Source organism: Canis lupus, chromosome 29 (assembly GCF_003254725.2).
Source record: "Canis lupus dingo isolate Sandy chromosome 29, ASM325472v2, whole genome shotgun sequence".
NCBI classification, from domain to species: Eukaryota; Metazoa; Chordata; class Mammalia; order Carnivora; family Canidae; genus Canis; species Canis lupus.
In genome coordinates this window covers 35,511,523-35,583,611 of record NC_064271.1, presented here as the reverse complement: position 1 = coordinate 35,583,611, position 72,089 = coordinate 35,511,523, and the positions used below count along the sequence as shown (strand labels likewise).

General features: G+C 38.1%; 1 protein-coding gene across 2 annotated transcripts; it reads right to left on the bottom strand.

The window, feature by feature from the left end:
- Positions 1-33,162: 33,162 nt before the first annotated feature.
- On the bottom strand, positions 33,163-62,047 carry RIPK2 (receptor interacting serine/threonine kinase 2). Of its 2 annotated transcripts, XM_025433703.3 has the most exons (12): positions 61,234-61,373; positions 58,524-58,640; positions 56,699-56,852; positions 54,224-54,379; positions 46,938-47,095; positions 46,207-46,256; positions 45,228-45,389; positions 40,414-40,499; positions 37,082-37,171; positions 36,349-36,442; positions 34,578-34,733; positions 33,639-33,980 (listed from the first exon to the last, which is right to left on the bottom strand). In XM_025433703.3, the coding sequence occupies exons 2-12, from the start codon at positions 58,565-58,567 to the stop codon at positions 33,643-33,645; spliced, it is 1,488 nt and encodes a 495-aa protein (XP_025289488.1). In that variant the 5' UTR covers positions 58,568-58,640; positions 61,234-61,373; the 3' UTR covers positions 33,639-33,642. The 2 variants fall into 2 exon arrangements, with proteins under 2 accessions (XP_025289487.1, XP_025289488.1); XM_025433702.3 differs by lacking the exon at positions 58,524-58,640 and having other exon boundaries at positions 33,163-33,980; positions 61,234-62,047.
- Between the last annotated feature and the right edge of the window lie 10,042 nt (positions 62,048-72,089).

Here is a 72,089-nt window from a genome sequence, read left to right as displayed (position 1 = left end):
ACTAGATGTGTAGGTATTAGCACTTCAGGGGGCCTGTGGGATATCCAGTTGAAGAGAGCAGTTAAGGATTCAAGTATATAAATCTGGAGCTCAAGATAGAGATCAGGGCTGAAGATAGAATTCTGGACATTGGGGCCCCTGGGTGGCTCAGTGGTTGAGCATCTGCCTTCGGCTTAGGTCGTGATCCCAGGGTTCTGGGATTGAGTTCCGCATCCAGCTCCCCACAGGGAAGCTGCTCCTCCCTCTGCCTATGTCTCTGCCTCTCTCTTGGCATCTCTCATGAATAAATAGATAAAATCTTTTTTAAAAAAAGAATTCTGGACATGATCAGAGGTTAAAACCAGGAGAATTAAGAACTGAACAATGGGGACCCCCAAATACACGGGCTAAGCCGAGGACTTTGAGTAGAGACTTTGTTTTGTCTAGTGTTGTATGCTCAGAACAGTCCTCAGGACACAGAAAGCTCAAAAATGTTTCTTGAGTGAATAAATGAATAGCGACGTACATTCCACTTGTGTTTCAATGGGAAAGCCTCCGGCTGTGGCAGCAGAGTGGCCCATCGAGTAAATCGATCACAACGCGCCCATCCGTTTTCTTATCTTTTCAGTTACTGATGGCTGCGTAACAAACCAGCCCACAGTGTACTTAGTGGTACAGAAAACTGCTTTGTTATGCCCACAGGTTCTGTGGGTCAAAGATCCGAAAAGGGTACTGGAAGACCATGTGGGATAAGAGAAAAATATATATATATGTCTCTGCCCCCAGTTCCTGGCAGAGAGCTCCTAAAACTCTTGTAATTCCTTCAGTGATAACAACACTCCAGCATCTCTTATTTTCATAGTTGTCTTTCACCCTGTTCCTGATAAGGTTTCTGAAATCCTGTAAATTCCTAAGTGATTAGAACATGGAAAAAAAAAAAAAAAAGAACATGGAAAGCATCTTTCTGTTCTGGGTGGACTCCCGAAGGGGGGTTGGTCACCAGAAATATCAAGCCATTATTAAAAGCTTGGAATTTTCAGCCCTATCTCCTCTTGTTGTGGCCATTTTTGCAAAACACAAGCTACCACAACCCTCTGTTCCTATTTGTCCATTACTGTAGCCTTTTATTTATGGTTCTATCGTCAGCCATGCCCCAACGTTGACGACAGTAAGTCAGCAAATCAGCGAAAAGCCCCACACTGTTTCCGGATGAACGGAGAAGCTAGCCATTTCCCTTTCATCTCACACATACTTTGAAACAGAGGCCTTGTGAGAGTGAATATTAAATTTTAATAATCATTCAATAAATATTTATTGAGAATCTGTTATTCACTAAATAAATATCCCTTCGACAACAGGGAGAGGCCGAATGCGATAAAGAAGAATGTTTTTTTTTTAATTTTTTAAAAGATTTATTTATTTATTTATTTATGATATACAGAGAGAGAGAGAGAGAGAGAGAGAGAGAGGCAGAGACACAGGAGGAGGGAGAAGCAGGCTCCATGCCAGGAGCCCGACGTGGGACTCGATCCCAGATCTCCAGGATCGCGCCCTGGGCCAAAGGCAGGCGCTAAACTGCTGAGCCACCCAGGGATCCCCAGAAAAATGGTTTCTTAAGCTGTTTTACAATCTGGAGGGAAATACAAATAAACTGGGAATTTTAAAATAGGTGACACAAACTTCTATTAGCTTATCGAATTGTCAATCACTGGCAGGATGATTTGTTTTGTTTTCAGGGCATTGTGTCATGAAACAATGAAATGTCCTGCTAGATTCCAGACAGACTCACCATGCCACTGGCATTCCCCGGTCTACCAGTCTGATGACCTCCTTGCTGAAGGAAATGAAGCAATTGAGACAACTTGTGCTTCTTGAGTTCATGCTGACTTGGGGTGATCGCTGCTTCCCCTTTTCTCCTCATTTTCTTATTTTTAATACTTGGATAATCTTAAACATCTTCCTAAGTGTTTAGTAGCTCTCTCTCTCTCTCTCTCTCTTTCTCTTTTAATAGATTCAGAACTCTCTAGAATCCCAGAAGATATCAAACATGTTTATTTTAGCATTTTATTCTGTGTCCTATATTGTGTTTTCCTGGGGGTTATTTCCAATTGTTGGGTTCAGTGCTTTAATTTTCATCTTTCTTGGCTGTTTGATATTCTTGGTGGTTTGATAAGCCTGGTTGTTTGGCCATATTGGTAAGTGAGATCTCGATTTGAACATTATGGGTGGCTGGAGAGAGTCAGAATTCTTGTTTACAGCCTGGCCGGAAACTCAAGTTTAGAGTAAATCAGCTCTGACTTCAGTGGTTGTGGGCTTTCCTTTAAGATGTGAGTGTGGTCTGTTTTAAGGATGTGCAGCTCGGGGTGCCTGGGTGGCTCACTCTGTTAAGTTATTGGCTCACGTCATGAGCTCAGGTCATAGGACTGGGCCCCGTGTCCAACTCTGCACTCAGTGAGGAGATTGCTTGAGATTTTCTTTCCCTCCGATCTTCCCCCACCTCTCTCTCTCTCAAATAAAAAATAAATCTTAAAAAAAAAAAAAAAGAGGATATACAGCTCTCCTTTGCCTATGACAAGGTCCTAATTCTTTGGACTTGATGTTCATTCTGTGAGAATTTCACATGAAATTCTATATACAGCCCGGGGCATGTATCAGAGTCTGCATTAGGTGTCACAAGGACCAGCTGGGCCTTTTCTAGTTAGCTCCCCCAAGCCCAGGGTGCACTTCTTTCAGCTAGCTTCTTGTTTATTTTTGTTATAAGGCTTTTGCAGAATTCTGCTGGGAAAACTTTTATTTATTTTTTTATTAAGATTTTAATTTTAATTCCAGTATAGTTGATATATAGTGTTATATTAGTTTCAGGTATACAAAACAGTGATTCGACAATTCTATAGAGTACTCAGGGCTCCTCATAGGTGTACTCTTCAATGCCCATCACCTGTTTCACTCATCCCCCACTCACCTCCCTTCTGGTGACCATCAGTTTGTTCTCTAGAGTTAAGAGTCTGTTTCTTGGTTTGTCTCTCTTCCTTTTGTCCCCTTTGCTCATTTGTTTTGTTTATTAAATTCCACATACGAGGGGATCCCTGGGTGGCTCAGTGGTTAAGTGACTGCCTTCCGCCCAGGGCGTGATTCTGGAGTCCCGGGATCAGGTCCCACGTCATGCTCCCTGCATGGAGCCTGCTTCTCCCTCTGCCTATGTCTCCGCCTCTCTCTCTATGTCTCTCTGTGTCTCTCATGAATAAATAAATAAAATATTTTTAAAAATTCCACATACGAGTGAAATCATATTGCACTTGTCTTTGACTTTCTTAGTTTGCTTAGCAATATGCTCTAGCTTAATCCATATTGTTGCAAATGGCAAGATTTCACCCTTTTTTATTGCTAAATAGTGTTCCATTGCATATATATATCACTTCTTCTTTATCCTTTCATCGATTGATGGACCCTTGGGCTGCTTCCATAACTTGGCTATTATAAATAATGCTGCTATAAACATAGGGGTGCATGCATCCCTTTGAATTAGTTTTTGTATTTTTTGGGTTAATACATAGTAGTATGATTACTGGATCATAGGGTAGTTCTGTTTCTAACTTTCTGAGGAACCTCCATACCATTTTCCACAGTGGCTACACCAATTTGCATTCCCACCTGAGGGTTCCTTTTTCTCCACATCCTCACCAACACTTGTTGATTCTTGGGTTTTTGATTTTAGCCATTCCGACAGGTGTGAGGCGGTATCTGTTGTAGTTTTGATTGGCATTTTCCTGTTGCTCATTGACGTTGCGCATCTTTTCATGTGTCTGTTGGCCATCTGTATGTCTCTTTCGAGAAATGTCTGTTCCTGTCTTCTGCCCATTTTTTAATTGGATTATTTGGCTTTTGGGTGTTGAATTGTATATCTATTTGGGTGTTGAGCTTTTTACAGGTTTTGATACAAACCCTTTATCAGATGTCATTTGTAAATATCTTCACTCATTCATTAGGTTGTCTTTTAGTTTTGTTCATTGTTCCTTTGCTGTGCAGAAGTCTTTTATCTTGATGTAGCCCAATAATTTATTTTTGCTTTTATTTCCCTTGCCACAGGAGATATACCTAGAAAAATATTGCTATGGTCAATGCCAGAGAAATTACTGCCTGTGCTATCTTCTAGGATTTTTATGGTTTCAGGTTTCACATTTAGACCTTTAAGGGAAAACTTGTATTTTTAAAGTTCTCTTTTATGGTCTGGATTTATGGGTTAGTAGCTCTGCTTCATTTCAGCATCTATATATTCCAGAAATTTCTCACTGTTCTGGTTGACTATCAGTAACCTCCTTCTGAATTTTCTAAAACTTACTTTGATTAGTTTTAATGTTACTCTTCCGACATTTCTTTGGGATTTGGAAAGAGAGATAAATGTATGTATTTAGTCAGTCAGCTTTGGGAGGAAGCCACCAACCCCCCTCTATGGTAACCAATGGTTAGTTCTACAGGGAATCACAGCAACCTGGCCCTTCATGTGGTGTCTAAGAAGAGAGATTTTTTTTTTTCTCTGTTCTTAAATTAGGGCATATCTATATCTAGTCCTCTTGCATCTTGACCATTCTTTGCAATTTTTCAGAGAGCACTGAGCAGTCCTTTGCTAACACTGACAACTCATTTTAGTGCTTTGGAAAGAATTTTACTTGAACATTGAAAATAGCTATATGGTCTTATCATTCCTCACCTATCAGATGCTCTTCAGTTCCCTGTTAAATGTGTTTGGTTTATCTTTTCACACGTTTGGAACTTCTCATTGAATATCCTTTTTTTTTCGATAGGAAAGAAGACAGTCAGATGGAAGTTATGTGTTCTACTTTTTTTTTTTTTAACCTGTGAAACATGACGTCACCATCATTAAGGATAAGGAAGCCCTTTTCTCTTTATCATCTCTGACCTTTAATTTTTTCCCCCTCTTCTCAAGTCTAACCTCATTTAAAGCTCTAGCATTCTTGACATTATTCACAGAGGTCCAACCACAACTCTAAATTTGCTTTTGACTTCATACCTCGGCTACTGTTTTGTGTAACTGTCCTTTTAAAGTCTGAATGTTTGAAAGGACTCCATGCACAAGGTTAGTAGCTCGGGGGCACTGAGGTTGAGGGAGAAACTAAAGGTGAGAGAATGGGGAGTGAATCATTGGTGATGAAACACAGGCAGCATGAATATTGACTTCTGAAGAACTTGCTGGTGAAATATCTACGACAGCTCCCCTGCCACGGAAGTGGATCCCATCTGCCACCTCTGACCTGTGTTGTAATAACTCTTTTCCATGAAAAGACATGTCTGAATCATCTAGACCAGCAGACTTTTCACCTAATTAGATACACAGTGTTTCACAGATTGCAAAGCTCTCTCATGTGTGCTATTGTACCTCAATTTCCTTGCCCTTCTCAAAACAATTCTTTGAAAGGAAGGAGGAAGCTAGCAGCCAGGGAAGAACTGGCTATTTCCCAGCACAGAGGAAAGCTCTGGGAACGTGCAGTAAGCACCATTTTTCCCTGGCTCCTTTTCTACAGCCCCTCCTTCCTCTCTTTGTAATTCATGCTCTCTTGATTTTCCTCTTGGCTTTCTAATCCTTCTCACTCTCCACTGCTGATTCTACTGACTTTCATGCATTAAAACTCGTGAAAAGGCAAAAGCTTGCCACCTCCAAAATGATATATTTTTTTTATGTAGCTTATTTAACTCAGAATGGTATTTTTGCCATGTGAGAAACATTTTACTTTTAGGCTAATCAAAATAAAAGTTGGAATTGGAAAGAAAAGAAAAGCAACCGAAAGCCTGGTAGGTTAAAATTGTGCTGAGATACTTAGTCCCTCTACCATTTGAACATAAACGTGGTTTCTTAGCAAAATAAAATGGCAGAAATACTCTGGTGCTTTAACTGGTCCATTTAAAGTCCAAGTAAGCCTATTTCTAATCGTATTTAAAAACATTTTTGCTATATTAATTTAGTGGATGTAATTCAGAATAAAAATAACCATTTGTAAATTAAAGTGGGAAATCTAATTGGAAATGCTAAGAGCTGCCTGGATATGTGCAAAGAGTAGACCATCACCTCCCTGCCAAGTCTGTATGTCCATGTTATTGACATAAAGGCGTCAGATCTACTATCTGTATATATATAGATGAACTTGTTTTAAATTTCATTTGAAGTGAATTGTATTATTTACCTTCTATGGGCCACTTAGCTTGTGTGGTCAACTTTTTAGAGTGTGTAGGGGGCTGGGAGATGGGAATAGAGATGTGTGTGGATGTGGGGCGGGGTTGCGTAGGCAGTAGTGGTAGCTATGACCAGTTCTGTAAAAAAGTATGTTATTTTTCATCAGGAAGAGGGAACATGCCATAAATAATTTGGAGAACCTTACATCAACACTTAAAAAAAATTATAACACATCCTTCTCATTGTGATTAGGTCAGTTTTTATAATTATACATTACAACTTTTTTTCTCATGATGAAAGCAATCCATATTCACTTAGAAAATATAGACCTTCAAATGGGAAATCCTCCATTCATTTTGTACCAAATGGTACCATAGTATACATCCCATTTGTAACTTGTTTCTTTCACAGAGCAGTATTGTTACTGTCCCTTGATAAAAATATCTAAATCTGAACCTAAATCTGTCAATATCTAAAACATAAAATTGGTAATCCTCAAAACTCTGGTTTCATTATCTTAGAACTAGTGAAACATAACTTCCGAGGCCATTCACATACGCTGGCACAGGCTATAAGAGTGTTCACATAGTCATAACATGTGTTTTGTGAAATTTGCAGAAGTAGGATATTAACATTTTTTTTCTTAAAGACAGCCTTCCCAAATTTTAGAAGCATCAGGTCTAACAAAACCTGTATCTCTCCCTGGTAATGAGTCCTTTCCCTTCCCACTTCTATTCATTCAGTAAATATTTTTGAATATTTATTATGGGCCACACGGTGTCCTAGGTAGTGGAGACACATCAATGAGCAAAATGGAAACGACCCTTGCTTTCCTGTAGCTTACTCTTGCAATGAGAAGAGGAAGACAGTAAACAGAAGTAAGTAAATTATGCTGTATGCTCTAAAGTGATAAATGCTGTGGAAAAACAGTAGGGAAGAGGATTAAGGAGATTATGAATTTGGTAAGGAGAGGAGGTCTGGTGAAAGAGCATGGGTTAGGGCTCATAGAGAAGACATTTGTGCCAAGACACGGAGTCCATTTTTTTCAAGAACATTTATGCATCCTTCTAATTATATTAGCTTTACAAGACACTTGTGAGTTCTTCCTAATGAAACACTACTTCCAAACTCTATAACTTTATAGGTTCTCTGCATATAAATCCTGCAATTCTTTGCCTGGTATAGATAAAAGTTTGTGCTTTATAGCTAGTTAATGTGATGAATAAAACAGTATGATGGGTCAAGAGATACAAACTTCCAGTCATAAAATAAAGAAATCATGGGGATGGAATATACATCATGATGACTGTAGTCAATAATATTGGATTGCATGTTGTATGCCTTTATATGCTGACAGGGGAGATTAGAAATATTGTAATTATTGCATTGCATACAAATTTTGAATCATTATGTTGTACACATGAAACTAATATAATGTTGTATGTCAACTGTACCTCAATAATAATAAAAAACACCCAGAATTTTAAAGCTTCATCTCCACCAGGATTAAATACATAAATACATATAAACTTTTATCTTTAACCAGGATTAAATACATCACATACATATGTGCATATGAACATCTACACCTATGTAATTTAAAATTTCCTGGTGGAAGGGGAGGAGGGCGGGGGGTAGGGGTGACTGGGTGACAGGCACTGACGGGGGCACTTGACGGGATGAGCACTGGGTGTTATTCTGTATGTTGGCAAATTGAACACCAATAAAAAATAAATTTATTATTAAAAAATATAAATAGGGATTCCTGGGTGGCGAAGCGGTTTAGCGCCTGCCTTTGGCCCAGGGCGCGATCCTGGAGACCCGGGATTGAATCCCACGTCGGGCTCCCGGTGCATGGAGCCTGCTTCTCCCTCTGCCTGTGTCTCTGCCTCTCTCTCTCTCTCTGTGTAACTATCATAAATTAAAAAAAAATTTAAAAAAATATAAATAAATAAATAAAATTTCGTTTTAAATATAGTTTTGCTTGATAATAATGGTCCTGCCGACATGAAAATAATAGATTTTAAATGGAAATGAGAGAAACAGCCATCCTGACTTCATGACCCTTTCACCATGACTTACAAAAAATTAGATAACCTTGATTTTAAGAATCACAACTTAAGACTTGTCTAGCACACGCAACCCACAGAGAGTAGAACCTGATACTTTTTGCGACTGCGAAGGTACACATCTGAGTGATTCAGAAGCTCCCAAGCTGAAAGGCCATGGTTGCACACTGTGAAAACAAACCTCTATCAATATAATCCAACCTCTAGTAAACTAATCTTTTTTTTTTAAACTTAAAATTTAGTGGCACTTTTGAATAAACCTATTTTTACAAGGTATATGTTTATGCGTGGATTATACATGAAAAGCCTGGAATGATACGCAGCAAAAGGTCAACAAGTACCTCTTTCTGTGCTTCATTGGTAGCGAGCTTATTTTTTTTTTTTTTTGCGAGCTTATTTTGTGATCATCTACACCTCTGAACTTTTCCACAATGTACATGTATCACTTGAATAAAAATACAAGTTTTATTATGTTTTGCACGTTTCCATTTTTAACCTTCTCTTTTTTGGACGCAATCTCAGCTGGCATCCTCACTCCTGAATGTCCTCCACAGGTCTCAGGTAAGTCTCTCCCTCCTAGCTTCCGGGCGACACTTTTGGGCACCTGTTTTGCCATTGTTTAACAACCTCTCTCAGACCACATCACTTTCAGTTCTCAGCCACCTGGGGCCTTGAGTGAACAAGGCAAGTGGAAGGACACACGATAACCATTTCTATTTCTCCTCGCTCTCAGCCTCAATCAACTGGATCTGCTCTTTGTTTCCGCACCTCCCAAGTGGAGCTTTCTGTGTCTTCCCAGTACACTAAGACAACCCAAACTGATGTCTTCATATGAGATCCCAAAGGGGGCATTTTTTTTTTTCTTTCTAGAGGATGAGTTTGGACTCATGATTCTTTTTCTTTTTTTTTTAAGATTTAAAATATTTATTTATTTGAGAGAGACAGAAGCAGGGAGGGGCAGAGAGAGGGTGAAGCAGGCTTCCCCGCCTTTGAGCAGGGAGCCTGATGTGGGCTGGACCTCAGGGCTCTGGGATCATGACCTGAGCCACCCAGGTGCCCCTGGGTTTATGGATTTTTGTATGATGCGGTATTTCCTAAACTGTACTGGTAGAAATTTTAGGCAACTTTGAAGAGTAAGTAAAGCCTGTGAATTAAGGTTAAGTGCCATAGTTACATCACTGGACAAAGATAGGCCTTGAGTTCAGACTCCAACTCTAGTGCTCATTTCTCTAAACCAGAATGCCACGGATGTGAAACCTAATCGAAGACCCATCTCCATCATGTATTCTCGGTTTACTTAGAGAAGTAAGGAAGTGTGACAAAGCATGTGCCATTTATTTCTGTTTAAATGTTCAAGTTCCTCATCTTAAAGAATTTGCTGTATAACAGCTAACACTCAGGTTGGATGATTCATGAAGATTGTTCAGCATGTTTTTTTTTTTTTTTTAAATGCACTGGGGACTGTCACAGAAATCTCTAGTTTTCCTCATTAGCCTTTCTATTTCTTCATCTTTCCCTTTCTGCTCATATATACATGCAAGTTTTTCTCTTCCTATTGTCTACACAGAAACAGGATGTGTTGAGGGCAAGTTCAAAGAAACACCTAAGTGGAAAGGTTCACAGGTGATATAAATCAAGAAGAGATCAGTGAAGTGGAAACCAGTGGGACAATGTTATTATTGTTTATATTCAGGAAACATTGGCAAAAAATACCTGACTCCATGAGATGAAAGTGAGAGCCACGAAATAAGTAATACTTTAGTGGGAGCTGGACTTCCGTTCACTTGTTTACTTCCTGATTGTAAAACTATTTAATTTTCTGCTAATAAACTTCCTAAGATCATTAGTGTGTATCCTCCATATAGGTATGCATCCTTGTTGTAATAAGAACTTATAACGCATGGGAGCAAGTTGTTACATTTTCACTTTGAATAAAAGAAGTAGCCCCCACTTCCCTACTGAATCAATACTGACACCTGTCAACAAGACTGATAGTAGATATCAAAATAATAGACGATTGGCCCAGTGAATAGGAACGTTGAAATTATTTACTGTTTGCCTCCATCCTGGTTGTTAACCAGAGTTTGCTTACCTGTAAAAATCACAACTAAAACGTATATTCTGTTTCATGGATAAAAAGAATGCTTCAGGCACAATATCTTGGGTTAACTCTCACAATGCTTCTGTTAGAAAAGTGTTTTTAACTGATGAATAAAGCCATTCCCTGGGAGGATGAGCAAGTAGCATGGAAAGGGGATTCAAACTCATCATCCTGACTTTCTCTGCAATGCTTGCTCCCTTCCCTCCTCACAATACTTCTCATACCCAGTTCTGAGGCAAAGCAGTTGTACATTGACAGACACTTGCTTACTCACGATGGGTTATTTCTGGTGTCTTCTTTTGAGTGTCCCCAAAGTGGAGGGTAGAAGGCAGCTTCTGATCACCCTTTTGTATGTCCAAGGGACTGTCCTCTCCATCTCACCTAACGGGACCCCATAAACATATTTATAGCACAGAAGGTCATCCTTGGTTTTCTTCACCCAGGTTTCTCCTTCCTCCTTCCCATTCTCTATTCTGGTATTGGAGAAGCACTGGAGAGCACACCCTTGGAGACATACTCTTTTTGTTTGTTTGATTGTATAGACCTATTTTTAAAAAATTTAACTGTAAAAAAAAATACATGATGTAAAATTTACCTTCTTAAGCATTTTCAAGTGTACAGTACCTTTACTATATTCACGTTGTTGTGTAACAGATCTCTAGAAGTTTTATCTTGCAAAGCTGAAGCCCTCTGTCCAATGAGCAACTCCCCATTTCACTTTCCCACCCCAGTCCCTGGCAACTACCCTACTACTTTCTGTTTTCATGATTTTGACTACTCTAGACATCTCATATGTGTGGGGTCACACAGTATCAGTTCTTTTGTGACCAGCTTATTGCACTTTGCATAACATCCTCAAGGTTCATCTGTGTTGCAGGATGTGATAGAATTTTCTTCTTTCTCAAGGCTGAATAATATTCCATGGCATATATTTACTATGTTTTATTTTTCTATTCATCTGTCAATGGGTATTTGGCTCCTTCCACCTCTTGGCTATTGTGAATAATGCTGCAATGAACATGTGTGCATAAATATCATTTTGGGATCCTGCTTTAAGTTCTTTTAGATATACACCTAGAAGTAGGATTGCAATTCTACCATTTCATAGTTTGAGGACCCTCCCTACTAGGTACTACGTCTTTGCCAGTACTTGCTATTTTCTTTAAAAATTTTTTTTTATGGTGGCCATGCTAATGGGTCATTGTGATTTGTTTTCTATGTGTCTAATGCTTATTTTTTAAATTTAAAATGGTTTGTTTTTATAATTGAGTACATACTATGTGCTAGGGACAATATTAAGTGCTTTGCATGCAATAGCTCATTACTTTTAACAAACATCCTATGGCCTAGTGGTATTGTCCTTACTTTGTGTATGGGGAAACTGAGAATCAGAGTAGGAGTAATTTTACTAAGGACAGAGAATTGTTAAATGGTGAAGTTAGAATTCAAAACCAGGTCTGATACCAAAGCTCACATTTCTAACAGCTGAGTTATCTCCCTGCTTTTTGATTTAGCTATTATTCCCAAAGGCGATGTTTGGCGATAAACACAGTTCTATACAAAGGAAAAGGAAAATAACATTTGTTAAGTGCCTAATTTCTGCTAGACGTTGCTAAAATGCTTTCAGATGTGTACGTGTATGTGTATTTTGGAGGGAAGTGAAAGAGGGAAGTCCTAGCATTTTACACATACAAGCTTTTATTCCATTTGCATAGTTGCCATTGCAGTCACAGAATGCAATGGAAAGAAAGCTCAGTTTGCATTTCTTACCCAAGCCTTTGTAAATTTGAAGGTTGCTTTTTACTGATAAATATACTCTTAAGAAATACGCAGGGATTCAAGATAAACTCCAATTCCAATTAAGGAGTTGATTTTATCACCTAGGGAGGGAGTATCACCAGGAAGAGGGTACACAAGCAGTAACCTACAGGAAAGAAGAGTCTTAGCTACAGATAAAAGGAAACAAAAATAAATGAGTATTTAAATATAGAAACTACCAGTTGGCCTATTCTAACACTTGCTCTTTATTTCACCAGCTCTATTTTCCCAGTGTTGAGTGCCTACAGCTGCGGCCATATTTTCTTCCCTATTCTACTCCACTTCATTGCTGCATCTCATCTTGGAAATAAAAACAGTGGGTCAAGAATTATAGATTTAGTTTTGCTAACATAGTGACAAATTCAGCATTTTTGTGACATTTAAGATGACCCTAAACCCAAGAAATTTGAGTCACAGGAATACATGACTCTTAACTGTCTATGGTAACCCCCCAATACTGAAATCGCTAGCCCAACCTTCATTTGGTCATGGGAAGCATCGAGAGGATGGAAAACTAAAATTATTTTATCTGTTATCTGTGCCTTACATTTAAGAAACATATTAACTACCAACCCCAATTTTCTGGATCAAAATACTTTGGGTTGTATTACTGCAATATTTCACACTGGTAACACTAATTATAAACAAAGACGTCTTTAGGTAAAAGAGCACAAGTCTCCCAATACACTTTCAAAAGAGGAGATAAAAATGACTCTTGAGGGGATCCCTGGGTGGCGCAGTGGTTTAGCGCCTGCCTTTGGCCCAGGGCGCGATCCTGGAGACCTGGGATCGAGTTCCACGTCGGGCTCCTGGTGCATGGAGCCTGCTTCTCCCTCTGCCTGTGTCTCTGACTCTCTCTCTCACTGTGTGCCTATCATAAAAAAAAAAAAAAATGACTCTTGGTATTTATAATATTCATTGAGTGCTGCCAATGTTGCAGGAATCAATCAGCGAGCTAGTTTCTGTAGCCAAATGTGATATCATCACAGCCTGTATCACTGAAGTGAGGGGGCAGTAGAGTAAGCTTGGGAAATACAATTTGTATCACAGTCTTCAGTACAAATTCATGAACCAGAAACAGTGCACCATATTATCTCAGCTTTTTTGAATTTTCGAATTGCTGAATTGAAATGAAACTACTGAGGAAAAGTAAATGCTGCTCATAGATATCCTATCCCATCATCTGGAATCACAGCCATCTGTGAAAATTATACCCATATTTATGGCTCCATTTCACCAACCAATTGGATCTGTCCTTTTTACCAAAGTTCTTTCATTCTTTTTGCTTTCTTTTCCTCTTCGGATTATTATTTCCTTCTCTCATCTCAATTAATAGTTCAACATCTCACTTTTTAAAATAATTATTGATTGACTGATTGATTGATTGATTTTTTTGAGAGAGGGAGAGACGTGTGTGCGGGGAAGCGTAGAGGGAGAGAGACTTTTAAGCAGATTCCATGCTGGGCTTGGAGCGCCACACAGTGCCTGATTTCACAACCCTGCGATGAAGACCTGAGCTGAAACCGAATTGGATGCTGAACCTACAGTGCCACCCAGGCCCTCTAATAGTTCAACACCTCTTATGCGTCCCTGAATGAAATTTCATTACTTCTGTTCTGAGGAAAAAGTGGTTTATGATGATACATAAAGACGCCTAGGGATCCCTGGGTGGCGCAGCGGTTTGGCGCCTGCCTTTGGCCCAGGGCGCGATCCTGGAGACCTGGGATCAAATCCCATGTCGGGCTCCCGGTGCATGGAGCCTGCTTCTCCCTCTGCCTGTGTCTCTGCCTCTCTCTCTCTCTCTCTCTCTGTGTGACTATCATAAGTAAATTAAAAAAAAAAAATTAAAGATGCCTGGGTGGCTCAGAGGTTGAGCTTCTGCCTTCGGCTCAGGGCGTAACCCTAGGGCCCTGGGATGGAGTTCCTTCCGCATCAGGTTCCCTGCATGGAGCCTGCTTCTTCCTCTGCCTATATCTCTGCCTTTTTCTCTGTGTCTCTAATGAGTAAATAAATAAAAGCTTAAAAAAAAAAAAGAATTCAATTCAAGAAAACAAATGAAAGACATAACTTTGCTAAGTGATTAGTACTTTATTTCTGATTGCTTAGTCTTAGCTCTTAATTTTTACACATTACTCACCAGCTAGATTGTGGTTAGCCTCGCAAAGCACTTTGTAACACAGCGGTAGGTTCTGTGAATTATTCCAATGATGAGATATGAAAGTTAAATCTAAAATGTGTGTTGCAAAGAAGGTAACAATTTTTGAGAGTCAATGACTTTCACACGAATATTTTTAGTGAGGCGATTTCAATAAAATTTTTATCAATGAATTTCAGTTAACAAAAAATTGCTCCTATGACATAGAATTGATGCTGTTGGTATTTCTAGTTTATAAATGACAAAACAGAAGCTTAGTAAGGTTAATGGACATACCCAAGGTCATACGGTTCATAAGTAGCTGTGATTTGGATATATGAATATGGATGTCATATTCCAAAGTCTGTGTTTGACCAAGCATATCATACTACTAATGCTATCTTGTATTATGCTATTTTCATTTAAATATTTATAATATCATATAAATATTTCTCGGCTTTATATTGACATAATTTTTGTTATCCATATAATTCTCCACTAGGTTGATGGATATTTTCCCTCGATTGTTTTTGCTCTTGCAAATAAAGGCATATAAAGACATTATCACATGTATATTTTCATTTCTATTGAATTTTATCCTTAGAATAAATTCCTAGATATATAGGTGTTAAGTAAAGAATGATTTTTTTCCCCCCAAGGGGCACTTGCATGGCTCAGTTGGTAGAGCTGCAGTTCTTGATCTCAGGGTCATGTGTTCAAGCCCACATTGAGTAGTCTGGAGTCTACTTAAAAAATAAAGAAAAAAAAAAAAAAAGAATGGTTTTCTTCAAAAGTTGTCCCTGATTTTCATAGGTTATTTTATTTAAAAAGATTAACAAGAAATCATGTAAATAATACATTAACATATACTAGTTTAAAAATCCTCCTGTAATTTAGTAAGGCATTTCTAGATAGTACATATTTTACTCATTCTGATTGGCCTTGGTCTTTCAAGGCTGTGTTTTCTTTACCTACATTAATCCTATAATTGAAAGCCTGACATAGAGTCAGTAGTTAAAGGAATGATGATGAGTTGAAAGATGTCTTCTACCAGAAGATACATCATAGCTACCATGCCCTACCAACACAAAGAATGTATAGAGTTATAGAGATAAAATTTGAATTCATTGGTGTATATTTCCAGGATTTCACAATGAATATATTCACAATGAATATAGTCATGCTTGCTATATCAAGATCCTTTCCTAAGAGCCTTTTAAAAGGTAGTTCCTCATGGATTATAATTTATGTCTTATCAACTCAGAATTTAAGTTTTCTTTCTTTCTTTCTTTCTTTCTTTCTTTCTTTCTTTCTTTCTTTCTTTCTTTCTTTCTTTCTTTCTTTCTTTTCTTTCTTTCTTTCTTTCTTTCTTTCTTTCTTTCTTTCTTTCTTTCTTTCTTTTCTTCTTTCTTTCTTTTTTTTTTAGAAGGAAACAGTAGGGTGGGGCGGAAGGAGAGGAAGAAAAAGAATCTTAAGCAGGCTCCATACCCAGTTCAGACCCCACGTAGGGCTTAATCTCACAATTATGAGATCATGCCCTGAGCCAAAAGCAAGAGTCGGATGCTTAACAGACTTAACCATCCAGTTGCCCCCAGCCTTTAAGTTTTCTGCTCTGGAAAATTCTACCCAGGAAAACTCTTTAAAATAATCTCACTTCTCCTGATCATGGTCAGCTTACTTACCCTCATGACAGTGACTCATTCATTTCTTCAACAGATGATTGCTATGTCTTTTAGATGCTGAGGATAGAGTAGTGTCTAAGAGACAGACAAGATTTCTACTTGCACAGAGCTTATAGTATTGTTGGAGAAAGGAGATAATACAAAGCAAATAGCCATAGGTTTAGTCCATACTATGGGATTCTACGTAAAATAGGGAGATGGGACAGAGATAATCTCGGGTAGTGGGTTGGGGAAAGATAGCTTCTATCTTAGGGTGTTAACGAAAGACTTCTCAAAGCCTTTGAGGTCAGATCTGAAAGTAGAGGGATAAGCAGGTGAGGAAACAATAAATGCAAATGCCCTGTAGAAACAAAAAGAGTTGCCCTGTAAAACAGACAGGAAAAAAGCCAGAGGGACTGGAATATGGTGGATGTAGCAGGAGATGAACTTGTAGAAATTCTCAAGGCTGATCATATTGGGCATTGTGGGTCATACCAAGGAATTTAGTAAAATCTAAATTTTACTAAATTTAGATTTTAAAATTTAGATTTTACTGAAAATTTAGATTTTAAAATTTAGATTTAGATTTTAAATTTAGATTTAGTAAATCTAAATTTTACTAAATTTAGATTTTAAACAAAGTAAAAATCTTTGTTTACAAGGAGAACCTGCCTCTGGAGGTTATTAAATAGGAAAATGAAATGACGTGCTTCATTATTTTAAAAGACCATCTGGCTGCCGAAAGTCTTGCCTCAATCTCTATACCCCATCTCGTGATGACATCTAGCACGTAGCACATAGTAAACGTGGAACAACTAAGTACAAATTATCCATTTTACGTTCAGTATCTCCTCCCATATAATCTCACTTTTTTGACTATCCCTTGTTTCCTGTTTCCCTGACCACAGGGACATTTCCAATTTGTGACAACTCAGCTAAAGCATTACTTACTGTTTCTGGGAGCCTTCCTACCTTCAGACTCTGCATCCTGTTTATCTCTGCTCAGTCTCTGGCCCAGGGTATTAGGTGCCTTACAGAGCAGGAAGCTTTAAGATACTGTTCTCCCTTGGGACTCAGCAAGCCATAGGCCCCTACATCCCTTATTTTATTTTATTTTTTTTTTAAATTTTTTTTTTCAATTTTTATTTATTTATGATAGTCACAGAGAGAGAGAGAGAGAGGCAGAGACACAGGCCGAGGGAGAAGCAGGCTCCATGCACCGGGAGCCCGACGTGGGACTCGATCCCGGGTCTCCAGGATCGCGCCCTGGGCCAAAGGCAGGCGCCAAACCGCTGCGCCACCCAGGGATCCCTACATCCCTTATTTTAAAACTGGGTGGAGATTTCAATATTCTCAAGTGAACGAATACAGAAAATAAGTGGGACAAGTGGGAATTCTTGACAATAACAGTTTCTATTAGATGTACATCAGATTATGTACTTTGAAGAGAAGAGCAGGGACCCGTATGGATCATTCCACATAGATCATGCTTGAACTGCAGGGAAGCTGCCTTCTGTTGGGATCATGTATAAAAGCCTGAGAAATGGGTGTGAAGAATGAGAGGCATCAGCAGTTACCAGTTAGATGCTCTGCAAACACAGCAATTGATATTTCTATTTTATTTTTTTTTTGATTTTTATTTATTTATGATAGTCACACACACAGAGAGAGAGAGAGAGAGAGAGAGAGAGAGGCAGAGACATAGGCAGAGGGAGAAGCAGGCTCCATGCACCGGGAGCCTGACGTGGGATTCGATTCCGGGTCTCCAGGATCGTGCCCTGGGCCAAAGGCAGGCGCTAAACCTCTGCGCCACCCAGGGATCCCTGATATTTCTAATGTAACTGTGGAGGACAAGCAAAAGAGATGGTACACATAAGAGGTTTTTTTTTTTTTTTTTCTGAAAAATCAAAGACCAAATAGGAACCAGATAAAAGAACTGGAAATCCCCTTGTACTTGCTATTTTTCTTTTTTTTTAGTTGCTTATTAGAAGTAAGAAAAAGGATGGGAAAAGAGCAGATAGGACCAAGTGCTGCCCACTGAGATTTAGTGCAACTGTTAAATAAGACAATCAAGAGAAAATGAAAAAATGGGAGCAAAAAAAAAAAAAAAAAAATGGGAGCCAAATCCTATCTCTCACCGGACAGAAGCAGGTCTCAGTCATTAGTAGGAAGAGGAGGCAAGCAGATGGGAAAGCCATTAGGACTGGAGTCAGGAGTTGTGAGTCCTGAGCTCTACTGTTCACTGATATGACCTTGGATGAATCTGTTAGGTCACTTTGAATGAGCTGGTTTATTCAACTGGAAGAGAAGGATGATGATACCATCATGGGCAACAATTTCACAGGTTTCTTATAGCAAATGAGATAAAATTAGCATAACTAATTTGTTAGTATCATTTCAGTAAAAATAGGCGAGACTCCAATGATGGTGGGAACTGCTCCAGCCTTCCTACTCACCATCCCAAATTAGAAACACTTTCCCCAAATCTCCTTCCAACACACCTACACCCTCATCTCTTCTTCTCTCTTTGCAATTACTTTGCTGAGCAGCTTTCCGATGGCCCACCATTGCTCTAGCCAGCTGTAGGGCAGCTCAGGTGGCCAATCTGATTTTAAGTACACTGGGTGAGCCGGTGTGTATTGGCATTGATTTTTTTTTTTTTTTACAGCTTGTTTTGCTGCGTTCACCAGTTGGCTCTTCTCCCTGTGGATTCATTCACTCAGCACTTTTCCACATTTTACTTTGTTTTGCAATTATCCTGACTGACAACTATTTGTAGTATGTGATGTTACTAAACAAATGCAAACTCTGCTTTCCCACATCCTGGAAAGGATGGACTCTTTTTTAGAGTTCATTTAAAATGGGCTCCAATTATGCATTAACCAGTGAAAGACCCACGTGACCAAACAAAATCTCTGTTTTAGCATTTGAAATCCCTGCAATAGGCTCATGGTAAAAACAAGACCAAGAGATAATCAGAAGGCTTGGCTGTTGTTCATTAAACATAAGTAGGTATTGATTTCCCTTAGCTGAGCTTTGAAAACATAAACCACCCACAGCACATGTGATTTTCTTACCTGGATGTTATAATGGTTGAGGAGTTCAGTTCGCTGGCACAAGCCACGGCCACTGTAGTAGGAATGAGTCTCCGAACATGGCTTAGGATCTTGTTACCAAGTGTCTGGGGGCAGGGAGGGAATAAGAAAAGAAAGTTATTAATAAAAAGAGAACTTATTATTGGGAATCTAGTTTATTTTTAACACTAATCTCAGGATACAGAGATTTGGAATGAAATGGACTCAATTAACTGAAGATCTCTATGGTTCATGTAGAGAAGGATCAATGAACTGTAAATTAGCCAATTAAAACCTAAAGAAAAATAGTATCTACATGATACATGTTGGCAAACTATGTATCTAGGTTCAGTTCCTCTCAATTGTCTGATGCTGAATTTATAACGGCATACCAAACTCGACTCTCACGTAAGGCCCCATAATTTTCTTCTTTCTTTTTTTCATGATTTTATAGGAAATTAGAATATCTATAAGAATGCAGCAATTCGGGGATCAGATCTAGAGGTATCTAATCTAGATAGTTTTCCCAAAGGTGGATATAAAAGATTAAAAAAGAAAAATAATGAAATAAGACTGTATGTTAGGATATTGTGGACACAATCAGTTCCTCACACAAGTCTTATCAGCCAACCTCCTCATATGAATTTGTTACAGATGCAGTCTTTGCTCTTTGGACAGGGATTTGGGTAATCCTGGTAACTCAGGATTGGAAACCGTTCAGGTCACCAATACAGTGACATAAACGTGGCTGGAAAATTCTGGTGTCATTTCTGGTAACTACCTTGGCTACAGGCAAATTTGGTGGGGAAATCCTATGCTTGTTTTTGTGGGTCCACACTAAGTCGCCATGGAGAAACAGAAGCCCCCCTCCTCGTGCTGCCTGGTATGTATAATGTGGTCCTTAGTTGGTAGCTGTGACAGTAATGAGTGTTTCTTCTTGATCTGAAGTTAGTGCAGCAAGAAGAACAGTGAAGAGTGAACCCCAATTACTGTGCCAAGCTTTGTGGTAAGAAACGTATTAGCTCATTTAATTCTCACAATGTCCCCATGTTATTATTTTCCTTTTTTTTTTTTTCAATAATGAATCTGGTACCGAGAGGTGCAAATTGCTCATATTTCCACTTCTGAAAAACTTCTCAATAGAGGCAAAGGGCAGTGGATCATTTTAAACTTACCACAGCCACAGCATCACCACTCAGGAGAGACAGCATAAGTGGATGACGTAAGCCACATTGGTCAACGAATCAAAGACGGTCATAACGGGCATGGGTACAGAACTGTACACTGGTCGATTCCTCAGGAGAAAATGTAAAGGACATTTTAGTGTTTGAATATTTGAAAAAGAACCCCAAGAATACAAGCATTTGCATCCAAATGGAAGATATACTTACAGGCAAAGGTGATGACCCTCCTCAGAGTTTAGAGCAGTTTCTCCAGGACATCTTTTCTCTCTAATCCATTATGAAACTGTCACCCTGAGATAAACAAACTGGTATGGCCTTTGTTTTGGAAAAGTCAATTATATTCACTTTCGTACAAACCTACTTATGGCTATAGAAGGGTCATGACCTACTTATAACTATATAAGGGTCACGAAGCTTCCCATCAGAGAAAGTACCTTCCCTTATGCTTGCTGGGTGACAAAACAAGAAATTCTGAGGCATTAGCAGTGTGGCAGGCAGATTTTGCCTCCCTCAGTCTAAACCCAATATCATGCCTGTGAATATAATGCATAGATGGTTAAAGGAAATTGAGATTACAGATGGAATTAAAGGTGCAATCTGATGACCTGAAGATCAAGAGATTGCTTTGTATCATTTGGAGGAGAGGCAGGAGAGATTGAAATTTTCAGAGGGCTTCTCCTCATCCTTGCTGGCTTTGAATATGGAAGAAGTGGACCATGAGACAAGAAGTGTAGCTGGACCTTAGAAGCTGGGAACAACTCGGGGCGCCGGGGTGGCTCAGTTGGTTAGGCGTCCGACTCTTGATTTCAGCTCAGGTCATGATCTCAGGGTCCTGGGGTCAAGCCCCGTGTTAGCTCCATGCTCAGAGTGGAGTCTGCTTGTCACTCTCTACTCCTGCCCCCACCCCCTGCATGCTCTCTCTCTCTCTCTCATATACATAAATAAAATCTTTTTAAAAAAAGAAGCTGGGAACAACTCTTAGAGGAAAGCAGTGAAATGGGGATGTCAGACCTACAACTGCAAGGAACAGAAGAATCCTGACAATAACCCATATGAGCAAGGAAACAGATTTGCTTCTAGAGTCTCCAAAAAGGAACGCAGCCCTGCCTACCCTTAGATTTTGGCCCTGTGAGCTCTGTGTCTTACACAGAAACAAATAATAAAGGTGTTTGTCTTACACACAAACAAATAATAAAATACATACATACATAAAATGATAAAAATCTACTCTCTGCTATAGTGTGCTGTACCAAATGCAGTGCTACATATATCAACGTGGTCATATCTTAAAAAAGTATGTTGAGAGATAACCAGAACCTACAAATAGATATGTATAATGTAGTGCTATTTATGAAATGACACTACTGTGGATATAGTCATAAATGCATGGGATGATTCATGTTTACATCAGGATAGTTCTTTATTCTGGGAAGAAAAAGGTGGTGGTGATGAGAGGAAGATAGAGGAATGGAGCTTTAGTTCTATTTATATTGTTTTATTTCTTTAAAAAGAAGTCTGATACAGATAGCACCTAGAATGTGTGGTATATGGAATACTTGTTTTATTTTCTTAAAGATTTTATTTATTAATTTGAGAGAGTGCACGAGAGAGAGAGAGAGAGAGAGAGAGAGCTCCAGCAGAGGGAGAAGCAGGCTCCCCACTGAGCAGGGAGCCCAATGTGGGGCTGGATCCCAGGACCCTGGGATCATGACCTGAGCCGAAGGCAGACACTTAACCGACTGAGCCACTCAGATGCCCAGAATCCTGATTATATTCTGTGCGTTTGAGATATTTCATAATTTGAAAAGGAGTAAATTGTCTGGAAGGAACTAACATATTTAAAGAATGACCACTTGGCAGAGGTAGCAGAAAGAGAAGTGGTCCTTGTCATGTCCACTGAGGTGTTCCTTGGGTGGAAGAGAACCCAAGTCTAGAGCCTTGATTATGGTATCTCTGTTGGGAAAATAACCAGACACCCTGTTTTCTGTGTTCTTTTTGTTTACAATTTATGTGTCTGGCACAGATCGAACTAGTGGAAAACATATTTTTCACAAAGTCATGAAGGCCCAACAACAGTTCTATCTCCTGTCCTTAGTGAATAAAATGGCACTGCGTTCTGATTTTATTGATCAGTCTTAGAATCTGTGTGTGCCACTCTGATGGTTGGATCCATACTTGATGCCAAGACTCATGTCTAACTTTATAAAACTAAAGGCAGAGCCTGAAGTTTCATAAGAGAATGTCAGAACACCTGCCGGGTATCTTCGGAAAGAGCCAATTGGCCTTTTCCTGACTATCCTGTTACTTCAACTTGTGTCTGTTTCTTTCTAATTTCCACATTATGTTTGGCAAAGATTTTCCAGCTCCTAAGGCCTGACTGTTTTTAGTAGACATGTACATTTTGGATAGTTGTTTTGGTTGTAAAGGTTTGCTCCTTTCATCTCTAATATTATCTCCTTAAAGGCAATAATTTTTTTTAAAGATTTTTATTTATTTGAGAGAAAATCGTTTCTTAAAAACAATTGTTTCTAATAACCATTGTTGTTTATTGCTGTGTATTTTGAAAATGTTGCCTGTAAATATTTATCTTTAAATATTTCTGACTTATAGTTTGTCTTCTTAAAAATATTCTTGATTTTGTCGATCCCAAATTCAGACCCTATAGTCAAAATAAAAAAAAAATTCCTATTGAGATGTCTTTTATGAATAAACAATATTTGGATTTCCTAAAATGGCCATTAGGTTACATAGGTTGGTTTGGATGATGAAATGAGATATTTATGCTGAAAAGCTATTGAAAACAGATTATTTTTTATGATCAGAACATTTAATAGTGGCTACATTCAAAACTCAGTGACACAACTTGGAACTTACTAAATAGTCTAGCTTAGTCTCTGAGAACTAAGGTTGATATTCATGTTATAGAGTGGCTCGTATTTGCTTAACTATTTCATGGGCATATTGTTTGTTAGTTTGTGTATTTACTTACATATGCCTAGGTTTTGGTCTTACCTTTAAAAACATAGTAGGGGATCCCTGGGTGGCTCATCGGTTTAGCACCTGCCTTTGGCCCAGCAGCTGATCCTGGAGACCCGGGATCGAGTCCCACATCAGGCTCCCTGCATGGAGCCTTCTTCTCCCTCTGCCTGGGTCTCTCTACTTCTCTCTCTGTGTCTCTCATGAATAAATGAATAAATGAATAAATAAATAAATGAATAAATAAATAAATAAATAAATTCTTAAAAAAATAATAAAAAAATAATAAAAAAAACCCCAAAGTAGCCAGGGGCACCTGGGTGGCTCAGTCGGTTAAGTGCCTGCTTTCAGCTCAGGTCATGATCCCACGGTCCTGGGATGAAGCCCCAGGTCGGGCTCTGGGCTCAGCAGGGGGTCTGCTTCTCCCTCTGCCTCTGCCCCTCCTCATGTTCAGTGCTCTCTCTCTCTCTCTCTGTCTGTCTCTAAGTAAATACATAAAATTAAAAAAAAAACCCAACCCCACAAAATAGATAAAATTAAGATGAGCATTAAGATCTTTGCATACATGAAGATATCCTGAACACTGCTTTCCTAGTTCACATTCATGGTGAATAAATATTATGGTTCCTATAGAATGAAGGAACCTAGTAAGTGAAACACGGCATTATGCTGCTTTCATCCCAGGCACAGCTCCTCACAAGAATCAGCGTTCTGGAAGGACTCTCCATAGAACAAAAGTCCATTGTTTAAAAAATCCTACATTTTCCACTTGATAAAGAAACAGTTTTACATAGTAGTTTTAAGACTTTATCTACTTTTATTTTTCCTACCCTTCTACAACCCATGACTAAAGTGGCTTGGGTTCCCTGGATGGCTCAGCTGGTTACGTATCTAACTCTTGATATCAGCGCAGGTCTTGATCTCAGGGTTGTGAGTTCAAGCCCCACGTTGGGCTCCATGTTGGATGTGGAGTCTAGTTAAAAAAAAAATACAAAAAAATAAAGTGGTCTGATGAATTTGGAAAATGATCCTTAAAGTAGGATTTGGTCCCAGTGCCTTATTGCATCTTACCAGGCTTCTCTTCCCCTCATGTGGGTAAAGTCAAGTGCACCTACTGCACACTATTTCAGGGAAGACATTCACATAGAATATACTCTCAATAGAATATATGCTAATTGTGGTAGACCTTATTTCAACGTCCCCACAGTTTGTAACGTATAGAAGATTCATAACTGAATAAGATGGAACAGAATTAAACTTAGGAGTTAGATTCTTAGTCCAGCTCCATAAACTATTAGTGGGTAATGAACCTGAAGTTACCAGTTATTTTTCATAAAATTTGTAAGTAAAATCAACTTGAAATAAAGGAATATAATTTTCAGGGACATGAAGATTCTACGTTTAAACATTTAGTATTATCAGAAATACAAATGACCATTTTCCACAAATACACTGGCCCTCGGCTAAATTTGAATTAGGTTGACAGGCCTTTAAAAATAGCCTATGAAGTCTCATTGATTAGGTTAAGATTCTAAGAGCCTGAAGGGCAAAGTACTATACTCACATATGCAGGAAGTCATGGTCCATTTCCCTGCCTCATACGGGGTATCACAGTTTGTCCAAACAGGTGTGAGAGCAAATTTCATAAACGTGATTGCCTTTATGGCCTGTCCTGTTGGCTCAATGAGTAAAGATGACTAAAATCAGATGAAGACAGTAAATCTAGGAAATGCTTCCGAGACATATGCACAGCTTGTCCTTGGCTTCTGGACGGAGGTTCCTAGCTCTTCATTAACATAAAGTCCCAAGCAGTGGGAAAAAGTCTGGTAATAGCCCAACCAGTCAGGAAAAGCTGAGAGGTGGCATTATTCTAAGAACCTTCTTGGGCGATACAAGTGTGCCTGAGCTCATATGCCCCACTGTGAGACAGATGCTACGTAGTACAGTGATGTTCTGCTTCATTTGGACTTTTTCTTCTTGGTCCTTATCTTGCTTGTCTTCTGCTGGTTCTCCATTACCGAGTGTGACATGCTCACCACACCGTACAGAACAATGACCAGCTGTTTTGTACTGAAAGCATACCTGTACGTTGATGAGAAGAAAGAAAGTTGCTGTTCATGAGATGGTACAGGAAACTTCTGACAACTCTCAAACCAACAACAATAATGTGAAGAATGTTCCTGAAATGCTGTCCCTGAGTGAATACACTGTATGACTCAGTTTTCGGCATCATCCACCCATTTATGTATTCATTTCCAGAAGCAGTTAAAGAATTCAGGAGATGTAGGTTCTAGGAATACAAATAACAAAGCATAGTCCTTGCCCTCAGGGATTTCAGTCTGTTGCAAAAAGTTAGAACACAATTAAAAAATGACTTGGGCTGCAATGAGCTCATGGGGAAGCAGCAACTAACTCGTATCAGATTATGAGAGTGTTGGGGATGATGACTCAGAGTTCTTGAGGCGCATAAGAGGAGGAGTAAGTGGCATTCCAGGGTGTGTTCACAGCATGTGAAAGGCAATGACAAAAGAAAAATGGAGTAGTTTGGTGTAGCTGAAGTTCAGGGCATGGACAGGGTGATGCTAGTGGCAGAGCCTGAAAAGCTACGTAGCTGCTGACTTACAGGTTTTTTTTTTTTTTTTCTCCATAAGGAGATTAGTCTCTATCCCGTGGATATTTGGGGACCTTTGAAGATTAAACAGATGTGGCATGATACATTCTGTTTTAGAAAGATGAAAGACGTCTGGCATTGAAGGACTGGGCATTTCCTTACAGTAGTTTAAAACATGCATTAAATCCCATCAATTTAATTTTGAGATCTGGTCCTTTCTACCCTCTGCAGCCCAGACATCATCTATGGAACCATCTCTTAAGTGGCGCTTGCTGCGCTAGCTCCCTCCAGTCATTTTTAGTGACTTTCAAACATGTAAACTAAGGACACCATATCAGTTCTCTGCTCGAATTTATCCAATAGCTTCCATTACACATATCATGACATTCAAACTCTTCCCTGAAGTCTTACATGATTCAGGCCTCTTCCTACTGCTGTGGCTTCAGCTCACAGCTCCCTTGTCCTCAGTCATTACCTCCAGAAACATTGGCCTCCCTCATCCTCCTCTTCTTCACCTGGCAGGCTCTTCCTCTTCACTGGGGGAAATCTCTCTCTCAGACTTTGCTTTTTAAAAAAGGATCCTAATCATTTTTTAATCTAAGGTAGATCCTTCTCTTCTAATCCCTCTGAAACCCACTATTCTTTGTTCTTTTTCACAACACGAATGGTTAGTTGATGGGATCCTAGTCACTTAAATAAATTTGTGCAATTCTTGTTTGTGTATTGTCTTCCTCTCCCACTAGAATATAACTCTGTTGAGGAGGCTATTTACCTCTTTCATGGCATCACTACTACCTGACACGTGGGTCAATATTCACTAGTGATTTCTAGAATGGATGGAGAGTAAATTTCCCTGTTACACTCCTTGTCAGGGAGAGGTTTCATCAGCAAGAAGTTAAGAAATCTAACACTGTGGATGTTGCTGTCTGAGGTGTGTGTGTGTGTTTCTTAACAAAATGTGTCCAGGGTGTCAGCCTAGCTACTACTTTTAAACCCTTTCTCCCTCTGCTAGCCTACTAGGAATTTTCTGCAATGTTTTCGGTGAAAAACTTTTATAATCTTAAAGGTAGGTTGGGGCTTTTGGTAGAGATCGTAGGGCTTTTTATGCCTACTGAGAGGAAACTTTCCCCTAAGAAATACTTTGTTCACTACAATTCATCCATATGTATTGCATTTCTTCCATCCTAACACACTATTATTTCTAAAGTTTGAAGAATATTTAAGGGAACATTTTTGAGTACTTGTCACCAAATTGAAGAACCACTATTCCAAAATCTAAGTTTGCCTAGAAGGAAACAAGCACAGGTGTTTCTCTGAGTCTCTGAAAACAGTATTTAGTAGCCTCTAAAATGCTTTTGTACAGACCAGACATGCCATATGAATCCCTGAAAACTCCTTAAACTTCACATTAATGGGAAGCAACTCACAGCAGTAAAAAGGTATAGAAACAGTAAAGAAATAGTAAAGAAAAAGGAATCATTCTTGTTCTTTTGAGAGAAAAATTTTAGTTACAATAGTCAAGATATAGAAAAGATTTAAATGTTCCTCAGTGGATGAATGGATAAAAAAGATGCGAGACACACACACAGAGAATGGGACATCACTCAGCCATGAGAAAGAAGGAAATGCTGCTATTTACGACAATATGGATGGACTTTGAGGGCATCATGCCAGGTGAAATAAGCCAGAAAGAGAAAGAGAAATACTGCATGAGATTACTTATGTGTGGAAGCTAAAAAAGAAAAAAAAAGACTTATGCTCACTCACAGAAACAGACTAGAAAAGTGGTTGCTAGGGGCTGGGGAGCAGGAGAAATAGAAAAAGATTGGTAAGAGGGTACAAACTTTCAACTATCAGTAAGCTCTGAGGATCTAGTGTTAAACATGATGATTATAGCTGACATAACTACATTGTTTAATTGAAATATGCTATGAGACTAGAGCTTATGCTTTCTCACCCCCCCGCCCCCCACCCCCCAGAAAAGGTGAAAAAATAAAGAGAAAAATAAGGTTTGACAGGCAATGCAAAGTACAGTTTCCTCCTGTGGTATGACAAAAATCCAGAGCATGATTTTATCTTAATAAATCCTATCAGAATATAAGATCCACAGGATGAAACTTAATTCTAATTGGTGAAATGCCAGAAAGCAAATCCATATTCCATCCAATCATTTTATGTTCTTTCTAAACAAAGTAGAGTATCTGGTCATTTAAGCTGTACTCTCACTTAACCACATAAATCAATATAGAACCAATTATTTTTTTTCTTTTTGTATTCTTGATGAGGGGAAGAGCCTTCAAACTGAAGTTGAAGAGTACTTGCAGCTCTTTTGTGGGCACTTCCCCATTTGCTCAGTGTCCCAAAATACTGTCATGAAGGAATCCGGAGCTTTGGATGCATTAGCTACTATAAAAAAAAATCTCTAGGTCAGTAGTTGAACAAGAGGTGGGACAGTTTTTGAGAACAAAGTTTCTGGAGGCGCTTGGGTGGCTCAGAGGGTTAAATGTCTGCCTTTGGCTCAGGTCCTGATCCCAGGGTCCTGGGATTCAGCCCTGCATCGGGCTCCCTGCTCGGGGAGGAGTCTTTTCTCTCTCCCTCAAATAAATAAAAATCTTTTTTTTTTTTTTTTTTTTAGAGTAAACAGTTTCTGGGTAGCTATTTTGAGGATGATAGTTTGAACTTTTTCTACATTTTTTTTGTTTGTTTCCATTTCATGGCAACTTCTAGTTTTAAAGATATACCTACTCAAATCTCTCTAAGGGTATTATTTATACCTATTTTAAGGTTGTCTTCTGTTTAGTCTTTAATTTTCTTAGTTCTTTTTTTTCCTTTAAATGTTGAATTTGGGTATTCTTTATATAGCTGATATCCTTAAATCATGAGATTTTGGTGGTCACAGTGCCTTGCATCTAGAGTTCATAAGCAAAGCCTGAGCAATACCATACGGTTTCTATGTAAGGTTCCTTTTTAATATATATGTATTAAATATATATATATATATATATATATATATATATATATATATATATTTTAAGACTTTATTTATTCATGAAAGACTCAGAGATAGGCTGAGACCCAGGCAGAGGGAGAAGCAGGCTCCTCACAGGGAGCCCGATGTGGAACTCAATCCCAGAACTCTGGGACCACGCCCTGAGCCAAAGGCAGATGCTCAACCACTGAGTCACCCAGACATCCCTCTTTCTAATATTTTAATGTACCGTAACCCAAGCCCCCAACAAAACTGTGCTTACGTTGAAACACACATTTTAGATGAAATAATAAACCAATGCTTTAAAAACTGACCTGGAAATAGAGATATTTTGGTTAAATTTGTAGATTATATAGTCTTTTATGATAATCTGTTAACACTTTAAAAATATTTCAGTTATATTCATTAGTGAGTAGGTGCATGGTTGTACCTAAATAGTGACAATTAGTTAATCTTTGTCAAGTTGAAGGGAGGAGGCCTGTGGCTTTTTGCATACTTTTCCTTGGCCCAGTACCATTCGACATTTTAATTAGTAACTTAGATGAAATTACAAAAGGCAACTTTGTAAATTTGTGGATGAGGAGCTGAGAGACTCCAGGTTTAGGAATCAAAACTATCCTGAGTGGCTGGAACTAGGAATGAATTTAGAAAAATTAAGAGGGATTAAGGCATAGTGTCATATATGAGCCAAAAACCCAACTCAACTTTGTGAAAAAGGAGAGATAAGGCAAAACAGCATAGTTAGAAAAGACAGGATTTTTAGCTCATTTTAGTTAAATATCAACTCAGCAATGTCATGTGACTACTAAAAATAGCTCTTAACATATTAATTACAAGGGAGGAGATATCCCAACTGTGCTAATAAGACCTAAATGGATTAGAAGTATCACATGCAGTTATGGGTACCATACTTTAAAATACAGACCATACCTCTTAAATAGCCATTGAAGGAAGAAGGGATTAAGGTATAAAAACAAAAAAGTCATCAGGGACAGAAGAGTTCCCTGGAAATATATAAAAGAGCTGTCATGTGGGGGAGGGAATAGATGGACTCTATCTCAGTGTTTAGAACCAGGAGTGCTGATGAAAATTGAAATAGCACACACACACAAAATTCAATTTTTGAAAACCAGAAAAATCTAGCCTATGCACCATGCCCTAATTATGCCCTAACCAAATCAATCAAAATTTTCTGTGTATTCCTTCTCCGCAGGTTACTTGGCTTCCAATTTTTGAGGTTAGGTTTTATCTTGATGACTTCAGGCTTCTTAAACACCCAGACAACACTTAAAACCTAGGGTCAAATCAAAAAGTGGAAGGATACTGAACTCATTCAACTGCAAACGGCAGGACCTCTCACAGGTTACTGATATCGAGGTAGAAAAGATAGGACAGAGCTTCTATCATAGATTATCAAAATATTAGTTTGTCCTAAATGATCCTAAAATTATTAGCAAGAAGAAATAGTACAGGTTTATGTCTACATTGGCTCTATGTCATAATTATTCTCCATGCTGGTATCCTCGGAGAGGGAAATAGATTTTTAAATCAATCTAGAGAATGGACAGCACTGTCTAGAGATGAAGAACATTGCTGGGTAGGGATTAGGTTCCCTCATCATCAGTAGACAATTTTTGATTGTGAGATATGTGTCTATTTAATGTCTTTATTTGGGGAATTTGAAGCATAACCAGGCATAATCATTCTTTTCAATCTAGAGATTCATGAATTGTATGACATCAAATTCTAAAAGATAAAGGATGCCTGGGTGACTCAGTCTCCAAATATTGATTTCGGCTCAGGTCATGACCTCAGGGTCATGGGATCAAGTCCCAGGAAGGGCATCGTGCTCAGCAGGGAGCATGCTTGAGCTCTCTCCCTCTGATCCTCCTCCTGAGCAAGTGTGCACACTCCCTCTCATTCTCTCTCTGGGAGAGAGGGAGAGGGAAGAGGGAAAAAGAAGGAAGAGGGAGAGGGAGAGGGAGAGAATAACCAAGGGCACAGACTTATGCGGGGCTCGATCCTGGATCCTGAGATCATGACCTGAGCCAAAATCAAGAGTCCGATGCTTAACCAACTGAGCCACCCAGGCGCCCCTTTAAAATTTTTAAAAGATTAAGAATGAAATTGATAACAAGAGTAAAGACAGCATAATTTTCCAGGAAAAGGATGAGAAGGGACAAGCCAAGCAAAGGAATTTCATTTTTAAAAATAAATCTGGGTCTTTGAAATTGAAAAAAAAAAAAAAAAAAAAGATCCAGGGGAAAAGGGGAGAAAAAGCAGGAGATTGGGGACTGGGCTTTCAGAGATGGGAGTTGAGACTGTAGAGAACAGTGAGATGTTTGTGAGGATTGGTAACATCAAAGATGATCGATTCTCCTGTTCTCCCAATTGGCTGTAAGTTTTCCTCATATATTAGGAAATTAAGTATTTGACTGGGGTGGGGAGGGTGAGCAGAGAATTACAGACCTGATGAAACCAGCTCTCGCTGCTGGCTACTGCCACCACCACATCCAGTCCTTCATAGTGATGCCAACTTCGTTAGCCTAACTTCCAGCAAATCAAGTCTTGCTTCTTGTCTCATTCCCACATCAGCTCTGTCTTATGCTGTCATAATTTGAGTGTTTGCCCCCTTTTAAAGTACTTTAAAAAGCTGAGTGGTAGATTCAATCTACTAATCTGATTATCATACTTAAGTGATCTTTCTAAAATGCAAAACGTGGCTAAAACTGTTTTGGGGATTCAAGTGAATGCGAAAAAAAAAAATTCAAATTTCCTAATCAAACCTCAGTTCGGAGACTGTATATCCTGAACAGACATAAGGAACACAGATCTGTGAACCTAAAGGGAAATTATTTTATGTGTAATTCTCCTGCATTTCTTCAAACAGAGTCGTGAGCTTTAGCACAGATAATGGCCTGGATGGTTTGTTAAAACAGATTTCTGATCCTTATTATCCGAGATTGATCCGGGTTTGAGGTAGGGGCCACAAATTTACATTTCTCACAAGCTACGGGCGATGCTAATGCAGCTGCTCTGTGGAGTACACTTGTGGGTAATATTCTTTTAAAATATACTGCAAAGAACGCCACTTTCAGATTATTTAGTACCAGCTTGTTAAAATAGATAATTATAGATTAAGTCCCCTCCTTGAGTGACTGAATCTTAATGTCATCCTACTACTTCTGATTGCTGTCATACTCCCATATCGTAGTACAATTTAGTATTTCTCACTATCTTTCTGTTTGAATATTATGAAATGAAACTTTATATATTACAAATACAAAACTAGTACCGCTTGTCATATGGAGGTCATTTTCAAATAAAATGCAATAAAAAAAAAACTATAAAATTCTGGCTAAATACGGTTTCTTAAGTTCTGAGCCTGAAGTCTATTTTTCTTAACAAGGGGGATTAAAAGAACACCGCACAATTGTGACATTCTCCTTTACTTATTTAAAAAGGCTCAAAGAAGAACTGAAAAGAATTTCCTGTTTGACTTAAATGTTATTTGGTGCTGTGTCTATGTACTACCTAAAACGATCCCATCTTCTCAACTTATTTCCCAAATTAAATCTTTATCCTAACACTTTAAAAATAAGAGATATGATAACTCGTATACTTAATTGGTTTCTATTTTTCCCTACTAATTTCCATATTTCTCAGAGACATAGTAATGAGGCACCATGGGTTAATGTCAAGCTCCAAATGGAGATTAAAATACTAAATATTTTAATAAAATATATAATTGCCCCCCATGCTTTCTGATCATTTTTACTCTTCTTCTTCTTTTTTTTCATACGGTGGGTCTGGTCCTTCTTGAAAGTCTGTACTTTCAAATTTATCCTGCATCATGGTTTTTGATGACATTACTAATAAACATTTTCAGAAGAGCAATTATGCCTTGTAAGTTTTCATTTAGTGACATAAACCAAAACAAACCAAACCAAAACAAACAAAAAAAACCCCACTTCACATTGTATCATTATTGTTTTGGCTAAACTTGAACAAGTTAAAAAAATTAAAAAGCAGCCTTGATACTATGCAGCAGTTAAAAAGAATGAGTTAGATTTATACATGACCTGGAAGGCTGTGCATGATGTACTATTAAGTGCAAAAATTAGGTTGTAGTATGATGTATTGTAATAATATTAACGAAAAACCCTTTCCCAAATGAGCATATACATGTCAGTAGGAAGAAGGGTATAGAAGGATAAATATTGTGCTGTTAGTTTTAGTCACCTTGGTTGCTAGCTGAGGTTAGAAATGAGGGCAGAAACATATGTTGAAAGATTTTTTTCTTCATCTCCTTTGTATCATTTGACCTTTGAAACTTTTTTTTTTTTTTTAAGAATTCAATGAAGAAGATTTAAAAAATGTAATCTGGATAACAAAGTTTAATGCATAACCTTTTGGAGAGGATTTGAACCTGGCACTCTATGTTAGAAATGGTGCGCTAACTCTAATTTGAGTATAAAGGTTAAAGTTCCAAAAGCCAAACTGTATCTTTGACAAGTAATAAATCATCCACAAGGAAAGTGAATATGAAAATGGCTTCCATGAGCAATGCATGACACCTCAAGGCATTGTGATATATGAGAACTATTACATTTAAAAAATAATTTCAATTAACCAAGGAGACAAAACAATGGAACCATGTAGCAAAACACAAACTTTCCAATATATTAATTTAAAAACATACTATAATGTTATGGAAGAAGACTAATATTTACCTGAAGAAGAAACTTCAATTAAAACTTCTAATATTCATGTGGATTTTATAAAAACGACATGATAAAGGCAACAGAAATATAAAATAACCTCTTATAGAAAGACTTTTCTTCTTGAAAAAGAGTCACTTATAAGTTTTTATTTTGAAATGAATTTAAAGGTTGTGATCGAGAAACCACAAGTATTTCCGGGTAAGGCTGAAGACCCATTTGCTTGTTATCTTTCAACTTTTGTACTATAATTCTGGCAAATTCTTCTCCTTGGATGTCACTGGTGTCCAGTAACTGTCTGACTTTTGAGGTCCTTGTAGGTTTAGTACTAACGAGTTCATAGTCCTCCTTCATGATCAAGTCCCTGGACAGGAGAGCATCTAGCGACTGGTTAAGGCAGGCTTCTGTCATCTGGCTCACAATGTCTTCCCTTTTACTCTGGATCCACTGCTGGGCTATGCCAGGCTGTAATCGCTCTGCAGAAGAGCAAAGGATAACAAAGCAGTTGAGGACAGCTCTATGGCTATGAGTAAAACTGGATAAAAAAGAAATAATGAGGAGTAAAACCTAACTTTCTGTGATTATGCTAATAGGGAATACAGGAATTGGGGGATGCTGTTAATTTTTGGGAAACACTCAGATATTTGGGTTATCTCTTCTTTTCCCTTCAGTTCCCTTCCCAGAAAAAGTCCTTTTATATGTTTATAAATCCATGGGGGTAAAAACCCAATCTATATTATACATAGAGATGAGCACTGGGTGTTATTCTGTATGTTGGCAAATTGAGCACCAATAAAAAATAAATTTATTATTAAAAACAAAAACAAAAAACTTTACTTTTAGTAACATACTAAGTCACACCTCCCTCCCTAGATAGATGTTCATGGAATACCATGTGGGCCTATTATCACATGTCAGCACTCATATCTTCTAGGATTGCAAGTGCTTTCCTATTTAAGAAGGTATGTGTTTATTGTGTTGAAGAAATAAAGATGAATAAAACTAACTGTGTGGGAAATCTGAGCGTACAGTTGTAAGGTAAAGAGCATCATTTACAAGTGTTAAATATTTACCTGTGTTTCCCTCAGCTGAGAATGGATTTATTACTGTTAACGCGCATGGGGTGGTCTTGTGATCACAAAACGTCCACTTCTGAGCTGCAGAGATGTTACTATTGCAACTGTGATTTACTGGATAGTGACACACCGGAGAAAAGTCTTGAGTTTTTCCTACAAAACACAACATCTTCATTAGGGGTAGAAGAGTCCTTAGCTATTCCTATTAGCTAAAATATCAACATCCTGGTCATACGGAAAATAGTATTGTCTTTAAATTTTCAGTTATTAAAGCTGGTTCATAAATCTAGTTCTAAAGGCAAATACATCTTAGAGCAAAAGAGGGTTTATAATCAATGTTTTTACCTCATGTCTATGTTTGTTGTATGTGAATCATAAATCATTGGATTTTACTTCTTCACATGATCCCTAATGTTTTCTGTGTCTTCTTCCTCCTTCTGTACTTTAAATGTGTCCTCTAAATCTATTTATGATGTGTGCCTTCCTATACTCATTTGGTATAATCCTATTCAACCTCAGGGCCCCAGATACCAGCTTTCTTCCCAAATCTACGTAATTAAATGCTCTATCTTCATTGAGCCTTAGCCTGACGTTTTCAAAAGTCCACTGGACATCAACCTTATATGCGCTAAGAACCTCAGATTTGGCAAAAAAAATTAAAAACTTGATTATTTAACTCTAAAACCTCTTTCATCACCTATTTTTGTTAACAGCACCAATATTCTCCCAGTCGCCAGGCTTGACAACTTGTTCAGCTTTTTTTTTTTTTCTCTTCCTTCCTACAAGTAGAAGGCTATGAAGTCCTTCAGTGTGTCCTCTATAACATCTCTTTCATCCTTTCTCCCTTCTTGTACTCTGAATCAGGGCTCAGAATCTCTCCTGTGTACTACAGTAACAGACCAACAGTCTACTAATTGGCTTCCCCACCTCCATTCTCTTTTTCCTTCCAAAATAGTCTACATATTCCAGCTAGGATGAATCTTTCTATAAAGCAAAACAACATTTATCATGTCACACCCTTGCTCAAATATTTGCAATAGTTGCTCCCTACCCACATGAAAAAGCCCAAATAGCTCAGCCTAGTGTTAGAACTTAGGATGATAGGACTCCACCTATTGATCTTTTACCTCCTTCCATTCATCCTCTTTACCAGCTAAATCCAACTACTCACTTGCATCTGTGGCTCTATGTTGTTCCTTTTGCCTGGAATGCCCATCTTTATAACTATAGGTCCAACCTTCTGTCAGAAACAATTTCTTCAGGATGACAACATGGTGGAGTGACATGAAAATATTTATCAAAAGACCTGGCTTCAAGTCTTGGATTTGCCAGCTACTAACTATGTGATCCAGGAAGTCTTGATCTTAAAAATCTGTAAAATGAGGAATATCTCCCTCACAAAGTTGTTGTGAAATACTTTGTAAAAAATATCACTTTTCCAGTGTATTACCACAGCTCTACATCCATAGCTCTTATAGTCTCTATCGTCACTGTCTATCTCATACCATGGTTACTTAGAAACATTTCTCTTATCTTAAAAGGTATATTTTTATATATCTTTTCACAGAGCCTAAGACAATGTCTTCAATATTTTAATGTATTTTTAGAACATCCCACTATTATTTTCTCATCTTTAGATTCTGACACTTCTAAAAAATGAGTTATGACTACAGATCAAAGACATGTTCCATGCAAACATAACTGCTTAATATGGAAAAAAAAAGAAAAAGAAAACTTGCAAGTAATACTGATTGAAAAATTTACGTACTAGATAAAAAATTATTATCTTGAGGAGCTGACAGGGATTCCGAGGCTCCAGTAGAAACACTATTTTCATGGGGCTGAGAGGATCCACACGATTCCTAAAGTAAATAGAAGATAAATGATTCAGGTGAATAGAAAATCATTTTCAAAGTTACAGAGTTTCTAAATAGTTCTTGCTTTTGGTTTATTATAAAAAAAGAATAAAAAACGGTCACAACTTACACCTTACAAAATTAAAGAAACATACATGTAAAATAACAAGTCTTATATATTCTTGGGAGAAATTATTAATTTGAAATACGAATGAGTGCTACTAAAGAAATCTCTCCTTGTAGCTAGCCATGCAAATGGCATTTTTCCCTTCATTAATCATTGTAAGAGGTAAGGACAAAGCTGTATTATAGCTAGTTTACATCTATGTAAGGCGGCATAAACATAATGGTAAAAATGTAATCAATGATTTGCCTGTGGACCACACTGGAACACCATTCGTTATATGAAATAATGACAATGGCAAACAAAGAAGCAAGGACTATGTATGACTCAATGAGATCAACAGTGGCGTGAGAAATAGGAGTGCTGGATTTTGGAATGGAGATTACCATGGGCTACCTAATGAATCCTAAAATCTCTTCCTGGCTTTAGCTTCCCACATATACAGGAAGAAGGAATTAAGACTAAATGAGTTTTCGTATTCTTCTCACATTTTGAGTTTATCAACTTTTTTTTTTTTTTACCTCCTGTGGTCCATGAGTAACAGGTATGTTCAGAGAAGACTCCATTTCCTTCTTGTCACATAAGTGAAGAGTGCTCAAAGCACTCTGTAACTGGAATGAATGCATACAAGTTCTTTAGTTGGAAGGGATTAGGAAATTATATGAGTAAAGTACAATCTACTTAACATACTTTATATGCTTATAAAAAAATCAGTGGAAAGTAAAGTTAAATCATTTGAGGCTATAATATAAAACGTAAAGGTAGAAACAGTATAGGAGTAGTAACTTTTGAGAAACAGACTTTGAATCCCATTTCTCATTAGTTGGTTACTTTGAGCAAATTTATCTTTAAACATGCTGGACTGTTTTAGAGATTAGGTGAGATAATGAATATATAGTATCTGATACAAGCTAAGTACTTAATAAATATCATTTGTGTAAGTATATGTGTCTATCAAAATTATGAAGCATTTACTCTATTTTAGGTACTGTGCTGGTAAGTTATAGCACAGTATAGATAAGAAACTGAGGGATGGAGTAAATAAAGGATACAGGGTATCCTAATGGAATAGATAAGAAACTGAGGGATGGAGTAAGTAAAGGATACAGGGTATCCTAATGGAACTATGGGGACCATGTAGCCAATCAGGTTGGTTTAGAATCCCAGGATACCTAACTGTTGGATTTTAGGCATGAGACTTACTCTCAGTTTACTCATTTGCAAACTAGAAATAAGAATACCTATTTTGCAGGATTACTTCAGGGAGAATTATAAACAAAAAAGTCCTAAGATTACTTAGCAATCATTCAGTAAATGCTAGCTATTAGGCAGATGATTTATTTATATGCTACACTTTTGTATTAAAATCATTTAGTGATTTACCCTGTCTCTATACGCCAGTTGGATTAGCTGCCATCACTAGTGAGTGATTTAAAAAACAAACCTGTCAGTGTGCTTTTCTTCTCTAAACCAACATAATGTCAACGTAACTTTAGAACTTTAGAAATTGGTGGGCGCTACATTCAGGCCTCCATTATTCATACTTATGACTGTTTGCTTCATTACATGAGTAAGGTATTTTAGGAGGAAAAAAATACTATTCATCTGTATATATAATCTACCCAGCATAGTACTTTGTACGAAGCAGTCCAATGAAGATTTATTAAATACATTCTTTTAAAAAGATTTTATTTATTTATTCATGAGATACACAGAGAGAGGCAGAGACACAGGCAGAGGGAGAAGCAGGCTCCATGCAGGGAGCCCGATGCAGGACTCGATGCCAGGACCCCGGGGTCACACCCTGGGCCCAAGGCGGATGCTCAACCACTGAGCCACCCAGGCATCCCTGTTAAATATATTTTTACATGAACCTATTGAATTATTCTTTGGATATAACTCTGTTATAGAAGGTTTTTCTGTGCTTTTATATTTATTGAAACATTTTCTGATAATGCAATATCCTTGAGTTAGCAACATCATTTTTCATAACTGATGTTATGATAATTCAAATTATTTATGAACGAGTAAGTCAACCCCAAGAAAGAAATGAAATAGAATATTAAGGAAAAACTTCTTTTGGTTCAGTTTTTACTACTTAAGATGTAGGAAATGCTGTCTGTAAAAACACGAATTATGGGACATGGTTCAAAGAATTGAAAAAAATGTAGGAACCTCAAAAAAAAAAAGAAAAAAACCATATCACTGTAACTGGTGGTGGTAATTTTCAGAAATTTCTCCCTCCCTCTCCCGTTCCCTCCCTCACTGCCGCTCCCCCTCTTTCTAAGACTTTATTTATTAGAGAGAGAGAGAGAGGGTGCACGAGAGCACAAGTGGGGGGGTGGGTAAAAACAGAAGGAAAAGAGAAGCAGGCTCCCGCTGAGCAGAGAGCCCCGCTCAATCCCACAACACTCAATCCCACAATTTAGAGATCACAACCTGGGCCCAAGGAAGACATTTACCTGAATGAGCCAACAGGCATCCTGGTTTTCAGAAACTTGATTTTATTTAAAAAGCCTAAATTTCTTCTAAAAATTACCAGTTGTTAAATATAGATCCTAATGTTTCAGTTGTTAAATATAGATCCTAATGTTTCAGTTGTTCAGTTGTTTGGGGAACAACAAAAAAAAAAACTGGAATAGTTCTCTTCCATTTTATGAACAAATTCTTCTATTCACATTTGCTTGGCAGAAGAAGAGACAGTTGTAAGGAGAGAAAAGAGAACTGAACAGATAAAGCAAAAAAAAAAAAATTACAGAAGTTTGTAGCTACTAAGAAGTAGAGAGGCTGCAATGTTCTAGAAAAGACTGTACCTACTCAGAAGCAGGGAGGTCCAGTTAAAAGTTATCAAAATAATTAAAACACAGTTCTTCTTTAGTTTCTCAGAAAACAGGCACTAATACTACCATCATCAATTTTTAGTTTTGCTAAAGGTAGTTGTTTTCTTCATGTATTTCCCTTTCAAACTAACGGTTTTGGCAAAAGGTTCAGCAAACCACGAGAGGCAATCAATGTCATTTAATAATACATAAATTATAGACTATGCTTAATTCACAACTCAAGACTTTGGTTAATAATTGATTATTTTTATTATATCTCAGATGCAATTTAATGACACTCAGCAAGTGCTCAACTATGCTTACTTTGTCCCTAAAGGGCCGTAGTTGCTTTTTAAACAAATTTTGACAGTATTAAGAAAATTGTGCAGTAATAGGTCCCTTCAATTGTTATGATCTACAAAAGCCAGAATGAGTAAATAAGACAATTGTTCTAAGTAATTCGTATCAACTGTCTTTGATTTCTGTAACATGGAGTGTCTGAATGGGAAAACAGAACAAAATAAAATAAAGCATTAAAAGAATACACATTTGGCCTCAATTATTAATACAACTCTATAGCTTAACTTGGCAATAAATCTTTAAAAACCCAAAAACTTTGGTTAAAAAGAAGTGTAAGAACCCAGACTTCTATTACTCCATATATACTGAAACTTTAGCTTAAGAAATATAGGTTAAAAAAAAAAAAAGAACTATAGGTTAAAAAGCCTTAGTGATTTAGGGCATTCACTATACATAACTGGCATTCATTACACATTTTAAACTTACATTTGATATATGGGAGTTCTGGAAATGCCTTTGAAATCAGGAAGTGGCCATTTCAAAGACATGGAAAAGCTTTTTGGTGAGAGAAAACAGTATTCATAGTCTCTGTTAAGCTCTATCACCCTAATACTGTAGAGCTGATATTTGTGAAAAGCATATAGAAGAAAACTAAATTAAACAAGCTGAAAATCTCCATGAATAATATAGAATTGTTTTAAGTTCAATTTCCACTATTTTATTTAGTAATTTACCTTTGTTTTCTTTAGTTGAATAACAGCTTCAAGAAAAGTTATTTCTTCAAATGTCCTGAGAACTGGTTCAAGTTGTATTAAACATTCTAAATAAGGAAAAAAAAATTATATGCGTTCAGATTGCTCTAATCATTAAATTGCAAAAATGTAAATGCTAATATTTCACTGATAAGGCTCTACGTCAATTTTTCCCCAAAATGATGATATTCAACCCTCTTAAGAGCCTTTATTATATGCATATAGATAGAAATACATATCCTGAAATACACCTGAGAATCTAAAAATAAACCCTTATAGTTATGGTCAATTGCTTTTTGACAAAGTTGCTGAGGCAATTCAATAGGAACGGGATCATCTTTTCAACAAATGGTGCTAGGACAGCTGGATATCCACATGAAAAAAGACAAATTTAGACTCTTACCTCACACCGTACATAGAATTAACTTGAAATGGATCATGTGCTTAAATGTAAACATAGGAGAAATTCTTCATGACCTTGGGTTAGGCAAATAATTTTTAGATATGATACTAAGAACAGGATCCAAAAAGAATTTTGATAAATGTACTTCAAAAAAATTGAAAACCTTTGCATTTCAAAAAGCTGTTAAGAAAAATGAAGATAAGCCCCAGACTGGGATAACATTTTTTACATATCACGTATCTGCTAAAGGACTTCTACGTAGAATATATAACAATAATAGGACAACCCATTTGAAAATGGGAATGTAAGATATGATGAGCCATTTTGGAAAATATCTGAGAGTTCTTAAAAATCAAAGATAAATTTGCCACACAACCCAGCACTTCAACTCATAGGTAGCAATCTAAGAGAAATGAAAGTGTATGTTCACACAAAGACTTGCATATAAACAGCCATAGCCATAGTAGCATTATTCATAATAGCCAACAAATAGAAAAAAGCATAATTACGACTACTATAATAATATATAAAATTATTGCTGAAAGCAGAGACCATGGCTCCAGATATAAAACTGAGGATCGCTAACATATGGATGGTATATAAAGCCATAGTCTGGAGTGGATTACCTAGGTCGTGAGTATAGGTAGTACGTAGATAGTAAAGGGCTCAGTTTCACGGAGGGAACAGTCATGTCTAATCTTCTGAGAAGCCAAGAAAGATGAGCAGAATTTTCTAACATTGCCATCTTTGGTAATGCCAACAATGTAGCTTTAGTGGAGATAGGCAAACAGAAGACTGATGTTAAGTTTGTTAAAAACTGAATGAGAGGGAAAGAAGCAGAGACAACAACGGTGGACAATTCCTACAAGGTGTTTAGATTTGAATGGGAGCCCAAAAATGAGGTGGTTACCTGACATATGATGGAGTCGAGATTTTTTTTTCCTGTAAAGATAGGAGATAGTAAAGGAATATGTATGACAGCTGAATGATCCAGCAGACAGGCTGGGATGGGCACTGCAGGGAGTAGAGCAAGAATATAAAGGAACAGAAGCTGGAGACGGTTTGGAGATGGTACCCAGAGCACAAGTGATACATTTACATTTATGTAAGTATATGGACACTTCTTTCCCATAAAAAGTGAAAGAGATCTCGCTTCCCTGTAAAAGAGAGAAGGCAGGAAAGATGGATACAAGCACAACTAAGATGGTAGATGCGGTAGTGGAACTATGAGGTAGTGGTACTCTCTCATGGTTTTTAATTTCTCAATGTCGTGTGAGAAGAGGTGATCAGCTCAAAGATGGAGCATGGGATGGGGTGCAGGAGGTTTAAGGAGGGAGGCTAAGATATTACCCCTGTCTTTTCCTTCTAAGCTCAGAATCCATCGAGAAAAGACCTAGAATAATGATGATGATCCAAGTATCAATCTTTATTACTGGGAAAGATAATTGGGAGGATTTACCTTTAGATCTGTAGCCAATGGGCTTGGAAAGAGTTCACAGCTTTACTCAGCCACAAGCCTCATCTACTTCCACATGGGGGAGCAGTAAATGCAGGCATCCTTTAGACAGGCTGACTTCTAAAAGAAGGAAAAAAACTGAGAAGGGACCAGATAAGCATGCTCAGTTTTTTTCCAAAATTAATAAATGAAGTAATTCTGTGGAAGGGTGCTGAGGGTCATGTAGAAGCTGGAAATGTTCTTCCTATACTTTCCTTCTTGGGGACTGAAATAGAATTTCACCGTCACTTTGGGAACATAAAGAATAGGCCTTACGTGTCTCCTACAATAGTACAAGATGATCAACAGATAGAAGGAAGCAATTCTCAAACTTTTAGGTCTCGGGAGTCTTCAAAATTATTGACTAGCCCAAATAGCTTTGGTATATGTGGGTCATATCTATTGATATTTACTATGTTACAAATTAAAACTGAGAAAAATTTAAAACATCAGAGTATATGAGAACACATTCTATTATTTGTTGGAGCAATAAAACCATCATACCTCTAGCCTCTGGAAAAATCCACTATGTACTCATGAGAGAGAATTTAAAAACATAATCTTGGTATTTATTATTATTATTTTTAAAGATTTTATTTCTTTATTCATGAGAGATGCAGAGAGAGAGAGAAGAGGCACAGACAGAGGGAGAAGCAGGCTCCTCGAGGGGAGCCCAATGGGGACAGAACTCGATCCCAGGACCCCAGGATCACACCCTGAGCCGAAGGCAGACGCTCAACCGCTAGCCACCCAGGCGTCCCAATATTTATTATTTTGAAAACAGTTCTGATTTTGTGACTTCTTCTCAAAGTCTCAGAAACCAACAACCCCAGGGGTCCTTGTACCACACCTTTAGAACAGCTGATCTGTGAGAATGGAGTAGTAGATGTGTTTGAGAAGCATTACAGAATTTTTTTTTTAAGATTTTATTTATGTATTCATGAGAGGCACAGAGAGAGAGAGAGGGGCAGAGACACAGGCAGAGGGAGAAGCAGGCTCCATGCTGGGAACCCGACGTGGGACCCGATCCCGGGTCTCCAGGATCACGCCCTGGGCTGAAGGCAGCGCTAAACCGCTGAGTCACCGGGGCTGCCCAAGCATTACAGAATTTTTAAGTAGTGTTTAGTGTTCAGTTTTGGCAATCAGTAGATTTTAAAGAGTTTATTTGAGAGAAAGAGAACATGCATGAGGAAGAGGAGGGGAAGGAGGAGAAGCAGACTCCTCACTGAGCAGGGAGCCCGACATGCTGGGCTTGATCCCAGGACCCGGGGATCATGACCTGATTCCAGGACCCCAGGATCGTGACCTGAGCCGAAGGCAGATGCTTATAACACTTAACCCACTGAGCCACTGCCCTGACCATTACTTTAAAGAGAAAACCAATAAATAACTCCCACTTCTGGCCAAGATGGAGCAACAGGGTTTTATCTGCCACTCTGCCTAAAACAATTAAAAAAGCTAGAAAAAAACAAAACAACATGACACAATGGGTTTCAAGATCCTAGATACCAGGCAACAAAGGATAGCGATCACTGAGAGACAGGACACAAATCAGGTGAGCCTTATGATTTCACAAGCTTTCTGTGCTGAGAGAGTTTCTAGCTGCAGCTTAAGAGGGAAGTGAGGCGAGGCTTCACTTCTCACTTGAGTGGAAACTTGATTGAAGAGATGGGGCTGAGAGTCTGGGTAGACCAAAGCAGACAGAGTGCACAGGGCAGTACCAGAGAGAGGAGAGGAACAGAGAGAGAGCTCTGCCACGTGCAGAAGGCTCCTGTAAGTATTCAGCAGTGCTGATCAATGCAGGGTGAATCAGGCAGCCAAAAGTCTTTAAAGGACAACAGGGAAAAACCAGGAAGTCTGTAGAGAGGTCCTGCCTAACGGTATGGTTTTGCAAAGGAGCTAGGATTTTTAGAGAATGGAAAAGAAAAGGAGTATCTGGAAGTGGCACTGGGGCAAAGGAGATATAAACCCTCCCACGTAGCTCTGGGAAATAAATAAAACTTGAATCCATTTACAAGCAACTTTTCAGTTTTTAAACATAGTACTGATGTGCGCTGGACACAGATTTTGAATGAAAAATATATTTCACTGCTTTTTCAGTTAGAAAGAGGATTCCCAGTCTGTGGCTTATCTTTTCACTTTTTTCTTTTTTAAAGATTTTATTTGTTTATTCACGAGAGACGCAGAGAGAGGCAGAGACATAGGCAGAGGGAAAAGGAGGCTCTCTGCGTGGATCCTGATGTGGGACTCGATCCCAGGACCCCGGAATCACACCCTGAGCCACCCAGGCGTCTCATCTTTTCACTTTTTCTTAATATCATCTTTTGAAGTACAAAAATTTTCAGTTTTTTTTTAATGCCCAATTCTATTTTTTTCATGGATCTTATTTCTGATGTCATACATAAGAGCTCTTTGCTTAACATAAGGTCATAAAAACTTTCACCTAGGTTTACATTTAGATGATGATCCGTTTTACCTCTGAAATAAATCTTAATTCTATCTAATTTTTCTATCTAGGATTACCACCTTAGTTAGTAAATTGTGAAAGTCTCTTACCTGGTCTCTGCTTCCACTCCTGCCCTTAAGTCAATTTTCCACATACCAACAAGAGTGATCTCTCCAAAACTTAAATTAGGTCATGTCACTTCCATATAAAACACACTTTAACAATGATCCATTGTAGTTGGAATAAATTTCTAATCTTTTTATGATGGCTATCCTGGCTCTCCTTATCTCTCCAATCTCATCTCATAAAATAAAAACAGCAACTGAATTTTTAAAAAAAGGAACTTTAAGCTTGCCATCTAACTTGTGTAATTTTTCAAGAAATATCTTATTCATAGTATATTCACTATTTTTTTTTAATTCAAAAGGTCCTGAATAAAACTGTATACTCACTTAAGAAAGATGGTCTTTCATCTGGATTTTGTGCCCATCCACTTTCTATTAGAGAGATCATAAGTGCTCGATGAGGTATATCAAGTGGCAAACTTTCTTCATTAGTGTTTGGTCGATGTCCTTGTGATACACTATACATGATCTGCAAAGGATTGGTGACTTCTGTCAAAACAAATATATTTCATTCATTAGAAATATATTATGATTCAATATATTACTTAAATATATTCTAAAGTCAACCAAATGAAAATGAGGGAAACTTAAAATCTTAGGAGTAATGTATTGCCCCTAAGATTTTAAGAGAGATCTCTCTCTCTCTCTCTCTCTCTCTCTCTCTCTCTAGCCTCACCTCACCTAATTAATTTTAAGCTTGGTCATATTTCTGATTTGGTCAATGGGCTATGAATAGAAAAGACCTTAGTAGAAATGAGTGGAACCTCGCATAGCCAAGAGTGGCCACTCACACCTACTGTGAATGAGAAATATATATTTATTTTGTAAGCTACTAAGATTCTAAGGTTGTTACACAGCAAGCTGACCCATATAATCCTCAAAATAAAGAAATGGACAATGTTATCAGAAAACTTAAAAATTCTTCTTCAATGTTTGCTGGCTGTTATGGAAGAAGCACTAACTAAATTTTCTAATTAAGAGTTTTAGAGCCTGAATGAATCTTAAAAATAAAAGTTCAAAATTTTCATTTTGCAAATAAAACAATGAAGACCCAAGAGATTTAGTGGCTTGATCACAGAGGTAAGTACCGTCAGAACAAGTACTAGACTCTACGTATTTCTGACCCTTAATTCAGTATAATTTCCAATATACAGTGGATTCAGAATTGATAAATTGTTTTCATAGCGTGTTTTCCAAAAAGTGAATGGTAGGCAAATTTGAAATAAGATAGGCTTTATTTATATAGTACTGGATGCGGCCTACCAACATGAAGTCATCTAGAATGAGGATATGAAAGTACACTTACCTTCAAAAGGCTGTTTTCTGGATAAGACTTCCCATGTGATCACTGCATAGCTGTTTAAGATAAAAATATTACATACAAGACATTATAAACTGACGATGCATAATAAACTAAAACAGCACTGATTTTAAAAGTTGACTGTGGAGATATCATTTTTGCAAGTGATAAGGTAGTGAAATGCTATATAAAGAATCACCATAGACAACCAAGATGATGAATATTTACATACAGTTTTGTTTTAAAAGGGAATTAATCCAATTTGAAAAATTAGCAAATTACTGTAATAAAAATTTGAAGTTCTAGACAAGGATAATGGGATGATTCTTTAATGACCTCTACACAATTCTATTATTCACACAAAATAAAAAGCAATAAAAAAAAGATGGCCTCATGTAGCTCTAGTCTATTGACTTTTTTTTTTTCTGGTCTAAGTACTGTCTCCTTGGTAGTGTTAACTGTTAACCACAGTTTCCCTCCCTCCTCCCTCCATGTCAAATAAGAAAAAAACCTTTTAGTACTATATTATAAATTGACAGGACAAGATACACTTTAAAGATGCCTTCCTTTCAGCTACTTTTACATCACTGAAAAAAATTTAATTTGAAAAATATTAACCACTGTGGCCTCTATTTTTATCACACTTATGAGACATAGACTAAAAATCACACTTTAAAATTCAGCTTCAAAATTCTGATTAATATTGTTTTTAGACAAGCCAAAGTAATATATTATACCTATATATATCATGCTTGACACTGGCCCTTGATTTTTGTCCAGGTTCATAGTTCTCAGGTGGCATATAGATAATTGTCCCTCCTTCTGGTGAAGATTTACTAGTTCGTGATTGTGAGAGGGACATCGTACGCCATTTTGATAAACCAAAATCTGCGATCTGTAAGGGAAAAGAGTAAATAATTGAATTTAAACCTTTTTTTTTTCTTTAAAAAAACCAAGAACTGACTCTGTTTGTATTCATTGTATTCAGGTATGAGAGCAGAGAAAAAGTTCTATATTAATGTTTTATTTCTACATATTGTATCAGTTTCTTAATAAATTAAATTCTTGAGTACTGAGCCCAATAACTCTAGAAGTAATACATACTGACCTGAAGTTCAGCATAATATCACAAATTTTAAAATGGAGGCTGAGTTTTAAAAAAACAGCAATATTTTTTGTCTTAAATTCTGAATGAGCATATATACCAAATACTACTTTTTAAGACAAGTAGTTTTGCGGCATATGCTGCTACACTTCACAGAGCTGCTAAACTACTGGTATCTAATATGAGTGCCCCTGGGCATTGTTTGCAACTCAGGTTTATATGTTCTTATTTACGATGTCCTGAAAATAGTAACCTTAAATTCTGAGGTAAGTAAAATTCTAATATAGCAGAGGTCATTATTACATGATTTATGTTTGCCCCTAAAAGAATCATATAAAGCATATTTATGTCTATGGCAAGGATTGCTTAAGGAATTATTGGTGACATTTTATACTTTTGATATATCCTCTATAGTTTTGCTTCACTTATAAATTTTGTGCAGATGTCACACAACATCTTATAACTCTCTAACCTTTTAAATAGGTTCCTTGTTTTTTTTTTTTTTTTAATCGAAGACAGAATATGAGAACAGAAACAGTGTTTAAAAGACAAAAGGGTATAGTAAATCCTTAAAAACATTAAATTTAAATTACTTAGACCTTCACGTTGCACAAGTTAGGGTAAACAGAGGGAAATGAACTCTATCCGGCATACCGTTTGTGTTTCAATTATTTGGCCCTTATATTTTTCTGCTAGTTTTAGTAGAAGAAAATTTGCTTAGTGTTTAGATGATTTTGATAATAAAAAAATATTATGGCCCCACGCCAAAGAGAAGAGATAGACTATATGAATTTTTTCATATATTATTAAAATAAAAGGGAAGTCTAAGGAAAAAAATAGGAAAGACCAAGAGAAAACACGGTGCCAATACATACATGAAGAGCTGGATTGATTCTGAAAAGCAATATACCATGTGGCTAAGAACATGAGTTCTAGAACCTAGATTATTTACATTTATATTCCAATTCTACCGCTTAATTAACTGTGCGCAACTTGAGCAAGTTTTTAAATTTTTCTGTGCTTCAGGTTATCCATCTGCAAACTGGGGATGATAACACCATCTACACTGCAGGGTTGTAGTGAGAAAATTAAACAACTTGTTCTAAGCAAAGCACTCAGAATAGTAGTATCACATAATAAGTGATCCTCATGTGTTAACATTATTAATGTTTTGTATATAGGTTGCTCTTACTCAATTTAATCTGTTCTTCCCACCTACCCTCTAAAATCAAAATCAGCACTACAGTTGCTAGAATAATATGCATTACTATGATAAGTAGAGTTTATTTTTATGCCGCAAGTGAAAAAATGCTAAAAAAAAAAAATCTGAGATGTGGTCTCACCTTATACCTGAACCATAATTTGCAAATTCCTGGGCTAAATGTCGGCTTGAACACAGCGTTGTGGAAACTGTATTCCTGAGCTTGCTTCCTTATGTGCTCCTTCACCCAAGATTTTCATCTTTGTTTTCAAACCTGACCTAAAAACCTTAATCAGAATTCTCTCTCTATGAGCTGATTTAGTTTGGCTTTCATGTAGAACTCCACTTTTCCCCTTTATTACAAATATCATTATGAATATTATTATTATGAAAGGCATGACTCATTAAATTTGGATCTTCAAACAGAAGGAAAAAAATGAATAATGTGAGGGAAGGAATAAGAGTTCTAAGATTTCTTAAGGTCTTGATAAATTTATCCTTCAGCCATGACGACAGAGAATAAGAACTTACCCATTCTACCTACACAAGATCTTAACATGCATTTTGAAGCTAAAGGCTTTCTTTTTAAATAAAAAGATGATTTTAAAGATTAGAGGAAATTAAAACACACTACTCATAAAAATCATCCACAATCCTAGCACCCTATTAGAATAGCTATTTTTATTTACATACACTATCCACATCTACAACACTATAAAGTTATTATCAGTAAGAAGTTATGAAGAATAACTCTGAAGTATTCTGGTTTCCACTTAGGACCAACAGAAGAGCAGAGAAACCAAATATGGCATATATAAATATTTTCATTTCAAAGAAGTCTATCACTGGTTCATTTGTATCTAAGGTACACTAATGGACACTTGGCAGATAATCAAACAATGTATTCTTTTTAAAGCAGAAAAGTATCAGTTGACCTTAATCAGGAGTAAATATTTTTCTTTCAGATAACGTTTCTGGTCAACATTCCAGTGAGAAAACTTACTTCAGAAAATGATAGCAAGGTGTCAATTTCCATTTAATTTCATTAAGTATTTTTATTTATTTATTTTTTTAAAGATTTTATTTATTTTTTCATGAGAGAGACAGAAAGAGAGAGAGGCAGAGACCCAGGCAGAGGGAGAAGCAGGCTCCATGCAGGGAGCCTGACGTGGGACTAGATCCAGAGTCTCCAGGATCAGGTCCTGAGCTGAAGGCAGCCGCTAAACCGCTGAGCCACCTGGGCTGCCCATAACTTCATTAATATTTTTAAAGATATTTTGCAATTCATTTAAAGAAGAAGATGGGTAGATTAAGTAACTGCTACTTTTCCATGAGTCAGTGATGAACTTTGACTTTTAAAGGGACATTTATAAAGTAACAAGTAGAGACACGTAAATTGCATGTAAAAGAATGCCGCTAATTTATAGGAATAGTATTACAAAGTTCACAGTTCTGTACGTACTGAGTGTAATAAAAATTATAAAAACTAAACAAAGTCAAACTATTCTAAATTCTATTCATATTAAAGAAAGACCAAGGACATCCTGCTGATCAGTGAAAAGAAGAAAGTAGGAATCATTCCCTATTTATTACTTTGCTTTTGTTTTCTCTATTAAATATAGTTTCCAGACTGAGATGAAGAAAGTAAAGTCCAAGGACATTGAAAGGCTTTAAAAAGTGCAAATCTCAGGTTATTTTATACATATTTCAGGTTATCAAGAATACTTGCAAGTACCTCTACGGTGCTATTAGCGCTCTTTGTGAGACAGAATGGAGGTACTACAGCATATGAGAAAAGTAAATGCTATTCTGACTTTTAAAAAGGAAAAATATAATATTGGCTTTGCAAATCTACTTACTGATAAGAGACTATTCTTAATCTCTGCTTTAAAAATTTAGAAAATTTAATAAAAGGTGTATCAGCAGGAATTCATGAAAAACAAATCACATCAGATCAGTGATCAACGTAAGGTCTCGTGTGCTTGGCACAATGCCTTGCACACTACTGCTGCTCCATAAATATTTACTGAATAAAATTATGACCAATTTCATTTCCTGTTTTGACGGCAGTAGCACCGTCAAAGAGTAAATGTTTAAACGGTTTGCATATTATAAAACACTTTGTCATTTTATATAACATGCTTGACTATTAAGTTAGCGGGCTTATCTGGTATATACAGAAGATCTGGAATTCATTCATTTGTTTATTCAACAGGTACTTAGTTAATGCTTCAATATGGCACGTACTGAGCAGGTGGCGGTTAATAGACTAAATTTCAATCTTCATGGGGTTTATAGTCTAATTGGGGGAGACGGTCAATAAACACATTAATAAAAATATTATGACAGATGGTGAAAAATAATATGAAGAAACATAAATCAAGGTACAAAGACACAGAGGAATTGGTTGGGTCATCAGGGAGTTGTCACTCTGAAGAAGGTGGGGGGAGAAGCCAGGAGGACATGTGGGAAGGTAGTCAAGCAAGGTCTTCTCTTAAGGACAAAATGGAAAAATATGGGCTCTATTAACAGCTCTCTTAGAAGTATTTGAAACAAAATTAATGATTATTCTCCAAAAGGGCTGGTTAAGGATTGATATTGACCTGGAGGGAGGTTCTGAGCACCATGTTGAGTGGCTCTGATCTGAGTTCTGTACTAGTTAATATTTAAACATGGCTTAAAGATACAAAAACCAGCTAATTAAATCTGAGGAGGACACAAAGCAGGAAGACAAAGTTGAAGCCCTTGGGCTACAGAAATAATACTGAAAAAGATCTTAAGAGGCTGAAGTGATTACTCATATCTAACAAGATAATGTCCAGAAAGTATTCTGGCAAAGTACATGATTGGGAGATGTGGCTTAAGCAACACTATCTGAACAAAAGAGCTTCTCAGGGCTTCTTGATGCTGAGCCCAATTTAAATGTTGTGATAACCACCCGCCCCCCCCCCCCCCCAAAAAAAAAAGCCAATGAATCATGAAGTATTAAGCAAAGTGTTTAGGGACCAGGGAAATGACACATCCATTTAACTCTACATTCATCGGGTCACATCAGGAGATTTTGTTCTGTTGTGAGGATAAAAATTTAATGGAGATTTAAACACAGAAGGATCTGGATAGCACCTGCAATTAAAATCCACATATTAAGGAAACTGGTTCAAAGAACTATGGATGTTCAGAAAAGAGCAAAACACAAGTGTATGTGAGGGGCAGGGGTATTACAGCCGTCTTTGAACATTGAGAGGGCTGTGATATGGAAGTAGAATTGGACTTACTCAGTTCATCACAAAGAATAGAACTAGGACCCATGGATGGAAACAAGGGGAAGAGGTTTTGATTGATCATATAAGAAAATGTTGCAATCATATAAGTATGGATATTAAGACTCCCCGGTCATAGGATAACTCCCTTGGGAGACAAGGGACTATAGTGAGGATTCAGGGACTTGCTGACCATGAAGGCATTTCTATTTGTGTGGTTTTTATTGCCGATGTAATTAATAGAGTAGTTTCTTTTCTTTTTTCTTTCTTTCTTTCTTTTCTTTCTTTCCTTCCTTCCTTCTTCTTTTTTTTTGTAATACCGAGGTGGCAGTTTGCTTTTTTTCCTTTCCCCTCCCATTTTATTCTAGGAAGAGGAAGTGCCTTTAGCAGAGGCTTCTTTTTTTTTTATTTAACTTTTCTCACATTTTTTGTACCAATTTTTCTATTGTTCCAACTTCCTTGTGATTTTTTCTTTGAATGCCTTTTGATATTACAGTAATCTTCAGTTAATATATATATTATTATAAGTATACCAAAATAATATAAAAATAAAGTGAGTTACATTTAGCATTAGTTACTTAGCAACTACTTTTTATTTGCTGTCATCAGTTAGATATAGGGTAAACTATGAAATCACTATTGGATCTGGTGCCTTTAAGGCACCTAAATCTTATGCTTTATACAAAAGTTCATTCAAAGTAGTTCCTAGGGGCACCTGGGTGGCTCAGTGGTTTGACTGTCTGCCTTTGGCTCAGGTCGTGATCCCCGGGTCCTGGGTCCCTCCACAGAGTCCTGCATCAGACTCTGTGGAGGGACCCTGTTCCTCTCCCTGCCTATGTCTCTGCTTCTCTCTCTGTGTCTCTCATGAGTAAATAAACAAAACCTTAAAAAAAAAAAAAAAAAAAAGTAGATCCTAGATTTAAGTGTAAAACATAAAACTCTAAACTTTTAGAAGATAACATAGAAGAAAATCTTCAATATTTATGGCTTGATGAAGGCTACACTTAGATATGACAGCAGAAAAGTATCATAAAGGAAAAAAAACCCGAATATATTAGACTTCATCAAAATGAAAATTTCCCTTTGTGAAAGACCCTCTTAAAAGGATGAAAAGAACAAACTACCAACTGGGAGAAAATATTTGCGAACTACATATCTGATGAAGAGTTCATATCTAAAAAAAATCTAAAGAACTCTCTAAACACAATAGTAAAAATCTAAAGGATCCAACTAGAAAACAGGCTTAAGACACGGAGAAACATTTCACTGAAAAGGATATATAGATAGCAAATGAGAAAATGTTCAACATCATTAGCCATAAGGAAAATGGAATTAAGACTATGATAAGCTATCACTATATATCTACTATTTACAGTGCTAAAATAAAAAACTGTGACAATACCAAATGCTGGTGAGGATATGGGAAAACCTAGGTCTATCATACCCTGCTGGTAGGATGTATAAACTATTATTCTATAAATAAAATAAACTATAATAATAAACTAAACTATAAATATTCTAGAGAAAATAGTAGTTTTCTAAAAAACTAAACAAACCCTTATCCAGCAATTGCAGTTCGTGGACACTTATCTAGAGGAATGAAAACTTACGTTCACTCAAAAAGTTGCACAGGATTGTTCATAGTTTTAACTTCCAAAGATTGTAAACAATACAAATATCTTGCAGTAGGCGAATAGTTAAAACAACTTTGGTATACACATACCATGAATACTACCAATAAAAAAGAACCCATTATTGACATAAGCCAACAATTTAGATGGATCTCAAAGATATTATGCTAAGAAACAAAGCTGGTCTCAAACTATCACATACTGTATGATTTCATTCATGCAGCATTTTCAAAATGACAATATCATAGAGATGGAGAACAGATTAGTGGTTTTGTCAGTGGTTAGGGATATTGGAAGGGAGGAGATGAGTGTGAACATAAAGGGGCAGCATGACTGATATATTTGTGGTGATGGAATAGTGCTGTATTTTGATTGCTGTGATGGTCACACACGTGATTAAGTAACACAGAAACTACATACATGCATTGTACCAATGTCAAAATTCTGGACGTGAAATGGTACTATAATTAGGTGTGATGTAACCACTGGCAGAAACTAAGTGAAGGGTTGACTGGATCTCTGTATTATCACTGCAACTTCCTGTGAATCTGTAATTGCAAAATTAAAAAAAAAAAAAAGGTTCACTTGATAATTTCAGTGAAGGACAAAATGAATTTGTAATTTGTACCATGATTCTATGTGCCTCTGGAGTCTAGGAATAACTAAACCACTGCAGCTGGAAGAAGGGACACCGAAAAAAAGAATTACAGGCTACGGAAAAGGGAGAGAGATTAAATTGGCTAGGTAGAGAAAAAAACTCTAAGAAGTCTTTAAAACTATTCATTTCAAGGATGCAGATAAACTTTTTTTTTTTTTAAGTAATTACCTTAACATGGAATTCATTATCCAATAAGATATTTTGAGTCTTCAAGTCATGATGAAGTAGAGGAGGATTCATATTGTGCAGATAGTTTACCCCTAGTGCAATTTCATGCAGGATACGAAATCTCAGTGGCCAAGCAACATCAGGATATTCTGTTTTCTTCATATACATGAAAATAAACAAAACTAAAAATAAGTGACCATATTCATTACATTTCAATTTAGAAAATCAAATATTCCACGTGGAAATACAGTATAAACAGAGATCAAGACAGGTTTATTTTTATTACATAGTATCATGGTATCAATTTGACATTATTTAACATCCATGTTATCTTTTAGAAAAAATAATGATGACTTTATAGTACTGGTATTTCCTTTTAGTTTGTGTTGGCTATATAATCACATGCTATTGGCTCTTCTTTTTTTATTTAACACAGTTTTCAATTTTTTTTCCCCACATATACCTATACTCACACCTATCTCTCATTCTATGGTTTTTATCAAGTAACCTATATGTACATACACAAACATACACAAAGTTTGTTTCTAGTATATACCAAACCATTAATGCAAAATTTGTGTTACTTTTCCCATTGATATCATACTTTAGTTATAACAGTCCAATGATTAAATCAAATCAATTAAAATTATGACCATATTATATTTACTAAACATGAATATCTCCTACTTCTTATCATATAATTTTTGTATCCTAGCTTGAACACTTAGCCTTCGGGAGTTTTGCTTTTGTGAACGAGACAAAAGACTACCTTTATTTCTAAGTGTATGTAATACAGAGATATTTAAAATATAATGATTTGTATTTCCCGGTACTTACACGTGATGTTCACCTGAACTTCTGAACATAAAAGTTATGTATCTTCCCAGAAGAATGAACATACTCAGAAAAATTAGATAATTTGAGGAGATGTGACATTAAACTATTAGGCACCAAGCTATTGGCTATATTCTAAATGACATGAAAAAGTATGCTTTTACTGAAAGCTCGAATCTGTTCTTGAGAATCTTTTCTGTGAATGGGTAAGCTTATGGTTTACTGATTAACCTGGTGTTTACATTTGTATTTTGATTTTTTTTTTTTTTTTCCAGCACTCTTCTTAGGGTTGGGGAGAGGACTTCGAGATACATCCCACTTTAATAATACAACACAGGAAACCAAAAGAAACGTAATACATTACTTCCTCTGCTATACACAGACCTCCATCGCAGTGAGTAACTGAATCTTTTAGTTTGTACAAAGGTAATTTTCTTCTGAAAATTATGTAGTTCAAAGGAGTAACGAGCCTCTGTGCAGTACAGTATCACAGGGAGGCTTTTGATCATAGAGACAGTAGTAGAACGCTCACTCTATATGCTATGATTCCTTCTGGGAGTTGGTAGTCCCCTGAAGCAGGCTCTATAGTTTCTAGTGGGCTCCAATTTTGGATATCAGAGTATCTAATGGGTATTGGGGTATGGGAAGAAAATATGCGAATTTATGCTTATATTCATTTTTTTAAAAAAAGGAAATTGTGCTAAGTGATATTTGTATCTTGGTTGCTGTGATAGTTATACAAATCTTATACATGGACAATAGTGCTCGTCTCAAATGGTCTCGTCATTAATAGGAAGTGATGTACTCAGAAATAAAGAGGAAGTCATTCCATGAGTGGCTGACAGTGGTGCCCACTCTCCCTTGTTTGCTTACAGAACATTGTGAAGTATCAGAATTTAGGAGCATCTACTAATAGGATTTTACGGATTATGATACCAAGTTTTATCTAAACCCACACAAAATAGACCAAGTAAATTTAAAAAATGATTTCTTAAACTGCAGGCTGCAGGTAATATTAATAAGATCAAACAAATACATAGTTTGAGAATAAGGATCTACAAATTTTCTTACTGGTAAGAATGAGGCCCCACCCCTCCAGTTAGCTTACTGACGGGATTCGCAATCAAAGCCAGAGTAACTGGTACCTTGACAAGAAGGTAAATGGCTCATGCCATTGAGTACCGATGTATTTGGTAGTCAGAGTCAGATTTACTTGGCCTGATCAGAACTTTATGGGATGGTATTATTAACATTTAATTTGAATCCTAAATTATTTTTAACATAAAACCTGGCTTAACTAACAGATGATTATATCGTGTGCAGAGTTTATCTTTTCTCTCTTCCTCTCCTACCTCTGTAACTATACATGTGGTTACTGGAATTCAGTTTAAACTTTAGGAAGAAGTTTAAGCTATTTAAGCAAAATAGCTTCAGTCTTGCAGAATGTGAGGCCTGACTCTATGGTATTTTTAACAACACAAAAGAAGCCATAAACTGTGTAACTTTACCACTGTCATTGTTTTCCATTATTCTTATTTTGACTCATCTATATCTCTCCAAACAATTTGGTCATCTGTAAAACCAAAACACTAGATAGCTACAAAAATAGAATCATAGCTTCTGGAAATGCACAATACTTACCCTGTGTAGGAGTTCATTTAATGATCCATTTGGCATGTATTCCGTAACTATTCCCAAAAATTCAGGCTCATTGCAAATTCCCAAAATTGGAAGAATGTAACTAAATCTAGCTTTGTGTAAAATTTCAGCTTCTCTTAAAACATCATTTCTTTCACTAAAGAAAGAAAATGTATAATTATTCCAAAGTAATGAAAAATACACAATAATCATACCAATAACATTAAGACTAGATTTTTTTCCTTACTAATTGACCTCCTGTAAATTATGTAACTTCTCTGTCCCTTTGTTTCTTTGTATTTAAAGTAGGGGTGATTCTTGTCCTATACATTCCACAGGTCTGTTTAGAGACCATACTAACTTCTCTGAGCCAAAGACAGAAAAAGGTGCTATACACAGGTTATCATTATTGTACTCTCCTACGAAAGGGAAAAGACACAATATTTGAGTAACTATAAAGTCTATCTATATTAGGATGGTTGCTGTTTGAATTAAAGCTTATGTTGTACTAGAATATTGTATTTGATTAGAGTATTATATTGAATTTCATGGCTGCATACCACATACATTTTTTCTAAAATATTTAAATAATACATTTAAATGTTGTAGATTTAAATGACTATATGATAATAGTTGCATAAGGGTCAAAAATGCTTAGAAATTATACAGGGGAACTCAGGAAAAGCACACTTAGAACGGTAAGTGCTTATAACAGATCCCTGGGGTAACTCTGGATCCCAGGTTCATTTGCTCATTCATTCATAAAACAAATAAATATTGAACATTTATTATGAATACAGAACTATGCTCAACATTATGGAGAATATAAACAGTCTGTGTCTTCAAGCTGCCAAGAAACCTTTTAAGAAAAATACCTATTGCGGTTTTGATTTGCATTTCCCTGATAATTAGTGATGCCGAACACCTTTTCATATATACCTACTGGCCATTTGTAGGTCTTCCTTGGATGTGTTAATTGTCATGATCTTGGTAATCATGCCACAGTGTATATCAAATCATCATGTTGTCCACTTCTAACATACATGATTACATCTGTCAATTATCCCGCAATAAAGTAAAAACAAACAAACAAACAAAAAAACAAGCAAGCAAGCAAGCAAGCAAATGAATAAACAGAGAACTATGGGGAACTCAGAAAAAGCGTAAACCTTGGGCTAGGGGAGTTGACAGTCTTTAGAATATCAAACATTGGTAAAAGGGCAGCCAAGATGGATGTGGCCTCCAAGAAGGGAGGACTCTGCCTTTCTTTTTTGTTCATGTGTCTCCAGGACCTGAAACAGGGCCTGGCACCCACAGATATCCAATAACTATGTACCAGATGTATTCAAAGAAGTTACAGTGACGGTTGTGTAAACAATGGTAAATTGTTCGATATGAATCAGGATGCATCATAGAACATATGAAAGGAAGGGAAATGAATAGAGTAGGCTAGAGCCTCATCGCAGAGCCCTAAAGCCAGGTGAGGCTGTTTACACTTTATTTGATAGTCAGCAAATTGTGATTGCAGGTTTTTGAGCAGGGTAATGACATGAGCAGGACAAACGTTTAGGATGATTAGCTTCGCCGAAGGACGTAGGGTCAGCAGAAGCGGGCAGAGTGTGCAAGTTCGGTGTTAGGATGTCACAATACTAATTGAGATGTGAAGGAATGAGAGTCTGAAACTATAAAGGTCTCAGTGAAAATGGAAAGAAAAACACTAGCTCAACAGAATGCCCAGGGTGTGGTGACTAAGGTAGACATAATAATAATAAAAATAAAAATAAAAATGAAAAAAAGCAAAGGAATTGGAAATGTCACTGGTTTTTACCATGGATGGAGGTGTTGGTAGCAGCAGTAACAGAATAGAAACATCTCCAGGAGAAGGTTATTGGGTAAGCGATGATGATTAGTTGGTGCTTAAACCACTCAAGCTCTGGATGAATGGCTGTTGAAATAAGAAAACAACAGACACTCCACACCAGACCAGGAGGCTTGCTTTAAAAGCAAACGAAAAGCAAAATAAAGCGAAAAATCTTAAGTCGGGTACGCTCTGAATAGATAATATATTTATACGTTTGAAAATTCAAGAGTTACAAGAGGTCCTAAAGTAAAAAGCTTTTTCCTTCTCCCTTTCTTCAGCCACTAACACCCCAACTGTGAGGCAACCAGTGATATGTTTATGAGACCTGTCTTGATTAAACTCATCTTCTCTAAATTTAAGGAGTTCTGTGATTGCCTCAAAAGATGGAAGTCAACAAGAGCTACATCTTACTGTTCAGCATACTGGAGACAGAGAACGGATTTGAAAATTTCTAGGTATACTGGAAAAAAAAAACACTATAGAGAGAGCATGCTGGCGAAGTCTCAGTGATACTTATATACCTGTTCTTTCTCACATTAAGAGTATCAGGCATTCTTCCTTCTATTGTGATCCTATTATGCGTCAGCCACTTTATATGCACTAGCACCCAAACACCAACCTTCTAAAGCTGGTTACCTTATCACCCCTTGAAATGAGGGCACTGAGGCTCAGATACGTTAGTTAGAAAGGCCTTCTCTATAAGGCCAACATTAAATGGCAGGGTTGCAATCAGGTTTGAATTGCAGTTGTGGGACTCAAAGCCTGTGTTCTTTCCATTCCACTGCTTGATGGGAGGAAGGAAAGGATCAAGGGAAGTTCTTGAAGTCAGATTTCGGGAAGACTGAGTGAGAGGCAAAACAGAAAAAGCCAAAAATAAATAGGTCTAAGACAGGTTTTTATATTTCTAAAAACAAAAAAAAAAAATGTAAGACACAGCTTTTTAGAGGCATATCACCAAAATTACCCAAATCAAAATTTCAGTCACAGGGTGTTTGAACAACTGATCAGACTCATCTACACAGAAAGAGTCAGGAGATGGTAGGGGAAGGCCCACTCATTGGGCAGAAGTCACTAAAATAAGAACACATGACTGCACATAAACTTGTTTTTCTTTTCCTTCCTTCCTTCTTTTTTTCTTTTCCCTTTCTTTTCTTTTCTTTCCTTCCTTTCTCTCTCTTTCTGAACAATGCAAACATTTTCCACACCGGAGCCAAAGTACATACAATTATTATTCCCACTTTATAAGTGAGTAAATGGACACCCTGTGAGTCAACTGCATAGCTCAGTCCACTGCTCAGATTGCATAAATACTGTGAATGCTAAGATCTTAGGTAACAGGTAGGGGAAAGAACCTGATGCAATAATGCCAAAGGATTTAACTGGTCCTTACCGCCTCTTTGACCACAGAATTCCCTACTAATTTACTGAAGAGTTTCAGGTTATGAAAATTGTTGCTAAGAATAGAAAAGGGAACCCCCTCTTCATTCCTTTGATCTTCAAATAGCACACAACTGGGATACACTGAACTCTTGAGGAGCAGCATCCAAGATGGGCAGATCAATTTGCTGTAGAATACGTAACGGGGCCATCAGGGTTAGTTACCCATAGATTTTCATAGCTGATTCTAAAATACGATCACCCTTTCTAACCAATCACCACCCTTCAAACTTGACTACGTACATGTACCCACCTTTGCCCAGCACTTGCCCCACAGAACTCAAGGCCCAGGCGAAACAGACACCACATCTTATCTAACACGAGACCTGGATTGTGATCATATAAAGAGTGGGAACAATTTCTAGAGGTGTCTCAAATTTACTGTGAGATCTCACCCATCCCAGCCTGATAGCAAGAAAGCAAAGAAAAGCTACAGGCTGATGAAAGCCCCATAAATTCACAGGGCTGAAGCTGAGGAATTTATCTGCCATTGGATACTAATGGCCCCTGACCAATCAGACACCCGGCGTGATGAATTGGGATATTAGGTACGGGGAGGGGGGGGGAGAGGAGGATGTTGCAATCATGGATGTTAACTCACTAAGGACTGAATGCAGGGCCTGGTGGAGTGGAAGGAAAATATGCAAGACCAATGACTCCAGGAAGGAAAACACGCAAGACTAATGCCTAGACCCACTGACCAATAGGTTGGATCACAGGGCAATGGTATAGGATTGAGATGCTTCTCTGGAAGCAGAAACTGCTGGCTTTCCCTGACAACCTAGCCGGTGCACGGAAATTGTTCCAGGATGCGAGTGGCGTTCAGAACTCCTGGAACAATGCGATTCAGCGTATTGTTCGCAAACTAATACCCACACGACCTCTGGGGGGACCAGGCCTCCCTGACCGAGTGAGAGAGGAACTGAAGCGAGTGGAGCGTGGAACCTAAACTTTCAGGACCCTACGTAATAAACCACAAACCAAGCCAAGCCCACCGCAGCCCCACACCGAAGCACCCCGGCTTTTGGCGTCTGGAGGGAGGGAGCCCAGGACTGGGAGGGAAGGAGGAGGAGACGCAGAGGGCAGCGGAGCAGGCAGAGGAAGGCGACGCAAGCATCTCCAGGGAAGCCGGTGCCCCCCCCCCGCCCCCGCCCCCGCGCAAGGCCCGAGCCCCGGAGGGCTGCCTGGAGGCGGCGGGGCCGCAGAGCTGGCTCGCCCGGGGCTCCGCGGGGCGCCCTACCTGTCGCGCAGCGGGCTGTGGATGTGCAGCTGCTTCACGGCCACCTGCACGCGCCAGTCCGCGTGGCGGGCGGACGACACGGTGCCCGACGCGCCGCGGCTCAGGTAGCGCAGGTCGGCGAGCTTGCGGCAGGGGATGGTGGGCAGGGCGCTGCGGGGGCCCTCCCGGCTCATGGTCGCGGGCGCGGCCGCTCGGGTGTGCCCGCCGCGGCGGAGGCTTCCGGAGAGGCTCGGGGGCGCCGCGCTCGGGCGGGGGGCCGGGGCCGGGAGCTGGGGCCGGAGGCTGCAGCGGGAGCTGGGGGCGGGAGCCGGGGGCCGGAGCCGGGGCTGGAGCTGGGGATGGGAGCGGGAGCCGGGGAGGGGGCCGGAGGCTGCAGCGGGAGCTGGGGCCGGGAGCCGGGGCTGGAGCTGGGGATAGGAGCGGGAGCCGGGGATGGGAGCGGGAGCTGGAGCTGGAGCTGGAGCTGGAGCTGGAGCTGGGGAGGGGGCGGGGGCTGGAGCTGGAGCTGGAGCTGGGGAGGGGAGCGAGAAAGGGGGAGGAGGCGGGAGCTGGAGTGGGAGCCGGAGAGGGGGGCTGGAGCTGGAGCGGGAGCCGGAGCTGGAGCCGGGGCTGGAGCGGGAGCCGGGGCGGGAGCTGGGGAGGCGGAGCGGGAGCTGGGGAGGGGGCTGGAGCGAGAGCCGGGGCTGGAGCGGAGCGAGAGCCGGACGGGAACGGGAGGCGGAGCGGGAGCGGGAGCCCGATGGCAGCCGGAGCCGGAGCCGGAGCCGGAGCCGGAGCCGGAGCCGGGGCGGCCGGGCCCTTCCCGCGGCGGGGCACTAGGTGCCCGGGCAGCCCATGCCCGCGCGGCGCACGCCAGCCGCCGCCGCTGTCCCGCAGCCCGAGCGGACTCCTCTTCCCGGGGCCGCCGGCCCCTCTGCGGCGCCTGCGCGTGGAGGCGGCGCCCCTCCCTCCGCGAGCCCCTCCCTCCCCGAGCTGCCCCCGTGACGTCACGGCGGGCCCCGGGCGGGGGGGAGGGGGAGGGGGACGTCTGCGTCACGGGGGGGGGGCGCCCACGCTCGGGGCGACACCTGCGGGCGGGGCGGGGCGGGGGCCGCTGGTCCGTCCTGCCTCCGCCCGACGAAGGTTCCTCGCAGCCCGCAGCCCGCAGCTCGCGGGCCGAAGGGCCAACGGGGCCTCCCCGCGGGGACGGAGCGCGCGGGACCCCGGGCCGTGGGGGGCGGGGGGCGGGGGGCGGGGCGCGGCTGCCGCCTGTGCGCCTGCGCGGGGAGTGGGCGGGGCGGGGGCGGGGGCGGGGAGGGGGCGGGGCGGGGGCTCAGGTCTCCTGCCCACCTGGACGCCGCACCTGGGCGCCGGGCTCGGCTCGGGTGCTCCTCTCCTAGGGACCTACTTTTCTTTCTCTGTCTTTTTCTTCTCTCTTTCGTCCGTAACTCTATGGAGGTGGAAAAAGTGGCTTTGGGAAGTCAGTCCCTCTGGCTCCAGGTAAGACTGCGAAAATTCCCTTCTCAGTCCCGGAGAACTGGGAAGAATGCAGCTCTTTTTTTTTTTTTTTTTTTTTAATGCAGCTCATTTTTAATGTCCACCCTAAAACAACCAAACATCTTTCCTTTTTTTTTTTTTTTTTTTTTTTTTTTTAAACATAGAACAAACACTTTCCTACTTGGATGATTATTTTGTAGCGCGTGAGTGCAAATATTGGATATAACACTAAGTGCATCCTGGGCATTTTAATGAATTCTAAGACCCCAACAATAAGGAATGCTTGCCTTCGATGGGGGATTTCTGTCAGCAGACAACAAATGTTTCCTGTACTTTTGTGCTGCCTGAAAGGAGACTAGCAATGTTACATTTTACAATACTAGGAAGTTGTAATGAGACATTGTCTTAAAATTTTGGTCATTTACAATAAAATATTTAGTATTAAAGATACAGTATGATACCCTGTGCTTTATTGCTTAATACATTTTTTGCTACAAAAAGTGCTCAGAAAACTTTTCCCATTCATTCATTCATTTTTCCAGTCACTTAATAAACTAAGAGTTCCAAAAAAAGAACAAAAAATAGGAAGCGAAGAAACGATCGAAACAATAATTCAAGAAGTTTTGGCAGGACCAAAGGACAGGGGTCTCCCTATTGAAAGGGCCCCCAATACACACAGTGGTTGTAAAAAGACGTATATGGAAGCACATCATTAAAAAGGTCAGAACCCTGAGAATACATAGAAGATTCTACAAGTTTTCAGGAGGAAAAAACAAGGATAAAACGATGGGGATTAGATTTCTCAGCAATAACACTTTTATGCTAAAACTCAATGAAGTGAAATTTCTTCAAATTCTAAAAGACAGTAACTTCCAAACAATCCTATAGTCAGCCCAACTATCAAGTATAAGGGCAGAATAAAAAATGTTTTCACATATAGAAAGATGCAAATGTTTTCTTTCCTTCTATCTACTTTTTTTTTTCTTGAAAGAAAGCTACTGGAGGATGTGCTCCAAGAAAACATGGGCATAAATCACGAAAGAGAAAGACATAGGATCCAGAAAACAGGACCAGGAGAATGTGAAGGTAACCCCAACATTTCACAGAATTAGCATCCTTTTTAATTTTTTAATTTTTTAATTTTTTTATTCGATCATGGAGATGGCCGACTCCAAGAGAGTACTCCAGTTAGAATGATAGATTTCATAGATGATCTACTCTTGCAATTTTGGGAAATTATATTCATAGATGTTTGATAGACCTAAGGAAATCTGTGATAAAAATTGGAGAGAGGACTTACAAAAATCTAAATGCAAAGCAATTATTACTTCTATGAGAGATAAAATACAGAAACAGAAACAACATTTTGACAGGCTGGCTGGCGTTGGTGCAAAGGACAAGTGTTTTCAGAACTTTTATCATAGTAGTATAGTATGAATCCCCAAGAAGGTGAAGAGCTCCAGGAGCATCGCACATAGAAATCTACAAAATTTATATTTTAATTACATTGCTTAAAAATAAGTAATATATGCACACGGTTCAACATTAAAAAGGATAAAACAGATAATCCCATGAAAAACTGGGCTGAAGACCTAGACACCTCACAAAAGGGGGTATCTAAATAGCAAATAGCAAATGAAGGAGTTAAGGTGCTCAATACTGTTAGTTATCAGGGAACTACAAGGTAAAAACCACAGTATGATACCACTACACAAATACTAACTAAAAATTAAAAAGAACACAGCAAGTGTGAGTGAGGATTTGCACCAATGGAAACACTCAGACGCTGCTGGTGGGAGTGTCAGTTGTTACAAGTAATTTGGCAAACTGTAAAGTAGCTTCTGTTAAAAAATTGTGGCTATGCAAATTCTATGACACATCAATTCCTCCTCTAAGTATGTGCATATGTTTTTGCAAATGTTCGGTTGTTCATAGCAGTGCTATCTGTAATAGCTTCAAACTGGAAATTGTCCAAGTACCCATAAACTATAGAGTTGGGCAAATAAATCGTGGCACATTTGAACAATGGAACACTAAACAGCAATGAGATTGGACAACGCACAACAACATTGATGAATCACGCAAATATAACGTCGAATGAAAAAAAATCAGACACAAAAGAATATACACTTGTATATTGTATGAGTCTGTGTCTGTTAAGTGCAAAAATGAAACTGTGCTTTTATAAATCGGGATACTGACTTCTCTTGTAGGGAGAAAGATAGTGACTGGAAGGAGCATGGTGAGACTTCTGGGGTGATAGTAATGTTCTGTTTCTTGGTCTAGGACCTAGATTCTAGGTGCCAGTAACATGGGTGTGTTCACTTTACGAACAGTCTTTGGGGTTACACTTAACATGTACTGTTCTGTATTTTGTTATACCCAATAAAAAGTTAATAGGTTTAAATATAAAATTCATATATGGATGTGTATTATGTCTCTCATCTTATGTAATTGGTTTCACACTGTACCCTGTTCACCTTGCTTGTTTTACAGTTGCAGTGTCTCTTGGGTATCTTTCCACGTGAATGCATAAGAAGTTTCCTCATCCTCTCTTTGTAATGGCTGATGTATATACTATAATTTGTCCCCTGTTAGGGGACACTTAGATTATTTCCATATATTTTCTATTACGAATAATGCTGCAAAAAATAATCATTACATATGTCATTTGTACTTGCACAAATATATCTACATATGTAATTCCTAGAGGCTGAATTGCTGGACCAAAGAGTTATGCCCATTTGTAATTCTCATTTATCTGGTCATATTATATTGTCAAATTGCTCTTCATTGAGGTTGTACCAGTTTTTTGTTTTTTTTTTTTCCCTGCAGACAGTAAGAGTGCTGTTCGTCCACACAGTTGCTTTCATTTTCTTTTGAGATAGATGGTACAATGCTGGCCTGCTGATTACTGGAGTTCAGTGCTTCTAAACTCATTTAAATGCTAATGTTCTTTTTATTGCAAAGCTTCTAAATAGTTGATTCATTTTTTTTTTTGATTCATTTTTTTTTATCCCAACCTCAGACCTTTAGCTTTCATGATAGTGTTCACCATTACACAGTGTAAAAAATGTATTCCTGGGGCACTTGGGTGGCTGAGCCAGTGGTTGAGCCTCTGCCTTTAGCTTAGGTCATGATCTCAGGGTTCCAGGATCGAGTCCCGCATCAGGCACCCCACAGGGAGCCTGCTTCTCCCTCTCCCTGTGTCTCTGCCTCTCTCTCTGTGTCTCTCATTAGTAAATAAATAAAATCTTAAAAAAATGTATTCTTAGTCATATATGTATTGTTTAATTCTCAGAATTAATTAGCTAAAGACAGAAAACTTAAAGAATATTGATACTGAATTATATCAACTAAATGAGAAAAAAATGGAATAGTTATACAAATTAGGTGAAAAAATAATTATCACCTTTGTATGTTGAATTCATCATTTCAAAATTCTGTAAAATCACAGTAAGGTTTGTTTTTCCATTTACTGAGAATTAAGGTTATTTATACCACAGGTGCTATTTTATTAAGTAGTAGGTTGAAATCTCTAATATTTCTTCAATTAGAAAAAAGGGGCAGCCCTGGTGGCTCAGCGGTATACCTAAAAAGATGTTGAGTCTTAAACCTCATTACCTGTCAATTTAACCATATTTGGAAATAGGTCTTTGCCTCAAATTAAGATGAGATAATTAGGATGGGGCCTAATCCAGTGACTAGTATCCTTATAAGGAAATTGTGACACAGACAGGCATACATAAAATGAAGATATTGTGACAACGCGGGAAGAAAACTATCTACAAGCCAAGGAATGCCCAAGGCTCCCAGAGGCTAGAAGAGAGTCATACAACAAATTCTCTCTCAGCCCCCAGAAAGAACCAATTCTGTTAACGTCTTGATTTCAGACTTCTAGCCTCCAGAAATGTGAGAAAGTACATTTCTATAGTTTGAGCTACCAAGTTCATGGTATGTCAGCTCCAGGAAACTAAAATAAATTCCCCAGGTGCAAGTTTTATAAACTTTTTTTATTTGGATACTAATAATAAATAATAATAGATCCATATGGATTTGCAAAGATAATACAGAGAGGCCCCAGTATCCTTCACCAGGTTTCCCCCAGTGGTTACATCTTACATAATTAATACCAAAACTAGCAATTTAACATTCATCCAATGTGTGTATATTGCTCCAAATTATTTTATCCTATGCCTAGATTTGTCTATCACCACCTCTGTCAAAATACAGAACTATCCCATCACCACAAAGATCTCCCCCCCGCCCCGCCGCCCTGCTCCACTCACTTCTATTGTCAAAGCCCGGTAACCACTAATCTGCTTTCCATATCTGTAATTTTGTCATTTCGCAAATGTCATGTTAGTGATATGTATGTGATATTTTGAGATTGGCTTTGTTAATCACCATAATGCCCTTCAGATCCATCCAGTTGTTTCTTGTATCATCAGTAATTGATTTTTTTTTTTAATTGCTTAACAGTATTCGGTGGTATTGGTAAACCAGAGTTAACCATTCACCTGTTGAGGAACATTTTAGTTGTTTCCAGGTTTTAGCTATTATAAAGTAAGCTGCTACCAATAATGATGTACAGGTCTTTGTGTGGACATACATTTTTATATATGAGGTTTTCTGTTTTGTTTTTATTTTAAAGAGAGAGAGAGAAAGAGCACAGTGTGGAGGGGTTGAAGGATGGGGAGAGAGAGAATCCCAAGCAGACTCTCTGCTGAGCCCAAGGTGGGGTTCCATCCTAGGATCCTGAGATCATGACCTGAGCTGAAATCAAGAGTTGGACTCAACCCACTGAGCCACCTGACTGCCCCTATTTCTGAGTTTTATTTATTTATTTATTTATTTATTTTAAGAAACTGCCATACTATTTTCTACGTAACTGTGCCATTTTACATTCTGAGAGAGGAGGGATTCCAGTTTTTCGAATCCTTACCAGCAGTCAGTGTTTTCACTATTTTTTTAAATTTTAGTTGTCTAATAAGTATATAGTAATATTGCATTTGTAGATTCATGTTTAATTATTTACTTTATTCCTTTATTCTTAAGTTTTACTGTATATATATATATATATATTTTTTTTTTTTTAGTTTTACTGTATTCTTTGTAGGTCCATTCCTCTAGCCTTCCATTATTCTCTTAAATGTGTACTTTGCTGTATTGGCTATTCCAGAAATGTGATGTTTGGGATTATACATGTCTGACTTCAGTTCTCTGCTTCTTTATTTATGAACTGTGTAACATTGGGCAGCCTGTTTAAATTCTTTAAGGCTTATTCTCTCCCTTTGTGAAATTATTTCTGCAACAGATTTTATATATATGAAGTAAGATAATGCTTATAAAATGGTGAATATGAGGCATACCCTCAGTAGATGCTACATTCATTCTCTTCTATGTTTTCAATTCAACAAAAATGTGGACCAGAACAAAATAAGTTCAGAATCTAGAGCTGACTACTAGAGACCCCTCTTCATTAGTTAACTATAAAATTAGTATATAGAAAATATTTTTCACTTAGACATTAAAGCTTTAGCATGTTTTTGGTTTTTTTTACATTTTAGATTATATCCTGGGAAAATTGTTTGTTTTATTTGCTCTTTGAAACAAATCATATTGTTAAGATTTATTTTATTTTAGGGGCACCTGGGTGGCTCAGTTGTTGAGCATCTGCCTTTGGCTCAGGTCATGATCCTGGGGGTCCTGGGATCGAGTCCCACCTTGGGCTCCCCTTGAGGATCTTGCTTCTCCCTCTGCCTATGTTTCTGCCTGTCTCTCTCTGTCTCTCATGAATAAATAAATAAATCTAAAAAAATTTATTTTACTCTTTGTTATTTATTTTTTAAAGGTTTTATTTATTAGAGAGAAAGAGAGCATAAGGTGGAGGGGAAGGGGAGTTGGAGAGGACCAGAGGAAGAAGCAGACTCCCGACTGAGCACAGAGCCTGATGCAGGGGTTGATCCTGGGACCCCAGGATCATGACCTGAGCCGAAGGCAGATGCTTACCCAACTGAGCCAACAAGGTGCCTATTTTTGCTAAATTCTTAAAAGTGAAAATATAAAGCATAATTTGGCAGAAAACATTCAATTAGTATGTAAATTTGACTCAAATCTTTCCACATCAGCATCATCTGAGTTAAGTGGTTAAAGAAACAGAAGTCCTTTAGAAAGACTATAGGATTTAGGATTTATTGTGGTCGTTTAGAATAAGATGATCAGCAGCCGAAGCCTTTGGAATTATTCCATGCAGGGAAAGTTATTTGCTAATGAGTATAAATTACTAGTGGGTGGAGTTAGAGATTTTGGTGCTATTTCATAGCATTTGGACAAGGGACTGAGGAGTAGATATATCATGCCTCAGTCCCCAGCCATCTTGTTCTATGAGGTGCCCTGATAGAGCCATATGTACAAAGAATGGTGGCAAAAGAAGGAAAAGTGGTACTATATTTTAAAACTCTGATTAGCTGACTGATAGGCTAGGCAAAAGGTCCAAGAGTTCTTCTCCCTCACTGTCCTCCTCCATCTATCTAGCCGCAAACTGGAATGTTCTGGATTTTTTTTTTTTTTAAGATTTATTTATTAAAAAAAAAATAAGATTTATTTATTTATTTATCATAGACAGAGAGAGAGAGGCAGAGACACAGGAGGAGTGAGAAGCAGGGTCCATGCTGGGAGCCTGACGTGGGACTCGATCCCGGGACTCCAGGATTGCGCCCTGGGCCAAAGGCAGGTGCTAAACCGCTGAGCCACCCAGGGATCCCCAGTGTTCTAGATTTAAGATAGAACTGGCTGTTCTATTACTTTTTAATAGGAAAAGAAAATTATAGCCAGATAAATTTACACTTGGTCCTCAAATTATACATATGGTTTACTACGTAGAAGAAGACAGAGAAAATTTGTCTTAAAATCACCTACTTTGATCCCATGCTTAAACCAGACAGTCGACTAAACAGTACTTACTGAGTGACTACTATTCCTTTTCCAAATATTTATTGGTAGAAACATTTTCTCCTTTTCATGGAAATATTATTTTTAATTAAGAAGAAATATGTGTACCAAATTGGCACATTAGAATATTCAAAGTTATGAAAAGTTATGTGAAAGAAAAGTAAACCTTCCCAAATTCTCCAGATCTCCAGGCCATTTCCCCTCAGGCAACAAATACATTTAGCAAATACTTTATGTGTCATAACTCTAGGTCCTAGAAGTACAAAGACAACAAAATGCACACGGTCCCTGTCTTCTAAGTGCCTTTTCTTTTTTTTGTTTCAAGTGGGATAGAAATCTGAACATAGAATGTGATAAATGTTCTGATAGGGAAGTCCAGGTATTCTCAGGTCGTAGAGAAGTATGCATGGTAACTTAATGAAAAAGAGGTTAGATGAATTGCCCAGAGTCAGAGTTTGTGAATTACTGTGATAGAATTTCCTGAACAAATCTGAATCAGAGCCCATAGTCTTTCCGGGAATTGCCTAATGTATCGGTAGAGTATTCCATTTTCGGTTTCACTTTATGTAATGTTTTAGGAGAGAAATTTAGAAGCAAGAGGGAATTTCCTAGCTTTAAAAAGACAATGCTGGATGCAAAATTCACTATTAATGGATGTTTCCATTTCTTTGGGAAATTCCATTTTCCTTTGACATTTTACTTGGCAGGTTTCCAAGACTGTGGAAACCTATGTTATTAGCCACTCAGTTTGCATTTAAAAATTTCAGCCTCTGAATTTAGAAGGATATTCTGCTTTTTAAAATTTATTCAGAATTCAAATTCATTTTATTTCTTTTAATCTGCCACTCTGACATTGCAAGCAACATATACTGTAGTGTATTAACTTTTTGGGCAACACACACTTTTTTTTTTCTAGGAAGTGAATGTGGTTTGTTGTAAGTTCAGTAACCTTTTTCAGCATCCTGTTTTGGGAAAGCAAGGACAAAGTTGTCAAAGAAGGTGGAGCTTTTCTTATTTGGCAACCAGTATAGTCTAGGTTATAACAGAGCAGGCTGAAAAAATTGTCTGGATATGGAAACTATGACTGAATCAAGGATTGATGTCAGCAGTTGAGGAGGTTGCCCGAGAGAACTCTCTAGTTTATTGGGAAATAAAGAAACTCAAGAAGCTTCCCTGACTCAGTTTTCATAATTGTAAGAACGAATAGGACAGTGTGATTGCACAATTCTAAAAGATACTCTTCACATTGGGGAGGTGCCAGTCACATGGAATGAGTTATGAATTGGACCCCTACAGTTGTGCCATGTGGGGGGCCTCTAGCCTGCTTATCAAGTTATACAATGAATAGAAAAGGACTTTATAAACTATAAACCTGTTAATACGTCTAATAACAGTAGTTCTTTTCCTGGTCAGTCCTGTCCTTTAAGCAAAATATTTTCATCTAGTTTGAGAAAGAGAAAGGCAGCCTCTATTTATTAGCAGGGAGCTGGCCAGACACAGTGAATCTGTAAAATTCTCATGTTGAGCATAAGTACTTTTGTTTAACATCAACCTCACACAAGACTGCTTTGTGACTATAGAGCAAGACAAACATGATCATGTCTGAGCAAACGGAAGTAAGAACATTGTCCAAACCAGAAAAGAGAGTAAACATCCCCCTTTCCTGGCTAATAATGAGTGACTGCTACTTGTTTTTTTTTTTTTTTACCAATTATTTTAGCTCAGCTTCATTCCTCTCACAGATAAGAATTATTAAGATACTTAATCAAAGAATTACTCCTCCTTCCAGACAGTATCCAGTGTGGGAGAGATTTCTGTTTCCTTGAATGCTCCCCCAAATAACCTAACACAGGGCCAAATCCTGCACTAAGTTTTTTCTAACATACTGTTAATGAGATACTCCATTGGTTTCCCATGGTATACATTTCTTCTCCTTGCATTGAGTTAATAAACCCAGCTCTATAGAACTGTAGATGTGCTCCTGGTGGTCTTTGTCTAGAGGACCTTGATAAGTTCATAGAGAAGTTATTACCCAGCCAGGGTCCTCACTATCTGCATCTCAGAGAGCTGGCTCGTCTGACTTCTCTAGTGACTTGTCTATGGTGCTGGTGCTGTTTCAGAGCCCAGAACTCTGGAGGAAGAGATTCTGGTTGGTCATAATTTCCAGTCTCATCTCTCATCTTCTTTGTGGCTTATGTGGATATGGACATCAGCTACTGTATTTCTAAAACAACAACAATAGCTGTAACAGAACATTTATTTAATGTTTGCTATGAGTTAGACACTCTTCTAAACAATTTACATATAATAACTCATTTAATACAACAGTATTAGATGCTGTTGTCATTCTCATTTTGCAGATGTAGAAACTGAAGTACAGAGATATTAATTACTTGTGTGAGGTCTCATAGCTATTAAGTGGCAGA

Excerpts from the sequence above, each read along its gene's own strand:
- RIPK2 (XM_025433702.3), bottom strand. The coding sequence starts at position 61,406 with ATGAGCCGGGAGGGCCCCCGCAGCGCCCTGCCCACCATCCCCTGCCGC. Across the intron at positions 40,500-45,227 it reads TGAAAGACCATCTTTCTTAA|AATGTTTAATACAACTTGAA; the intron begins GTGAGTATACAG and ends TTCCTTATTTAG. Across the intron at positions 37,172-40,413 it reads TTCAACTAAAGAAAACAAAG|TTACAGAGTGCTTTGAGCAC; the intron begins GTAAATTACTAA and ends CATTCATTCCAG.